The 71,344-nt window shown below is 35.3% G+C and overlaps 6 protein-coding genes and 5 pseudogenes across 7 annotated transcripts; 6 read left to right on the top strand and 5 right to left on the bottom strand.

Annotated features, from left to right (window-relative positions):
- The first annotated feature begins 15,770 nt into the window (after positions 1 to 15,770).
- LOC120147383 lies at positions 15,771 to 18,205 on the top strand (annotated as a pseudogene).
- Positions 18,206 to 18,655: 450 nt separating this feature from the next.
- On the bottom strand, positions 18,656 to 19,884 carry LOC120147538 (annotated as a pseudogene).
- Positions 19,885 to 30,268: 10,384 nt separating this feature from the next.
- Positions 30,269 to 31,748, bottom strand: LOC120147539 (peroxidase 55-like). Its single transcript, XM_039160884.1, has 3 exons — positions 31,458 to 31,748; positions 31,081 to 31,272; positions 30,269 to 30,975 (listed from the first exon to the last, which is right to left on the bottom strand). The coding sequence occupies exons 1-3, from the start codon at positions 31,686 to 31,688 to the stop codon at positions 30,412 to 30,414; spliced, it is 987 nt and encodes a 328-aa protein (XP_039016815.1). The 5' UTR covers positions 31,689 to 31,748; the 3' UTR covers positions 30,269 to 30,411.
- Positions 31,749 to 34,379: 2,631 nt separating this feature from the next.
- LOC120147541 (zinc finger protein 511-like) lies at positions 34,380 to 36,354 on the top strand. Its single transcript, XM_039160887.1, has 4 exons — positions 34,380 to 34,585; positions 34,783 to 34,847; positions 35,183 to 35,381; positions 35,854 to 36,354. Exons 1-4 carry the CDS (start codon positions 34,457 to 34,459, stop codon positions 36,202 to 36,204), a joined length of 744 nt encoding a protein of 247 aa, XP_039016818.1. The 5' UTR covers positions 34,380 to 34,456; the 3' UTR covers positions 36,205 to 36,354.
- Positions 36,355 to 37,894: 1,540 nt separating this feature from the next.
- On the top strand, positions 37,895 to 39,286 carry LOC120147598 (protein transport protein Sec61 subunit gamma-like). Its single transcript, XM_039160929.1, has 3 exons — positions 37,895 to 38,084; positions 38,178 to 38,293; positions 39,113 to 39,286. Exons 1-2 carry the CDS (start codon positions 37,991 to 37,993, stop codon positions 38,291 to 38,293), a joined length of 210 nt encoding a protein of 69 aa, XP_039016860.1. The 5' UTR covers positions 37,895 to 37,990; the 3' UTR covers positions 39,113 to 39,286.
- A 1,995-nt stretch (positions 39,287 to 41,281) lies between these two features.
- LOC120147553 (B3 domain-containing transcription factor VRN1-like) lies at positions 41,282 to 43,589 on the top strand. The gene is made up of 6 exons (XM_039160897.1): positions 41,282 to 41,466; positions 41,623 to 42,034; positions 42,233 to 42,429; positions 42,508 to 42,766; positions 42,837 to 43,227; positions 43,367 to 43,589. The coding sequence occupies exons 1-5, from the start codon at positions 41,368 to 41,370 to the stop codon at positions 43,067 to 43,069; spliced, it is 1,200 nt and encodes a 399-aa protein (XP_039016828.1). The 5' UTR covers positions 41,282 to 41,367; the 3' UTR covers positions 43,070 to 43,227; positions 43,367 to 43,589.
- A 1,485-nt stretch (positions 43,590 to 45,074) lies between these two features.
- Positions 45,075 to 47,776, top strand: LOC120147447 (annotated as a pseudogene).
- Positions 47,777 to 48,283: 507 nt separating this feature from the next.
- Positions 48,284 to 63,211, bottom strand: LOC120147534 (transcription and mRNA export factor ENY2-like). 2 transcript variants are annotated; one of them, XM_039160881.1, is made up of 6 exons: positions 63,197 to 63,211; positions 51,627 to 51,634; positions 49,469 to 49,556; positions 49,291 to 49,385; positions 48,752 to 48,828; positions 48,284 to 48,673 (listed from the first exon to the last, which is right to left on the bottom strand). In XM_039160881.1, coding segments are annotated over exons 2-6 (336 nt in total). In that variant the 5' UTR covers positions 51,629 to 51,634; positions 63,197 to 63,211; the 3' UTR covers positions 48,284 to 48,599. The 2 variants fall into 2 exon arrangements, with proteins under 2 accessions (XP_039016812.1, XP_039016811.1); XM_039160880.1 differs by lacking the exons at positions 51,627 to 51,634; positions 63,197 to 63,211 and adding an exon at positions 49,639 to 49,731.
- On the top strand, positions 49,839 to 53,050 carry LOC120147532 (annotated as a pseudogene).
- On the bottom strand, positions 53,908 to 56,579 carry LOC120147531 (annotated as a pseudogene).
- On the bottom strand, positions 57,737 to 59,626 carry LOC120147533 (F-box/kelch-repeat protein At3g27150-like). Its single transcript, XM_039160879.1, has 2 exons — positions 59,536 to 59,626; positions 57,737 to 59,129 (listed from the first exon to the last, which is right to left on the bottom strand). The coding sequence occupies exon 2, from the start codon at positions 59,074 to 59,076 to the stop codon at positions 57,871 to 57,873; it is 1,206 nt and encodes a 401-aa protein (XP_039016810.1). The 5' UTR covers positions 59,077 to 59,129; positions 59,536 to 59,626; the 3' UTR covers positions 57,737 to 57,870.
- Positions 63,212 to 71,344: the final 8,133 nt, after the last annotated feature.

Genomic DNA, 71,344 nt, shown 5'->3' with positions numbered 1-71,344 from the left:
TCGGGGTCTAGAGGATTTAGTCCAAATGTACCTTTAATCTGTTTTTTATGTCTCTTAAAAGATAAGACATTTTTGTCTAAACAAGGGTTATTTATAATAATGAACACTTTTCTGGATCAATGCCTCCAATTGCATACATCATGCATTGCATTTCTTGCATTTTATATTTCATGTCTGTTTATTTTATATTTTTTCCATGTTTTTACATTCGTATTAACTAACAGAACATGTCTCAGACACCGAGCTTACCACCACAAGCATCAGATACACATCACCCGCATAATACTCGAACAAAAAAGAGACAAATGGAAGCCAGAATGGAGAAGATCGAAGAGCACATGGCAAGACTTCAAAAGGAACTAGAAGATAAGATGGCTCAGAACAGTGAAAGTACTCTTGAGTCCATTAAGAAAAATCAGGAGTCCTTGGTCGACCAAATCGTAGCCAAGTTGTCGGTCTACAGCAAGCTAGTGCATCAGGGGCATTTCTTCCGAGGGAGTGGCCATACCACCAACCCCGCAAGTGGTTATCTCACCCGGAATATTACACGGGGACGCATCTGCTACTAAAGGGAAAGCAGCACTACCCGGGGACTCATTCGTTACCAAAGCGAAAGTTGCACCTGCTGTGAAGATACAAACTTCTACAATCATCCCTGATGACCATCCGAATGATTATCATGTCCCAGACTTTGATGAGGAAGATAAAGCCAAAAAGATGGAAGAAAAGATAAAAATATTAGAAGATCAAATAAAGATGGTCCAGGGAGACCATGATTATTATGGAGTGGACGCAATGGAGCTGAGCCTAGTTCCAGACTTGGTGCTTCCACCAAAGTTTAAAGTTCCTGAGTTTGAAAAGTTCGACGGGAACAGTTGCCCTTCAGCCCATATCACTATGTTCTGCCGAAAGATGACAGGATATGGCGGGAATGACCAACTCCTGATCCATTGTTTTCAGGAGAGCCTGTCCGGTTCAGCTATTCGGTGGTACAACCAGCTTAGCCGAACTCATATCAAGACGTGGAAAGACTTAGCCAAGTCTTTCTTGGAGCAGTATAAGCATATCAACGATATGAGACCAGACCGGGTCATGTTACAAAGCCTAGATAAGAAACACAATGAGAGTTTCCGACAGTACGCACATAGATGGAGGGATTTATCTGTGCAAGTTCATCCGCCCTTGGATGAAAAGGAAACAAGAAAGCTATTTGTACAAACCTTGAAGGCACCTTACTTCGGGCACTTGGTAGCAATCACGTCGGGAAGTTTCTCAGATTTGGTCATTGCCGGTGAAATGATCGAGTTGGCCATTAAACAAGGAAAGATTGAGGGAGGAGACTCCAGTAAAAAACCTCCCATGAAGAACAAAGAGCGAGAGATCAACAATGTAAACACCTACAGTGTCAGCAAGGGAGTTACGATCTCAAGCTCAAATTCCACAGCAGCTGTACCATCCGGTACTTCTAGACAGAACCAGAGAGAACCAAGAAGAGAAAGGGAAAGGGAGCAATTTGACCCCATTCCCACGACGTATAAAGAATTATACCAACAGCTCTTCGACACTCATGCAGTGTCGCCTTATCCTATGAATCCAATAAATCCCTCTTACCCGAAATGGTATGACGAGAGCGCTCACTGCGAATACCATGGCGGTGTGCAGGGGCATTCGATTGAAAGTTGTCTCGCATTCAAGAGACTTGTGCAACGAATGAGAAACAAGAATTGGATCACTTTCAACTCCGGAGCACCAAACGTCGCCCAGAATCCCTTGCCCAATCATCAGGAGACAGGAATCAATGCCATTACTACTGAAGGGGGAAGGAGAATTAAATCAAGTGTTTCGGAAATCAAATCTCCTTTGGCTTGGGTATGGAGCCAAATGGTAAAGGCAGGATTTCTTGCACCATATCCAGATACGACAGAAAATGAAGGCGGTAACCATTGTTGTTACCATAACAAAGAAGGGCATAAAGTGCAAGATTGCCCGGAGTTCAGATTGTTAGTCCAGCTCATGATGGATCGAAAGGAGCTGGAGTTTTATAAAGAAATTCAAGAGTCCTTGGAAGCAGATGTTTGTGCTACTGGAGAATCATCAGATAGAAAATTTGGTAGGGGTAGTCCTTTGATAATTACCCCTAAGGCAAGTATGACAGTGACAACACCAGCCAAAGTGGTAATCTCCGCACCTCGTCCTTTTCAATATAAGGACAATCGGCAAGTGCCATGGAAGTACGAGTGTCAGGTGAGTACTTCCGGAGGAGGTAATAGTAAGGTGGGGCAAAGACCACTGGAGCCATTCAAAGAAGATGTGCTAGTTGTCAATGAACCTATAAAGGAAGAAGAAGCTAAAGAGTTCATCAAGATCTTGAAGCACAGCGAGTACAACATTGTAGAACAGCTCCATAACTTACCTACACGTACTTCAATGCTAGCACTATTTTTAAGCTCGGAAGCACACCGAGAAGCGTTGTTGAATGTCCTTAATCAAACATTCGTGCCACAAGACATACCAGTCAGCAAAATGGATCGACTGGTGAATAATATTCAAGCTGATAATCTCATCTCGTTTTCAGATGATGAGATTCCATCAGGAGGAAGAGGCCGAATGAAGGCGTTACACATTACTACCTACTGTAAGGGGCACGCTTTACCAAGTGTCTTAATCGATAATGGTTCAGCCCTGAACGTGATACCGTTGATTACATTGAAGAGGCTACCAATAGATACCTCTCATATGAGAGCTTGTCAGAATGTGGTCCGAGCATTTGATGGGACCAAAAGAGAGGTAATCGGAAAGATCGAGGTACCATTGACCATTGGACCAGCCACCTATGATGTTGAGTTCCTTGTGATGGTTATCATGCCGTCCTATAGCTGTCTTTTGGGAAGGCCGTGGATTCATCAAGCAGGTGCAGTACCCTCCATGTTGCACCAGAAAGTTAAATTTGTCATTGATGGGGCCTTAGTAATTGTCAACGCTGAGGAAGATATCGTGGCAAGCGTGACCACGGAGGCTCCATACATCGAAGTAGACGAGGAAGCGGTAGAATGTTCGTTCCGCTCCTTGGAATTTGTGAATGCCACATTCATGGCAGAAGGAAAGAGAATCCCAAGACCTCGACTCTCCAAATGCACAAGGATGGAGATCAAGCAAACCCTAGGCCGAGGCGCAAGAACCGGGAGAGGTTTTGGGAAATATTTGCAAGGAATGATCAATCATGTCCGTCCTATCCCAAAATTAGACCAATTTGGGCTCGGTTTTCAGCCCGGTTATCATGAAAAGAGAAAGGAAATCCAAAAGAACCGGGAGAGAAGGTTGGCCAGATTAACTGGAAACAAACTCCAATGGAAGCCTATGACATTCCCGCCGCTCTTCAGAACATTCAAGTCAGGTGGTTATGTGTTTGAGACCACCATATCCGAGTTAGAAACGGCTCTGGAAGATCTGAGCGTTAATGCCGTGACCACAAAAGATGTTGAGAACAGAGATAGATCCGGGATATGCCCTCTGCCACATGGGTTTGTACCTAGCAGTTGGTCGGCGGAAGAACTACCTGTAGTTTACAAGAATCTTTCAGAGTAATATTCGAACTATCCCTGTTTGCCTATACCCGGGGCAATAGGTGATCTTTTGTAAGGGTAAATAAACATTTGGTTTAAGTTTAATAAAAGATGCATTTTTCTTCTCCATGGCAAACAAAATTTCTTTTATTCATTATCTATCTCCTTCATTCCAGTACTTCATTTCCAGTTACTCTCAAAGTTAGTTCTTGACCGTTCCGTGTGGGATATTATCCTCTCACACATACATATCTTCCTCCTTTCAGGTTCCCAGATAACGATAATGTGGGCACTGATGATCCTGATCTAGAGGTGGATTTTGAATCAACCATTTGTCTTGGGGAATTTGATGAATGCGATAATGAAGAGGAGTACAACTTGCCTACTGAATTATTGAGAATGATAGAAAGAGAAGAAAAGCAAATACTGCCACATGAGGAGGCGATCGAAATCTTAAATTTGGGCACTGAGGAAGATCGAAAAGAGGTCAAAATCGGCACAACTCTTTCGACTGAAGCAAGAAAAAACCTGATAGTCTTACTTCAGGAGTACGGAGATGTGTTTGCTTGGTCGTATCAAGACATGCCGGGACTAGACACAGATATGGTAGTTCACAAACTGCCAATCAAACCAGAATTCAAACCTGTGCAGCAAAAACTGAGAAGAATGCGACCAGAAATGCTCCTTAAGATCAAGGAGGAAGTCAAGAAGCAATTTGATGCCGATTTTCTCCAAGTAGCCAAATACCCTGAGTGGGTGGCCAACATAGTGCCAGTGCCGAAGAAGGACGGGAAAGTACGCATGTGTGTCGATTACCGGGACCTTAATAAGGCCAGTCCCAAGGACAACTTTCCTCTGCCACACATAGACACTCTGGTGGACAATACGGCCGGGAACGCCTACTTTTCATTCATGGATGGATTTTCGGGGTACAATCAGATCAAGATGCATCCCGAAGACATGGAGAAGACCACTTTCATCACAATGTGGGGAACTTTCTGTTATAAAGTGATGCCTTTCGGATTAAAGAATGCTGGGGCAATATATCAGAGAGCTATGGTGACCCTATTCCACGACATGATTCACAAAGAGATCGAAGTTTATGTTGACGACATGATTGTTAAGGCACAAACCGAGAATGAACATGTCAAGAATCTGAGGAAGCTCTTCCAGAGATTAAGAAAGTTCCAACTGAGACTAAACCCTAGCAAATGTACCTTCGGGGTAACATCTGGAAAACTATTAGGCTTTATAGTCAGCAGGAGAGGCATACAGGTCGATCCTGATAAGGTTAAGGCTATCCAGAATCTACTTCCACCACGAACCCAAAAAGAAGTCCGAGGTTTTCTGGGCAGACTAAACTACATAGCTCGGTTTATCTCTCAGTTAACCGACAAATGTGACCCCATCTTTCGTCTCCTCCGAAAGAATAGCCCTGGAGCATGGGATAAAAACTGTCAGATTGCATTTGAGAAGGTAAAAGAGTACTTGTCTCGCACTCCTGTCCTGATGTCCCCTATCCCAGGAAAACCTCTGTTTTTGTATCTCTCCATATTCGAGAGCTCCATGGGGTGTGTCCTGGGTCAACACGACGAGTCTGGGAAGAAGGAAAGAGCCATCTACTACTTAAGCAAGAAGTTCACCGATTGCGAGGTCCGATATCCTCCTATTGAGAAGGTTTGTTGTGCCCTAGTCTGGGCTACAAAAAGACTTCGACAATACATGTTGTATCACACCACTTGGCTGATTTCCAAGTTAGACCCACTAAAATACATGATGGGTGTACCTGCTCTATCCGGAAGGTTAGCCCGATGGCAGATGCTTTTGTCTGAATTTGACATCGAATACATGAGCCAAAAAGCGGTAAAAGGCAGCGCCATATCCGATTTTTTGGCAAGTAGAACTGATGAGAGCTATGAGCCGCTGGACTTTGATTTCCCAGACGAAGACTTAATGGCCATATCTTTGGAGGAAGCAAGCATTTCAGCGGACAGTTCCTGGAGAATGCAGTTCGATGGGGCATCAAATACACTAGGACATGGCATCGGGGCAATCCTAGTCTCCCCAGAAGGGAGTCACTACCCATTTACCAGCAGACTGAACTTTGATTGTACCAATAACATGGCAGAATATGAAGCCTGTGTCTTGGGAATTCGGGCTGCACTGGGCAAAATATAAAGACTTTGCGGGTGTATGGAGACTCAGCCTTAGTAATCTATCAGCTCCGAGGAGAGTGGGAAACCAAGGATATAAAGCTGTTAGAGTACCGAAAGCTAGTGTTGGATCTGCTCGAAGGGTTCGACGAAGTCACCTTCCACTACGTGCCTAGAGAAGAAAATCAAATGGCTGACGCTTTAGCTACCTTGGCAGCCACATTCAAGGCTGGCGGGGAGTCTGAAATGATGCCAATTAACATGCAGTCGTATGAGTACCCAGCTCATTGTTACCAAATTGAAGAAGTCAAAGACACTAAGCCTTGGTACTACGACATTCTGCAGTATATCAAGCATCGGAGTTATCCAGAAAAAACCACTGAAATCGAGAAGAGAACCCTTAGAAGGTTGGCAGCTGGATACGTCCTTGACAGAGAGGTTTTATACAAGAAAGGCCATAACCAAGTTCTGTTAAGGTGCGTCGATGCTGAAGAGGCAAAAATGATAGTGGAAGAAGTACATGATGGAGTTTGTGGAGCACATGCAAATGGGCATATGATGTCAAGACAAATAATGAGATGCGGATATTTTTGGTCCACACTGGAAAGCGATTGCATCAACTATGCTAGGAGATGTCATAAATGTCAGATTTATGGAGACAAGATAAATGTTCCACCCCATCCGCTTCATGTAATGACGTCACCATGGCCTTTCTCTGTGTGGGGCATGGACGTTATCGGGCAAATCCATCCGAAGGCTTCGAATGGTCACCGTTTCATTCTCGTAGCAATTGACTATTTCACGAAATGGGTAGAGGTTGCGTCATATGCCAGTGTCACTCAGTCCACTATTTGTAAGTTTCTGAAGAAAGAAATTATATGTCGGTATGGTCTACCTTAAAGGATTATCACCGATAACGCAACAAACTTGAACAACAAGATGATGAGTGCTGCTTGCGAACAGTTCAACATAAAACATCACAATTCCACTGCTTACAGTCCAAAGATGAACGGAGCAGTAGAAGCAGCAAACAAAAACATTAAGAAGATAATGGAGAAAAAGACTGAAACTTACAAAGACTGGCATGAGAAGTTGCCTTTTGCTTTGTTCGCTTATCGAACCTCGGTACGAACTTCGACTGGGGCAACTCCATTTTCATTAGCCTATGGAATGGAAGCAGTGCTACCCATTGAAGTCGAGATTCTGTCTCTCAGGGTCTTGTCAGAAGTTAAACTGGATGATGCAGAGTGGGCACAATCCAGATATGATCAGCTTAATCTGATAGATGAAAAAAGACTGAAAGCCATTCATCATGGTCAAATCTATCAGAAACGAATGATCCGAGCACATGACAAAAAGGTGCGCCCAAGAATATTCCGCGAGGGAGATCTGGTGCTAAAAAGAATTTGGCCAGTCCAGAAAGATTTCCGAGGAAAATGGACGCCAAATTGGGAAGGACCTTATGTCATGAAAAAGGCTTTCTCCGGAGGAGCCCTCATCCTGACTGAAATGGACGGACCTGAATTGCCACATCCCATCAACTCGGACGCAGTCAAGAAATACTTCGCTTAGGATGAAAACCCGAGAGGGCGTCCTAAGTCGGAAAAAAAAAAGTTTAGGGTGAAAACCCGAAAGGGCGCCCTAAATTGAGAAAAGAAAAAAGAAGGGAAAATAAGGTGGGTTCAAGATGAAAACCCGTAAAGGGCGTCTTGCAACCAAGGATGAGTCCAAGTTAAAAACCCGGAAAGGGCGATTTGGATATTAATAGTGGAAACATCCCAGCGCAGGAATCTTCTTCAAACTCAACAGATCGGAAAAATGTCTCACTCTCCCAAACGTTGTCGCATTTTCAAAAATCCTTTGGCAAAGGCTGCATTCAAGGTCACCAAACGACTTTTCAGCTCAGAAGTGCCCACATTATCGAGATCTAAGACGTTCATTTACACATCAATCGTGTATTCGTTTTCTAGAATGTTTGCCATGTATTATTTGTTCTTCTCATCCCTTATGAATAAAGACCATCTTTCCTCCAATTCCTTTTGAGTATCTTGAATTAGATTTAAACCTAATGATTTATTTATTTTTTATGAAAGATAATCGCATATTACTGTACAAAAATTCATTGAAAAGTACAGGTACCCAGAAGCCGATCAAGGCTCATGCACATGCTTGAGATGGTTGAGGAGCATCTCCAAAAAAAAAAAAAAAAGAATGTGCACATCAGATTCAAACGTTTGAAGAATTCAAGATCAGAGATCGGAACTTCAAGCTTTCAAAATCGAGAGTCAACAACGACAGGCCATCAGAGATCGAGATTTCTCTCCAGATCCCAGAATAACATATGTTGCTTATACATTTTAGGCATACCTAAGAGCATGACATCCATACCATCGCATATATGCATACCTTTGCAGGTTTTACCCAGAGCCAATTTCAACTTCACAACGAAGGATATTGGACTCCAGACAACGCATGTTCAACTTCACGACGAAGGGACCACTGGTTGTCAATAAACATTTCTTAATTTCAGAGCCAATTTCAACTTCACAACGAAGGATATTGGACTCCAGACGACGCAAGTTCAACTTCACGACGAAGGGACCGCTGGTTGTCAACAAACGTTTCTCAATTTCAGAGCCAATTTCAACTTCACAACGAAGGATATTGGACTCCAGACAACGCAAGTTCAACTTCACGACGAAGGGACCGCTGGTTGTCAACAAACATTTCTCAATTTCAGAGCCAATTTCAACTTCACAACGAAGGATATTGGACCCCAGACAACGTAAGTTCAACTTCACGACGAAGGGACCGCTGGTTGTCAACAACCATTTCTCAATCCCAGAGTCAATTTCAACTTCACAACGAAGGATATTGGACTCCAGACAACGTAAGTTCAACTTCACGACGAAGGGACCGCTGGTTGTCAACCAACATTTCTCAATTTCAGAGCCAATTTCAACTTCACAACGAAGGATATTGGACTCAAGACAGTATAAGTTCAACTTCACGACGAAGGGACCGTTGACTGTCAAATTCAGAGCCAATTTCAACTTCACAATGAATGATATTGGACTCCGGAACAATACTTGGATTTCAACTTCACGACGAAGGATTTCCAATTCTCAGGCTCAAATTCACGACGAAGGAGCTATATACAATACCAACTTCACAAACAGATTGATCCAACTTCGCGACGAAGGAGTCATCTGTAAACACCACAACGCCATAGTCTTCAGATCAAGGGTCACCTTCACGACGAAGTACCTTGAACCAGAAGATGATTCAGAGGCCACTTGTCAAAAGCTTTGAGCTCGTCTTCAACTTCGCAACGAAGGATTTCGTGCTCATAATCTTCCAGTTTTGACTCAACCCCACGACAAGGGAGTCATTTCTTGATCAAATTTCAACTCTGTGACAGAGGATAGTTGATATTGACGAAATTTGTGTCTTTTAATCTTTGCTCTATTGTCGTTACACGATAATGAGCAAAGAGGGGCAGCTGAAGACTCTGAATTTCGATCGATTAATATTATATTTTATAATATTGTTTTTATTATTATAAATTTATATTTTCATTTATTCATTATTTATGCTACATTTTACAGGTGGCCCAAGATCCATTACAGATACACATGGCCCAGGAACCCAAATGGTCCAACAGAAGACTCGTTTGGTAATCAAACCAAACCCTAACGCCGCATCCCTTGTTTCCAGCCGCGCAAAGACCCCATGCCTCACGAGTCTTCACTGTTCACGCCTCTCCCCCGTACTTCTCGGCAGTAAACCACCTTCGTGGATATATGGGACTCCAACCCCGAAACGTACGACGAACGATACAACCATCATCAACAAACAACAACGCATTAGAGTTATATTTTAAATAGGAGTCTAAAAAATAGTTAGTTTTTCAGTATAAATAGATCCATTTGTAACACTACGAGGGAGGATTTTTTTTTTCCAGAAGATAATACCAGAGAGCTTTAGACACAAAATACTCAAAAAAAAATCCACGAAGCAAATCAGAGTTATTGTAATCGTTTCGAAAGGAAATAAAAAGGTAGCAGTGTTTTTACCTTTGTCCATCCGTTTTTTTTTTGCCTTTGCATGTTGATTTCTAGGCCTTGTACTGCGTTTTGATTCGAAAGACGACCCAGAAAAAAGAAAAAAAACGTTTTCAGCCGATGAACAAGGGGAGAGTTTCAAAACTTTGAAGCTAGATCTACTCCCTGAGGCTCGTTATTTGTTGGATTTTTTTTCATTTTTGAGAAGCGTGGGTAAAGGGCTTTCGAACTGTAAAAAAATAAATTTTTTTTGCCGCCGATGAACGGCGGCGGCGAGGCGGCGCTCGGAGGCCAAAGGCCGGATTCTGGAAAACTTGGCCCATGTTCTTCATGTCTGAAGAACAATGGCGATAGAGAAATGAGAGAAGGAGACGAGGGTTTTTTTTTTATTTCTGAAGAAAGGAATGAAACTAAATTTTTTTTTGTTTGAGTCATATATTAAGCCCATTCGACCCGCTTGGACCGTGACCCGACCCGTGTGTTTTTAAAACGCAAATGGAGCAATCTCATTTTTGGTCCCTCGCAGATTTAATGCATTTATTTTGACCCTAAATCCTAATTTAAGCCCTGGTCCTCTCTTAATTTGGTCATGTAATTCGATTTTCCTTTCAATTCAATCCCCCACATTTGACTGTAAATCTCAAACTCTCTTTAAATTGGCCCACAATTTTCTTTCTTTTTACATTTTAGTCCTTGTTATATGTATTTAACTATACCGCTTATTATTTATTATTTTGTTTCCTTTTCATCCTTTCCGTTTTTTGTATTTATTATACTTTTTTAGTATCTTATTATACTTTTTTATATAAATATACTGTTTATTTTTATTTATTGTCACTAACGTATATATATATATATCTTACTTAGTTTCCTCTCTATTATTATTGTCTATGTACATATTTAGTTATCTTTTTCTATTATATATATTTTTTATTATTACTTAATTATTTTTATTTATTAATCTTATGTATATGTATATTTTTCATTTTATTGATTTTCCTATTATCTTTACCTTTGTTGTTATTTATATTATATTTTATTATATATTTCATGTCATTATTTATATATAGGTATGTAGATGTATTATTATTTTTTTATTTACTATGCTTTTTATTATTATATTTTGTTCTATACGTTTTTAACTTTATTTTAATTTCCTACTATTATCTTACTAATATTATATCTTTATATATATCTATTTATATTTTATTATCCCCTAGGTCTTTCTTTTGTCTGCATGTACTCTTTGTTTTTTCTTTTTGACTATTTTTTTTCCTTTTGTTTGTTTCGGTAAGGTGGTAGTTTAAGTCAGTAGGTTAGGTTTTTTCTCTTCTCCTATTTGATCTTTGAATTTATATGTTTAATTCTGTGCATGTTGTACGCTTTAATTTACTCCCCATTTGCATGTGATTATTTTTGGAATGCTTGACTTTATCTTCATTATTATTTTAAAATCTTGTGGATGTTTAAGGTCCCATTTAGGATTTGGTTTGAATGTTAGAGTTGTGATTTACTTTATTCATTTTTTCCCTCTCTCATATTTTCTTGGATTTATTATTATTATTTTTTTTTTAAAATATATTTTATTTATGTTTTTTTCCTCTTGATTTATTTAATGTTCATTTACTATTATTATTTTTATCTAACATTTTCGACCTTTTTAATAAGAGTTTCAACCAATCAGAGGTAAGTTTAGGGATCGCTATTTTACCTTTTAATTTAAAGTTACAATTTTTCTTAATTAAGACAACTGGAAATTATGTAGTACCAAAAGGGCGGTTCAAGGGTGCTAATCCTTCCTTGCCCGTAACCGACTCCCGAGCCCGACATATTTCTGGTAAGATGCAGATCAGGTAAGAAATAGGGTATCCGATCAACCCGTTTATTTTTAAATAAATGATCGGTGGCGACTCCAATCCACATTTTTCAAGTCGAAGCCCAATTCCGGGGCCCAACCCAAAGACGGTTCCGACAATTAATAACATATTTTCTATTCTAAAACTAACACTAATAAATTTCATAGTCTAATTCTAATCATAAGTTTTTGGATTTTCATCTATAAAAGAACACATGAGCAACAGATTCACATATTAAATCTGGTTATTATTTTTGTATATTACTCTTAGATTCAACATCATTTTGAATGCTCATAACAAGTATAACAGAAGGGAATGATGCACGCTCATCTCATGAAAAAATATTAATCAAACCTATTTTTTCAAAAGGAAAAATATTTTAAAAAATATAATATCTTTAAATCCACATATAGATGGATCATGCAATATTATTTAAAGTATAACCAATAAAAACAACATTAATAGTCTTTGGGTATGATGGTACTCTTTTTGAAAACAAATGAAGCTATTTTTTGCTAAGAATCCTAGACTCAAGTATTGAATATTAGAAACATTCAGGAACAGACGCAAGATTTTATATTAGGAGAGACGAATTTATAAAATTTTAAGTATAGACGAACTTATAAAATTTTAGAGGAACGGAAACATATTTTCAATAAAAAATATAAAAAAAATCTAAAATATATAAGAATTTAAAAATTTTAAGGTACGACCACCCACCCCTCCCCTCTGGATGCATCTTTTATAATATTACTCTTTTACACTATCAATATATCTCAAAGTATCGATTTTAGAGTTTAAACTTGCAACTTCTCCATGAAAGTATAATTTTACTTTTTATTTGAATGTTCTAGTCATTATTATTATTAAAAAAATGTTTTATGAATTTTGGCAGTAAAATATCTAAAATTCTAGAATATCTGTTGGGGTCAGGTTGTATTGTTACTTGAACTTTAAAATCACATGCCAGTTTTTTGCAGCCATTAATCAAGGTTGGTAGGCAGGCTCCATCACTTTTTCAAATGTAAAGGAGATAAATCTTAGAGTAGTGAGTTATTGCAACATATGCTCCCAAACTATAAACTTCCTTTTAAATTAATCCTTAAATTTTTGAATATTTTAATTTCATCCTCAAACTATGATTCTTATTCTAAATTAGTCCTTAAACTTTTGAGCATTCTGAGTTCATCCCTAGACTATGACCCTCTTTCTAAATTAGTCCCCAAACTTTTGAATATTCTAATTTTATCTCCAAAGTTCAAATTCATCCAAATGTGTAATTAGTTTCAACCATAGTTTAACCTAAAATTTGTTTTTTTTTCTAACATATAATAATAAAACTTGGTGCAACTATTTTATGAACAAGGGATGTGATTAATATACGTGTATAGTTTGGGGTCAAATTGGAATGTTCAAAAAGTTTGGGGGACCAATTTAGAATGAAAGCCATAGTTTGGGGATGAAATTAAAATGTTCAAAAGTTTGGGGACTAATTTAGAATGATAGTTATAGTTTGGGGATGAAATTTAAATATTTAAAAGTTTAGGGATCAATTTAAAACACGAGTCATACTTTAAACACATATTATGCAATTAACTCTAAAATTATTAATAAGCTTTTATTTAATATGTAATTTAAGATGCGAATTTAAATTTTTAACGGATAAATAAAATTAAAATTTCATGAATCGAACTATTTCCTGTTACATATTTTTATTAAATCTTCACATATACACAAATATAGGTGTTAAATTTCCATATGTTTCATCATTGAGGTTGACAGGTGATATACTAAGACATTGACTCATCAAACCTGTTCTAGGTTTCACCTAACAATCTCATGGATCATGATCTCATTAAATATGTGAAGAAATCTCATGGATCTTCCATTTCGATTCCTTTCTTATTACATCATAACATATACAAAGTCATACATCACGATTTTTCTATGTTTTTTTATTCTTTAAACTATTAATTTAAATCTTTTTATCCAAGGATTGATGCTTGACTTCGTGTTAAATAGAATGATCTATTAAAATTTTAAGTTGTATGAACTTATAAAATTTTAGGAGATAAAAACATATTGTTTTTATAAAAAAAATATAAAAATATATTAGAATTTAAAACTTTTACAAGGATAATTGTCCTCATAGACCTCACCTGCCTCTCCGATCCATCTCTGTTTATATCAGTGTCAAGATCTCTTTATAGTTCTTTTTTTCAAACAAGATCTCTTTATAGTTGATTTTCTTGACTCTTGATTTTTTTTTGGATAAGTAAAAATTTTATTATCCAAAATAGCATAGTTTTACTACAATCCAATCAACCAATCAATACAAATAAAACTATGCACAACAATACAAAATCAATGATTGGTAGAACTATAAGCCCCAAGCATTACATAGGTTAAGATTAGTACTATAAAGTCTATTGAAGTTTTTCCCCCTAAGACTAAACCGAACAACATCAATGATTTCATTAAGCAAGTTTTCAGCAGGTCTTGACCGATTCTGGAAGATACGCTGATTCTTTTCCTGCCAAACAGTATAAATAAAAGCAGACCAAGCAATTTTCAAAATGAAGGTGAGAAGAGACTTCCCTTTCCATGAGTTGATAGCTGTATGAACTGTTTCCTCCCAATCCAAGTTCGAAGGATGATAAAAAATAATCAAAACCATTTTAAGATGTTGAGGACGAAATTTGAACAATTAAAAATATTAAGGATTGGAGTAGAATTAAAGTACACAAGTGGAAATCGTGGTCAGGGATGAACTTATGGCTCATTAAAAATGTTAGTTTATTTTCTTAAATGTTAACACCAAATATGCATTAATATAAAATATATTAAATATTGAAATAATATTTACTCAATAATTTTTTTATTATTCTAATAATCAAAATTAAGCTTAATTCCGTGTATCACGGCAGTAGTTAATCTTTCTTTAGAGGTGATTGTCTTGATTTGTCAATTAGCTAAGGATGAAATAAAATCATTTTAGGATGCTGAGGATTCAAATGGAGCAATTCAAATGTTAAGGACTGAAGTAAAATTAAGATAGAAAATGGAAATCATGGTCCTGAATGAACATGGAAAAGATTCTTTTTAATCCCGACCTAACACAGAAGAAGTCTTCAGTTAAGGCGTGGGCACGACTTATTTATCATGAGCTACCGTAGAAGAAGTCTCCAGTTAAGGCGTGAGCACGGCTTATTCATCCAGAACTACCGCATAAGAAGCCTTCAGTTAAGGCGTGGGCACACCATCTATCCACTTAGTTCGATTTTATCGGTTTTTCCAGTAATTATTTTTTAGATTGGTTTTCGGCTTTTATTAGATCAGATTGTCCATGATATCTTTATTTGATTGTAGCATACTCTGTTTCACTGGGTAATAAAATTCAATTTATCAAAAAAAAAATTATTTTCTTCCTAACTTTTCCTTTGCACCTTATGTGGTATATATATTCTTTGAAAGCTGTCAAATCAATGAAAACACAGGACAAAGGCACGTATAAAAAACGGACTTAAGAACGTAATAAAAAAATGTGATAAAAATAAAAATATTTTAATATTAAATATTTATGGTTTTGTCATTTATGATTTTTAAGTTCGTATGTGTATATATATATAACATTTATTGTATATAAAAATACAACTTTGTATTACTCATGAAACAAAATTGATATTTATAGATCAGTGAGTGGGAGATTGATTCATAAGCATACAAACTGCAACAATCGGTAATATTTTGTTTGTGTTCGTAGGAAAACATAATGGGCAGAGGAAAACAGAGACAGAGACAGATGCTATGATTGTGAAGTTATAATCTTGAACGTGGCATTCCTGAAAACATAAATAGTAAGTTGCAGTTACCGTAAATGTCTAGAACAAGAACCCGGAATTACCGCGATTAGAACCAAAAACTAACGCAAGAATTTTGTCCCAGAACGAGACATCACCCAAACTGTTTAACCCCATGACTGATGACCCAAAAGAAACCAGTCTTCTTCTTTTTTCATTCTCTCAGACAAAGAAACCAAGTTATCATCAGCATCCTTTGACACCTTTCCCCTTTTGTCGTTTTGGGACAAACATGTCTAACCCACAAAGTTTCCGCCTTTAAAAAGATCTGTTTTTCCATTAAAAATCCATATTTTCGTAGACTTGGCTTGTCGAGCATTGGGTTGAAGCAATATCTTCTTCTTCTGGTGGTGGTTTTGTAGACACAGAGCAATGGGAAAATTGAAAGAAAGCGTTCAAGCTTTTGTGAATAATAGATGGCTGGTATTCGTTGCTGCAATGTGGATACAATCTTGTGCTGGTGTTGGGTATGTATTTGGTAGCATATCACCAGTTATAAAGAGTTCATTGAATTATAATCAAAGGCAGCTTTCCAAGCTGGGTGTGGCTAAAGATCTTGGAGATAGTGTTGGGTTCTTAGCTGGGAGCTTATCTGAGATATTGCCTTTATGGGGGCTTTGATTGTTGGTGCTCTGCAGAATCTTATTGGTTATGGTTGGGTTTGGTTGATTGTTACTGGGAGAGCTCCAGTTTGCCTTTGTGGGCTGTAAGTATCGATTTCATACCTGAAATTTGAAAGTTTCTTTGTTTTCCTGCTATTTGCCTGGACATGGTTTGATCCTATGTTTCTTTTTAACTTATGAAGTTTGGTCTTTTCAATCTCCTATGAGTTTGTAGCCATCTTTGCTGCATGTTGAGTCATTACTCATTTTAAGGTTTTAGTATTTGATTACTTATGTCATATCTGATTCATAGAAGCTATTAGAGTAGAAATCGTATGCATGTATGTATGTATGTCAATGAAAGAAGCATAAATTACTTATTATTGTTCTGGAAAATCAGAATTTAATATGTATGTGGATTAGAGGTGGTATATTATGGTGACTGATTTGATCCTCTGCTGCTAAAAATGATTTCAAGCTATGGCTTTCAATTATGTCCAAAAAGGATTGTATCTACAGAATGTGTTTGTAATATTAGCATCTCATTATGGTTAGACGGCTAATTCATCTCAGTATGCAGATGTGCATCTTAATATTTGTCGGAAACAATGGAGAAACCTACTTTAATACAGCTGCTCTGGTTTCTTGTGTGCAAAACTTTCCGAAAAGCCGGGGTCCTGTGGTAGGAATTCTCAAGGGCTTTGCTGGTTTGAGCGGTGCGATTTTGAGTCAGATATACACAATGATTAACTTCCCAGATCAAGCGGCCTTGATATTATGGTTGCAGTCGGGCCAGCGATGGTAGTTATTGCTCTAATGTTCATAATCAGACCTGTTGGAGGTCATAGACAAATGAGGCCATCTGATGGTTTAAGTTTTACATTTATATATAGTGTGTGCCTCCTATTGGCAGCATACTTGATGGGGGTGATGCTTTTGGAAGATCTTGTCAATGTGAGCCACACTATAGTCATAATTTTTACGGTGATCTTGTTCGTTCTTCTTCTGGTTCCCATTGTTATTCCCATTAAACTGAGTTTCTTTGATGAGCCTAGAGATCCGGTTGAAGAGGCTCTTTTACCAAAGCCTGAGCAACAAGCAGCAGGAAAGTCCGAGCAGAATGAAGTAATATTCAGTGAGGTTGAGGATGAGAAGCCAAAGGGTGTAGACTTGCTTCCAGCATCGGAAAGGCATAAACGAATCGCTCACTTGCAAGCAAAACTGTTCCAAGCTGCTGCTGAAGGAGCAGTGAGGGTGAAAAGAAGGAGGTCCTCGTCGAGGGGAGGACTTTACCTTGATGGAGGCTTTGATCAAAGCGGACTTGTGGCTTATCTTTTTCTCTCTGCTGTTAGGTTCGGGATCGGGATTGACAGTGATAGATAATCTTGGCCAGATGAGTCAGTCTCTCGGGTACGATAATACTCATATTTTTGTATCCATGATTAGCATTTGGAACTTTCTCGGTCGTGTTGGTGGGGGTTACTTCTCGGAGATTATTGTGAGGTATGTGTGGATATCATTTTCACCTGTATGCCAATACCATTAGTCTTTAATAATGGTTCTGCTTTGGCTTTCTTATGTTGTTATGATATCACTGTGTAGGGATTATGCTAATCCGAGGCCGATATCTATGGCTGTGGCCCAGCTTGTTATGGCTGTTGGCCATGTCTTCTTCGCTATGGGATGGCCCGGAGCAATGCACATTGGTACTCTGTTGATAGGGCTTGGCTATGGAGCCCACTGGGCAATCGTGCCAGCAGCTGCCTCCGAGTTGTTCGGCTTGAAAAAGTTCGGTGCTCTCTACAATTTCCTCACGCTGGCCAATCCTGCAGGTTCACTGGTCTTCTCTGGTGTAATTGCTAGCAGTATTTATGACCGCGAAGCGGAGAAGCAAGCTCGTCAACATCATATCCCGACTCAGATTTCGGGCTCAATTTTTGCAGGGATGCTTGCCGATGAATCACTTAAGTGTGAAGGTTCTGTATGCTTCTTTCTGACTTCCATGATTATGTCAGGATTCTGCGTAGTTGCAGCTCTTTTAAGCTTGATACTTGTGTATCGTACCAAGTCTGTTTACGCCAACCTTTATGGAAAATCTCGCACTTGAATTCAAGGATGAGATCTAGGAGGGGTCTTTTTATGAATATTTCATCCGTTTTACATTGATGTTTTGGCACGAAACTGAGACTGCAAGAGTTTTCCTTGAATTGGTGATATTATATTGTCATGTAGATGTGCAGAGCATGTTTGAAAACCAAAACACATTTAGATTCCAGTCTTGGCTTTTATAATCTACTTCAGTGATTCCATTTATTTGTGAAAAGACTCTGCTTTTGAGTGTTAAACTGCTGTATATCAACTCGTTATTTTAACTCGGTTTGATTTTAAATGGTGCAAGTTTATCAAATACGTGTGTATCGAACTATGGATGACTTTTTGAGAATCATCATAAACAAGGAAGCAAACCTGCATTTTTTTTCCGAGACAAAAAGAAAGACAGAGATAAGTTGTTGGCAATAAAGCCTTTTGTTTTACATTCGCAACAACAATGGCACCAGATAACAAAGATGAACAACAAGACACAAAGACAAGACAGAAGAATCTGTGTTACTTTTATTTTATTGTCAAATGCCCCTTATTCAGGAATTGAAGGCTGTGCAGTCAACCCTTATCTGTCCTGCTGTGCCTGTCTTAACCCCCACCCTTCCAAGTTTCCTCATTGCTGCTATGAAAGCTCCATTGAAATTACCAGGGTTATTAGCAAAATCAACCACAGTAGCTTGAGATGCTTTGTTAGTGAAAAGCACTTCATCTGAAGTAAACAAACCCATCCTGTTAACTAGATTCTTAAAATACGAGTTATCGAAAGTTCGTGGGGTTACAGGATCCATGTTGATGGCGATCTGGGGGTCAACATTCTGTGGGCAAGCTTGCATTAACTGCTGTGCATAGGTCGAATTGAGATCCGGATCGATGGTCGACGACTGAGAAAATGAGTATAACCGATTCGCGAAGCGAGTACAGTGAGCGAAGCCTAAAGTATGAGCTCCTGAGAGTGCAATCATATCGGTCTGATTAAGGTTGTTCTTGGCGAAAATTGCGTTGAGTTGAGTGAGATTGAAATTAGGCTCTGGCAGATTTCCAGCTACCCTGGATGCCATTGAAATAAGGCCATCACGTCGTCCCAATTCTACTTTGAATGAAGGGCCACCAGCCTACAATTAGGACACATGAGTTTTGTCATGCCATGTCTGTAACAAGGAATCAAACCACTGTTTTCGACATTATTCTTTACCAGTGCTATAACATCCCTGGTGGCAATAGTCAATATATCGGCGCAGGAGACAACGCTACAAAAAGAAACCAAACACGAAACGAAAAGTTCGTATGTTGTAAGATATGAAAGCAATCAATGGAAGGGAAAATGAGAGAATCCATTATCCGACCTCAACAAAGCAATCATGGAAGAACAGACGCAGGGTGGCGGGTATGGTGACGAATGTCTGTCTAATCTTATTTGCCACCACTTGTCTTACGATGGATTCCACTTTCGGGCAACTAGTATTGTAAAATGTTTCAGATAATTGTCCCTGCCCCCTTTGCATTATCATGCAAAGTAGGAACAATATCATCAACACTATCCTCGCAGCCATTGCTTGTCTTGTCTCTAGGTATACAATTTTTTCTTCTGATTCCAGAGAGTCGGTAATGTATATAAAGAATAAACAAAGAACTGAAAGTGGAGAAGATGCTTGATTCACAATTCGCATGATCTAATCATATAAACATATAGTACTCAGCAATCAAGCCAGAACATGTATTATTTTTTATCGTTGACCTGAATCAATCCTTTCCTCAACGTGTTTCCAGCAACAAGAAATATATAGTTTATTCTTGTCTGTATACCGTTAGTTGCCATGTCCCAACTGTCAGAGGTCAGCTGTGAAATGCGGTGGAAGATTAGAAGTAAGGGGTTCGAGAGAAATGAAGAAAGGATAAAAGAAATTAGGCATTATTTATATTCATGTCAAGTGTCATGTTTTGAATGGTGGACAGATTTTTAATCAGACATCTTAAATGATAACGAAGAAAACATAGGTATTTACTTTAATAAAAGAAATAACACATAAATGAATTAATAAAAGACATAGTTACTGTAACAACCCGAAAATTTGAAAAAAAATATAATTGTAATTTGAGGTTTTAATTAAGTATATTGGTGAAATTTGGGGACTAAATTGAAAGATTTTAAAATTTGTAATTTGCTTTAGGGATGAAGGAAATTCAGGGACCAAGCCCTGAATTTACCCCTGGAGTGTCGGCATTCACGCATTATAAGCGTGAATTCACCAAATTTCCTCCCTTAAAGCCCCAACTTCCAACCACGATTCCTGAATTGACGATTTCCTCCGATCGTCGATTTGAAAACTCCACCGTGTTCATCATCGAGCGAGGAACAAATCCCTTAAATTAATTGAAGTGAAATGCTGCCAAACGCCGTGAATTTCAAGTCAAAGTCTCGGCGTTTTTTAGCTCCATTTACGACACATCCTGCACCATCGTGTTCCTTGTGCCGTTCCGAGTCTGCCGGTGTCATCCTTGGTCTCCGTCGACGGCGGCGCGTGGGGAGGTGAAGCGGTCAAAGTTTCCAATTTGTTGAAATCGAGCTCTCCGCCGTTCAAAAATTTGAACCGAGCTTTGTAAGTATCTCGAAATCGCTCAAAATAATTTTTAAATTTTTTTTCGTGAATTATATGTCACCGGAGGAGGTCCCATTCGCCCTCACGCGCCGCCACTGCGCGTGGGGAAGGCTCGGCAAGTGTTGAAACCAGTTTGACCAGTTTTTAACCGGTTTGACCGGTCTGAAACTGGTTGACCGGTCCGAACCGGTCTGACCCGACCCGTTGACCGTTGACCACCTTTGACCGGCCATTAAACGACCGTTAATCTTTTCCGAGTATACCTATCCTAACATTTTTCGACGTCCCGAATCCGTTTTTGGATTCAATTTCACCAAATTCAAACTCGAAAGTCTTCAAATTATTAGTCAAACCATTTGACTTTGACTTTAACCAATAATTTAAATATCTGAAATATCATACTTTATGTTTTTCGATGTCCTGAATCTGATTCCGAAGTCCGTTTTGCCAAATTCTAACCCGAAATTCCCGAATCGAGCATGTGAATCCAAAAAGGCTTAGTATTTTAGTATTTTGATTATTTATTTGAGATTTGGTTAAGGAATTGATTCAGTAAAAATATTTTATGAAGGTACTCGTATTTCACCCGAGCAAGGATCAGTTAGGTCCAGTGTTGTCCTTTCGTTAAATCATCTCGAACTGCGTACTACGAGAATTACTCGTAGATTTCCGTATATTATTTAAATAAAGATTAAGATTATTTATATTAGGATTCCAATATGGATATTTTCGATTCGTAGGATCTAGCGTTGCAGCAGAGCGTGATCGACAGACTCAATAGTAGGCTTTCTTATCTGATTTCTCAAACTGTTACAGGTGTGTTTCCTGAGGGTGTTATCTTACTGTTTTAAACTATCATATGAATTATTTCAAATTTATGATGATATTGAATGTTATTACAACACGATACCTGTTTTCTGAATACTGGTTATTCGACACCTGATTTACCGGATTTTACTGATCTGATGTATGGTTTTTGTAATTTCTGCATATGATTTTCAAGCATGAACCATTTTCATGTTTTAATGGATTGACATTTATTTTCACCTGAATACATACATGTTTATTACTGTCAATGGGATATTATTGAGGGAAGTATTTCAGGCTCATTTGTTGTGTGCTTAGGGTAAGTCCTTACTGGTGTGCTGGTGGGTGTATGGTTCTGGGGACCATACATATTTTGGTGATTGGAGTGATTGGATGGGAAAGTTATTACCGCAGGCTCCTCGGCTTTGTGCTCAGGGCAAGTCCTTACTGGTATGCAGGTGAGTGTATGGTTATGGGGAACCTACACATTTTGGTGATCGGAGTGATTGGATGGGAAAATTATTACCGTAAGCTCCTCGGCTTTGTGCTCAGGGTAAGTTCTTACTGGTGTGCAGGTGGGTGTATGGTTCTGGAAAATATATAAAAAATAATAATAGAAATCGGAGTGAGTGGATGGAAATAGTGTTCATAATTTTAAATAAAATAAACTTGTTGATAAACTGATTTTACTGGAATATTTTATTAGTATGTGTTTATATATTGTTGGAAGCACATTGGGCTTTTTGGCTCATTATGTAGTTTTTACCCTTTTTTTAGATAACAACAGACCGTAAGCTAGCAAATTTGGTATCAGGGGAGATCGACTACTATTTTGTACGAACGTATATCTCTATATGTTTTTCGGTTATGGTTTGGTGATATGTATTTGATATAGTTTTGGATATATCTGTATTATTAATATTTTGTTCTATATTATATTTAATGTATTATAAGTTGTTTTAAAAAAATATCTGAATGAGATATGTGAATACTTAAGTTTTGGTCTAACTTATAGACCGGGTCTGGGGGGTTACATTTGGTGGTATCAGAGCTAGGTTTTAAACACTCGGACTGTTTATGGGTCCTAAACTTTGGGGAAAAATGTCACCTTATATTATGATTTAAAGTTTTCTCGAGATCCCTGATGCTAATTTAACATATGTTTCAAATTCTTTCTGTAGAGCCTTATAGATCCAACGATGAGTGTTGCTAGAGGTCGTAGGACAGGACGTGGTCGTGGTCGAGGACGAGTCACTCGACCTTCTGTTACGATAGACGATCCGATATCACCAAGTGATCCTCTTGTTCTGTAAGTAGATCCGACCCTTTCTCATAATGATCAATTTACTCCTGTGAGAGACCATCTCGTCACAGGAGATGAGGATACTGACATGAATGAAGACGCCATTAATAGAGCTATATTTCACATGTTTCAGAGATCTGCCAGAGCCCCTAGTAATATGACTGCGGTTGAGATTTCAAATTCTCTGGTTGCTGCTGGTGTAGTTCCATTCGAGGGTATTACTGGTGGACCTCCGACAGACGCTGAATATTGGCTGGAAGACATAGAGAGGATTATGGATGAGATGCACCTCAGACCTGAGCAGAAGTTTAAGGAGGCCCTAACTATGTTGAAGAAAGAGAGCTTCAGATGATGGCAATCAATTTCTGATAGTATTCCGTGAAACCAGTTAACATGGGATCTTTTCAAGACGCGCTTCCGGAGTCGCTACATCGGAGAGAGATACCTGCAGGAGCGACGTTAGGAGTTTCAGAATATGGAGCAGGGTAGCATGTCTGTTATGGATTACGAGGTTGAGATCATTCGACTGAGTCGCTATGGTCCTGGACTTGTGGACACTAAGACAGATCGATGCTTAAGGTTCGAGAATGGACTCAGATATGAGATCAGGAGTCGAGTCGCTACCCACCAAGAGAGAAATTTTGATGCATTGGTTGAGATAGCCAAGACTGCTGATAAATAGCGTTTTGGGTATGGAGCACAAGAGAGATAGTGATCGAACTCAAACCCGATTCAGGAGGCCTTTCGATTCTGTTGATTCTTCTGCACACCCCAGTAAGAGAGGCAGGGGTACGCCATTACAGAGAAGTGGGGCGAGTATCAGGCCTATGGCATCCGGTTCTTCAGCTGTATATTCTTCTAGACATGGTGATTCTTCTGGGTGGCAACCTTTGTAGCTATATGATTATTGTGGGAGACGTCATCCTGGAGAATGTTGGAAGAAATTAGGTACATGTTTTAGATGTGGTTCTCATGACCATTTCATGAAGGATTGTCCAAGGCCAGTTACTACAGTTCATACGCCAGCTCGTACTCCCGCACATACTCAGAGTACGGTTCAGATTCCAGTAGTGAGTCGTAATCAGAGCAGCGTACCAGGATCAGCTAGTAGAGGTTGAGTATCTCAGAGTAGGGGTCCAGTCAAATCTGAGGCCGGACAACATGCATTGGTTTACACTGCTAGACTTCTACAGGATCGTAATGGGCCTAATGTGACTGCAGGTACTGTTACTATTCATTCAGTTCCCTACTTTGCATTGTTTGATAGTGGTTCTACCAATTCCTATGTATCACATTTCGTTTCAGAGGGTCTAAATATTCCTGTTGAGAATACTGAGCATTCAGTGATAGTTCAAAGTCCCTTGGGCAAGTCCATCGTGTTGGATCGTATTTTTAGAAAGTGCCCTATAGAGATCAATGGGGAGATTTTTCTGGCTGACCTGATGGAGTTACCTTTGGAAGGGTTTGATTTGATTCTTGACATAGATTGGTTGGACAAACATCGAGTAAATATTGATTTTGAGACCAAGAGAGTTGTTCTGAAGACCCCAGATAATCGAAAGATTGTAATGATCGGGGAACGCCGTGGATTTATGACGAATGTTGTGTCTGCTTTGGTAGCTGAGAAGATGATCAGGAAAGGTTCCGAGGCATTTCTTGCTTATATATTGGATACCAGGAGTTCTCAATCTGATATTGAAGGCATCTAGATTGTCAAGGAATTTTTCGATATTTTTCCCTAGGAGTTGCCTGGATTACCGCCAGATAGAGAGGTTGAGTTTGAAATTGAAGTCTATTCTAGTTCCACTCAGGTTTCAATGGCTCCTTATCGTATGGCCTCAAAAGAGCTTAAGGAACTGAAAGTCCAACTTCAGGAGTTGTTGGACAGGGGATTTATCCGACCTAGTGTATCATCGTGGGGAGCCCCAATTCTCTTTGTCAAGAAGAAAGATGGGACATTGAGACTCTGTATTGATTATAGGAAACTGAACAAGCTCATGGTTAGAAACAAATATCCTCTGCCCAGGATCGATGATCTATTTGACCAATTTTGAGGGGCTTCTATCTTTTTAAAAATAGACTTGAGGTCTGGTTATTATCAACTTAGGGTGAAAGACTCGGATATTCCGAAGACTACTTTCCGTACTCAGTATGGGTATTATGAGTTTTTAGTGATGTCATTCGGGTTAACAAATGCCCCTGCTGCTTTTATGGATCTGATGCATAGGGTGTTTCAACCTTATTTGGACCAGTTTGTAGTTGTGTTCATTGATGATATACTGGTGTATTCTAGAAGTGAAACAGAACATGAGGAGCATTTAAGGATTGTTCTACAGATTCTAAGGGAGAATAAGCTATACGCTAAGTTGAGCAAGTGTGAGTTTTGGCTCAACGAAGTGACTTTTCTTGGACATATCGTTTCTGCTGATGGTATTCGGGTGGATCCAAGCAAAGTGGAGGCTATTCTGAACTGGAAGCAACCCATGAACATTTCTGAGATCCGTAGTTTCTTGGGATTAGTTGGTTACTACCGTCGTTTCGTTGAGGGGTTCTCCCTTATTGCAGCTCATCTGACGAAACTATTGAGGAAAAATGTTCCATTTGTCTGGTCTGAGAACCAACAAACTAGCTTTGAGAAATTGAAGATTGTTCTAACTCAAGCCCCAGTGCTGATTCAGCCTGAATCTGGAAAAGATTTTTCTGTCTATAGTGATGCTTCTCACTCTGGATTAGGATGTGTTTTGATGCAAGATGTGAAGGTTGTCGCTTATGCTTCGCATCAGTTAAAGCCGCATAAGCGTAACTATCCTATTCACGATCTGGAGTTAGCTGTTGTGGTCTTTGCTTTAAAGATCTGGAGACACTACCTCTACAGAGAAAACTGTTATATGTATACTGATCATAAGAGTCTAAAGTATCTACTTACTCAGAAAGAATTAAATTTGAGACAGCGCCGTTAGTTAGAGCTTCTAAAGGACTATGATTTAGAGATAGAATATCATTCAGGAAAAGGTAATGTAGTGGCAGATGCCTTAAGCCGTAAGACGATATCAGATCTCAGAGCCTTATTCGCCAACTTGAGTTTATTTGATGATAATAGTTTGTTAGCAGAGTTGCAGGTTAAACCTACTTTGGCCGAGGAGATTAAGACCAAACAACTTCTGGATAGCTCATTGCTTCCCATTATTGAGCAAGTTAAGCAAGGAACGGGTTCAGAGTATACTGTGAATCAGGATGGTATTTTGTGTTTTCACGGTCGTTACTGCGTACCTAAAGATGATGAGTTGAGAGGGGTTATTCTTCAGGAGGCTCATAGTAGTCCTTATGTTATGCATCCTGGCGGGGACAAAATGTACAATAATCTCAAGGAGCACTACTTTTGGACTGGTATAAAAAAGAATATTTCAGATTTTGTGGCAAGGTGTTTGACTTGTCAGCAGGTTAAGGCAGAACACCAGCATCCATCTGGATTGTTACAGTCAATAAAGATTCCTGAGTGGGGGGCGCATTACAATGGACTTCGTTACTGGTCTTCCTCTTACTCATTCCAAAAAGGATTCTATCTGGGTGATTGTTGATCGACTCACCAAGTCAGCGCACTTTATCCCTATCCGGATTAATTATTCTCTGGAAAAACTGGCTAAGTTGTACATTTCGGAGATTTTTAAACTTCATGGTGTACAATTGTGTATCATATCTGATCGAGATACAAGGTTCACTTCTAGGTTCTGGAAGGCTTTGTACGAGGCTCTAGGTACTAATTTGAATTTCAGCACAACTTTTCATCCTCAGACTGATGGACAGTCTGAACGAGTAATTCAGGTGTTTGAGGATATATTACAGGGTTGCGTGATTGATTTATGTGGTAGTTGGGAAGATTTCTTGCCATTAGCTGAGTTTGCTTACAATAATAGTTACCAGGCAAGTATTCGCATGGCACCGTACGAGGCTCTGTATGGACGTAGATGTCGTACTCCTATATGTTGGACATAATTGCATGATAGAAAAACTTTGGGTCCAGACTTGGTTCGAGAGACTGAAGCTACTGTCAGATTGATCCGTGATCGCTTAAAAGAGGCATTTGATAGACAGAAATCATAAGCAGATAAGCGACGCAAGGATATCGAGTTTGAAGTTGGAGATCAGGTTTTTCTCAAGGTATCCCCATGGAATAAGGTATTGAGATTTGGACGTAAGGGTAAACTGATTCCGCGATTTATTGGGCCGTATCGTATTTTGAATAAAGTTGGACCTGTTGCTTATCAGCTTGAGTTGCCTTCCCAGCTCAGTCGTATTCATGATGTTTTTCATGTGTCTGTTTTGAGGCGATACCGTCCAGATCCAGATCATATCATTCAAGTTGATGAGGTAGAGTTGAGACCTGATTTGTCATATGATGAGGAGCCTGTTCAGGTTTTAGAGAGGGATGAGCGAGTTCTTCAGAATAGGCGTATTCCAATGGTCAAAGTTCAGTGGAGTAATCGTAGCCCCTCAGAAGCTACTTGGGAGACTTTGGAGTTAATGGAGACTCAATTTCCCTCATCTATTTTCATAAGGTAAATTTCCAGGATGAAATTTCATGTAGAGGGGGAGAATTTTAACAACCCGGAAATTTGAAAAAAAAAATATAATTGTAATTTGAGGTTTTAATTAAGTAAATTGGTGAAATTTAGGGACTAAATTGAAAGATTTTAAAACTTGTAGCTTGTTTTAGAGATGAAGAAAATTAAGGGACCAAGCCCTGAATTTACCCATGGAGTGTCGCCATTCACGCATTATAAGCGTGAAATTCATTCTGAAATCAGAATGAATTTCACCAAATTTCCTCCCTTAAAGCCCCAACTTCTAACCACGATTCCGACGCCGTCCGACCTCTGATCGTCGATTTGAAAACACCACCGTGTTCATCATCGAGCGAGGAACAAATCCCTTAAATTAATTGAAGTGAAACGCTGCCAAACGCTGTGAATTTCAAGTCAAAGTCTTGACGTTTTTTTAGCTCCATCACCGAGAAAATCTTAAATTCATCGCCGATCGTTGCTCCGTTTACGACACCTCCCGCACCATCATGTTCCTTGTGTCGTTCCGAGTCCGTCGGTGTCATCATTGGTCTCCGTTGATGGCGGCGCGTGGGGAGGTGAAGCGGTCAAAGTTTCCGATTTGTTGAAATCGAGCTCTCCGCCGTTCAAAAATTTGAACCGAGCTTTGTAAGTATCTCGAAATCGCTTAAAATAATTTTTAAAATTTTTTCCGTGAATTATATGTCACCGGAGGAGGTCCCACGCGCTGCCACTGTGCGTGGGAAAGGCTGGGCCAGTGTTGAAACCGGTTTGATCGATCCGAACCGGGTTGACCGGTCCGACCTGACCCTACCCGTTGACCCGACCCGTTGACCGTTGACCATAACTTTGACCGACCATTAAACGACCGTTAATCTTTTCCGAGTATACTTATCCTAATATTTTTCGACGTTCTGAACCCGGTTTTGGGGTCCGTTTCACCAAATTTGAACCCGAAAGTCTTCAAATTGTCAGTCAAACCCTTGACTTTGACTTTAACCAAAGAATTTAAATATCCGAAAGGTCATACTTTATGTTTTTAGATGTCCTGAATTTGATTTCGAAGTCCGTTTTGCCAAATTCTAACATGAAATTCCCGAATCGAGCATATGAATCCAAAAAGGCTTAGTATTTTAGTATTTTGATTATTTATTTGAGATTTGGTTAAGGAATTGCTTCAGTAAAAATATTTTATGAAGGTACTCGTGTTTCACCTAAGCAAGGATCAGTTAAGTCCAGTGTTGTATGTTCGTTAAATCATCCCGAACCGCGTACTACGAGAATTACCCGTAGGTTTCCGTATATTATTTAAATAAAGATTAAGATTATTTATATTAGGATTCCAATATGGATTTTTTCGATTCGTAGGATCTAGCGCTGCAGCAGAGCGTGATCGACAGACTCAGTAGGAAGCTTCCTTATATGATTTCTCAGACTGTTACAGGTGTGTTTCCTGAGGGTGTTATCTTACTGTTTTAAACTATCATATGAATTGTTTCAAATTTATGATGATGTTGAATGTTATTATAACACGATACTTGTTTTCTGAATACTGGTTACTCGACACTTGATTTACCAGATTTTACTGATCTGATGTATGGTTTATGTAATTTCTGCATATGATTTTCAAGCATGAATCATTTTCATGTTTTAATGGATTGACATTTATTTTCACCTGAATACATACATGTTTATTAATGTCAATGGGGTATTATTGAGGGAAGTATTTCAGGCTCATTTGCTGTGTGCTTAGGGTAAGTCATTACTGGTGTGCTGGTGGGTGTATGGTTTTGGGGAACCTATACATTTTGGTGATTGGATGGGAAAGTTATTATTGCAGGCTCCTCGGCTTTGTGCTCAGAGTAAGTCCTTACTGGTGTGCAGGTGGGTGTATAGTTATGGGGAACCTACACATTTTGGTGATTGGAGTGATTGGATGGGAAAGTTATTACCGCAGGCTCCTCGGCTTTGTGCTCAGGGTAAGTCCTTACTGGTGTGCAGGTGGGTGTATGGTTCTGGAAAATATATAAAAAAATAATAATAGAAATCGGAGGGAGTGGATGGAAATATTGTTCATAATTTTAAATAAAACAAACTTGTTGATAAACTGATTTTACTGAAATATTTTATTAGTATGTGTTTATATATTGTTGGAATCACATTGGGCTTTTTGGCTCAGTCTGTAGTTTTTACCCTTTTTCAGATAACAACAGACAGTAAGCTAGCAAATTTAGCATCAGGGGAGATCAACTACTTATTTTGTACGAATGTATATCTCTATATGTTTTTCGGTTATGGTTTGGTGGCATGTATTTGCTATCGTTTTGGATATATCTGAATTATTAATATTTTGTTCTATGTTATGTCTAATGTATTATAAGTTGTTTAAAAAAATCTCTGAATGAGATATGTGACCACTTAAGTTTGAGTCTAACTTACAGACCGAGTATGGGGTAAAAATTACCCCATGAAAATGAACGAAATAAAGATAACCCGTCTAAACAAAATACAATACAGTGTTCATATGGAAAGAGTGGTGTTTAATTTACTAAATTGAATAATGTATCTGGGATTTCTATTTCATTGCGGTTGTCATTGGTCAAATGCGTGTTTATGAGTATTATTGCTATTTTCAGGATTATATTACTTGTTATTATAAATCAATAAGCGAAAACAACCCTCCCCAGTTCTCTTATGGCCTCAACTAGTTGGAATAGCGTGACACTGAATTCATTTTATTAATATGTTTTACAAAATAAACGGCATCTTTAAATGCATTGACGAGCATCACAGAAAAGAAGAAGAAAAGATTAATTACAAGAAAATCCTTTTTTCAATTATTTATTTCATGATGATCTTCAAGCACCTATGTCAAACCAGAAAATACAGAAAACAAAACAAACAGCTTGGGCTTACATTTTTTGCCCTTTATTTCATCCCCATTTCATGAATTAAATGCTGTGCAATCAAGTCTTATTTCTCCTTCATTGCCAGTTTTGACTCTCACCCTTCCCAGTTTCCTCATTGCAGTGATGAAAGCTGCATTGAAGTTTCCGGGGTTGGTAGCAAAATCACTTACAGTTGGTTCGGAATCTGGATTGGTTTCGAGCACTTGATCCGAAGTAAACAACCCTTTCCCGGCTATTAGATTCTGATAATAGACATTGTCGAATGTTCGTGGTGTTTCGGGATCCACGTTGATCGCAATGCTAGGGTCGACATCTTGGGGACAAGCTTGCATCAATTGCTGTGCATAGCCTGGATCCAAAGTAGGATCAATCGGAGAGGAATATATACGATTCGAGAAGCGGTCGCAGTGCGAGAAGCCTAACGTATGAGCCCCTGAGAGGGCGATCATGTCGAGTTGGGTAAGGCCATTTCGAACAAACATGGTGTTGAGTTGGACGAGGTTGAAATCAGGCTCTGGTAGATTCCCTGCTACTCTTGATGCTTGTGATAAAAGGCCATCTCGACGTCCTAATTCCACTTCCCATGAAGGCCCTCCAGCCTAATATTATTATTCATACAACAGAAGCAATGTTGTCAATATTCAAACCGCAATAGCATTTGTTACGCTCGCAATTTCGAGGTAAAATGGTTGAGGATATCGTACCAGGACAACAGCATCCCGGGTAGCTAGGGCCAAGATGTCGGCACAAGACACAACACCAGGGCATAGTGTTTCAACTGCCTGTTTGGCCTTGATCACCGTGTCGAATCCATCGCCGGCAAGGGAGAGATTGTCTTGAGCATCCTTTTCGGCATCTCCATTTGGCGATGAAATCAGCACTGACGCATCACAACCCTACAAAATAAATTGATTTTTAACCTAATCTGACATGCAAGAAATCACAATGCAATGGAAAAACTAAGCATTAATGGATGACACGACATGCATGAGAGTAACTTGATAAGGGGGAAAAAACAACTATTTCTTGAAACATGTGATGAAATAAAGAGCAAAAACTGGGTATTATTGATCATACAGACCTCAACGAAGCAGTCATGGAAAAACAAGCAGAGAGTTGCACGGACCGTAACGAATGGTTGACTGAACTTCGTTGACACTTGTTGACTCACTATGGATTCCAGATTCGGACAAGAATTGGCATAGAAATCTTCGGACAGCTGTCCTTCTCCTATCTGCACAATCATTAAAACCATTGAAATGATCAACCATCTCCTTAGTACCTCCATTTTGTTTCTGCCTTTTAGTTTCATAAAAGCAAGTGTGAACTCGTATATATAGATAGAACAAGACTTGTAATAAGAAAATGTTAGCTTAGGCATGCATGGTATTTGATGGCTAATACTTGGTCTAAGCATATTAATTCCTCAAATATAATACCTAAATACATATATAAATATGCTTTAATTTAGTCTTTTTCTTGTTAATTAGAATATTTAACCAATCTTGTTAATTAGAATATTTAACCAATCTTGCAAGTTGTCAGCTCTCTTCACATAAAACTTTTTGAAAATATTTAAAGAGTTTAAAATTAAATATAAATATTTATATTTGTGATCAAAGAAAAATAAATTTTGTTGGCAATTGTTATGCAGTTTCTGTTCACCTATATCATATTGAAAAATAATGTTAACATAATTAGCTTGGTCGAATTTGTGTGGCACCGCTCACCATTTGATTATCTCTCTCTCGCTGAGACATTTTGAAAATAAACTTAGGGTATGTTTGTTTGATTGTAATTGGTTTTTTGAAAATTGAATTCTGAAAAATGAATTACTGGAAAATGAATTACATTTCTAAAAAATGTTTTTCGAAAAATATTTTCGGTAAAATGAATTACATTTTCTGAAAAATATCTGGAAAATGTTTTACGATGTTGTTTAAACATTTTTTCCACTAGTTGATGATTTTTTTAAAAATTGTTTATTACAAATATTAAATATAATAAATAATATTATTTATCATAAAACTTAATATTAATATTTTAAAATATTAAAATAATTTATTTATTATTAAATATTATTTTTATAATTTTATTAATAAAGATATTGATATATTTATTGAAATAAAATTATTATAAATATATTAATTATTTATTAAAGTAATAGTGTTATATTATATTTAAAATATTAATTAGTATATTTTAATATCTTTATTAAAATATTATTAGATATTATATAATATAATATATAAATAATATTATTCAATATTTAATAATTTAGTATATTATTTCTATGAAATTAATAAATAATATAAATTTTTTTAATAATTTATTATATATTATTAAAATAAAAATATAATCAATTATATTATTATAATATAATTGATTATTTTATTATAATATTAAAAATGTAATTATATTATTAGAAATATTAATAAATATATTTTAAATATTTTAATAATTAATATTTTGATTAAAATGATATTAAACTATTTTATTAATATTAAATTTATAAAATAAAATTACTTTGAGTATTAAAGTTCGGAAAATGACTTACGAAAAATCAGACCGTAAGTCATTTTCCACAAAACACAAAGGAAATTCTATTGACCAGGAAAATGTTTTACGTTGACTAACCAGTTTTCCTCCAACCAAACACTGGAAAACATTTTTCGGAAAACGAATTACGTGAAGCAAGCACGGAATTTCGGGGAAAATCAATTCCGTAATTGATTTTCCCCCAAACAAACAAACCCTTAGATTAATTTCTTGCAAATTAATACAAATGCATGAAAGCGACTTAGCAACAAATCAATGTATAAGATTTCACATGTGTGATATAAATATAAATTGTCATTACCTCTTGTTCAATGTTTGTTTGGGTCATATACACCATAAATCAATGACTTGTTCATCATCTTGATATGTTAATTACAAAAATAAATAAAATTTTACTCTCTTTCCAAAATCCAACACATCTTACAACCTTAAGAAGAATTGTAAACTTGCATCACCTTTTCATATATATATGAAAGTATATTTAATATGGTTGAAACATAAAACTATTCTATACTGATTTTTTTCCTGATAATTCTAAATACATGAGAATATAATACATAAAATATTTTTAAAATGTAATGAAAATAACACATTATGTCTAATATATATTATTCTATTCATGCGTAGAATTTCAAGACTAACCTCATCTCGAAAGGATATTTAGCTTTGGGAACAATTAGAAGTATAAATATATAGTTGACTCTAACACTGTTTCTTCTTTTGACAAACTTCATTCTTAAGAAATTGAATCTTAGGACTCATTCTAACCATTTTATCTGTAATTATATATGGCGACTTGGTGAGGAATTCTATCCAAGTGTAGGGCAATATGCTATAAATATTAGTTTTTTAGCAATTTGCACTAAATCCCCCCCCCCTCTTCATTTTGTTACCTTATCTTCTAATCATTGAGTTTAAGCAAACTTAGTTTGTGCTTGCTTGATGCATATTACTTTAACAAACATACATTATATTATGCATTGCCTAGTACAAATGTTGGACCTATCAAATATATTATGATTTCATCTTCTTCTTTGTTCCTTTTAAATCTTAAATCAAGCGATGTTAATAGAAAAGGAGTTGAAACTGTTTCACAAAATTAATAATTATAATAATTTAAAAATATATTTTAAAAAATAATAGTTGTTCTTTCAAGATTAATTGTTGTTCTTAATTTTTGTTTTTATTTAAAAATTAAATAATTTCTCAAGCTTCATAAAACCCAATTAAATTCTCAAAATTTTTAAATAATCAGTTAAGTCGTTTTATCGCATCATCATTCATTGTGAATTGTCATGTTCAGTAATGAGCTGAGAGGGCAGTCACCCCTATAAATTTTCGACTGAGATTTTAGATGGGTTACAGTCCCAAGTTATTCGGATCCATGAGTGGGCTCATTGGAAGCCTCACCTTTTTTCGGCTCAACTGTAAAGTTCCCAAAATCCAGAACATTCAAACTTGAAATCATTCAAAAATTAATAGGAAACAAAGAAAATCAGTATTTCTCACCTGCGAGTAGCCATGGCGATGGTTGTAGACTACAAGAACGACTCGTCGTTTCCGTACTGGACTTCTATTCGCCGTCGTTTTGAGCCCGACTCTCCCTTCTTCACTTCTGGTAACCTGGAGAGAGAACTTCTTGCCAAACAGGTCCTACTCTTTCCTCTTCTACTTTTATCCACTGGCTTTTCTTATTAAAAGATCTAACGAAATAATTTTGCTTTAATAAGTTAGAAATTTAAGTGGGTTTAAGTTATTTCTTTTCAATTTTTTCTTCTGTAAGTGATTATTACAAGGTTCAGTTTTTAAGACAAACACTCAAAAAGGATTTATTTGGTGAAATTCAGGTGGCATTGGATTTAACTGAAGATGAAAGGAACCGACTTGAGAAGATGATAGATAATGCTGCCAGGTTTCAGCTTTTGTTCCACTATTTAGCTATAAAATCACTAGTTTGTTAATGGTCATAAAAGGGCTGTTATTTGAATGTTTACTCATACATTTTAATCATGCATTTACAGGATCTTTAAAAGGGTTTCTATGTTCTGAAATTGTGAATTTTTTCAATTTGTGTTATTGTTTAGACTTCCATGTAATTTTTTGTGTAACGAAACTGCTGTTGTTTTCCGTTGAATGTAGTGAATGTGGAAATGAAGTTTCTGTCATTTGAAAAAGATGGTAAGGCTTCTGAAAGCTTAATGCTGTTTGTGTAATTAATCGTGTCATTTGTACCTAATGTGCGAGCAGGGGTGTATGTTGCCTAATCGTCGGTTGCCGTGCATGCCTGGCTTCTTTGGAGGACTTTGAAGATCATTACAATGCATTGCATACTGCTTCTTGTTCTGTATGCTCTAGAGTTTATACAACGTCTCGCTTGCTAAGTATTCATGTCTCTGAAGCACATGATTCCTTCTTTCAGGCAAAAGTTGCTCGTGGCTATGCTATGGTATCTTTCTCTCATTAACTTTGTATATTGTTGCTCTGAGATTGTTCATTGGGTTTGTCCTCTCCTTTTGTTCTATTGAATACATTTTATTACAATTGTGTAACTGGAACGAGTTTATGGTGGCACTTAGGCTCCAAACATTACTATTCAACTAGCGTCATGCATTTCAATTTATCACATTTAGTTCGCTGCAATCGGGTCTTTCTTCCCCATCGTCCATGCACATCAAATGACGAGAAAAAAACATCGATAAGGCCACAAGGGAGATTTTTTAACTTAGAAATGTCAAGTGTCAAGGGAGTTTTAATTTGACCACCAAAGCATGAGTTCACACACACATACTTTCTCGCTCTCTCTTTCTGCGATGGTAGAAATGGTTATTAGTTTGCTGTTAACTTTGTAATATTCTTCGACTTCAATCGTTCTTGGTATAATTCGGTTTAATACTAAAACCGTTCTTCATGTGTAACAGTATGAATGCCTTGTGGAAGGTTGCGGTTTGAAGTTCAAGAGTGACAAGGGTCGGCAACAACATCTGGTGGACAAGCATAAATTCCCGACTTCATTCGACTTCTTTAAGAAGGCACATCCATCCAAGAAAAAGAGGTTGAAGAACCAACAGAAACGTAGAATGCATAAGAAAGATGAAGAAGCTTCCAGCAAGATGGAAGTAGAAAATGAAACGATTGATGGCCTTGTTTCAGCTGTCTCTAAATTAAGCACTTCAGACTCCTCTCCTTCGAACATTAGCTTTGGTCGTCGTAATGCACGTGGCCTCACATTTGTTCCTCTATCCGTCCAGCCACCGCGAGAAAAGAAGTGACTCCACAACTATAGGGGCAAAGAGACAGATAGCTTATTCTTGCAACCGGTAATGAAAGCACTTACAGTCAAGATTGGAGTTCAAGTAGGACAGAAAGATGTTGAATGCATGGATGATTAATCTAAGTAGTTGAAAAGCATATTCTGGAAATTGAAGTGTTTCTGATTTTTTACTATACAAGTTTCATCGTACCTTTGATTTTGATGCCTCATCATTCAAATAGTTAAAGATTTCAAATAATGGAAATTTATTTATTCTTATTGTAAAAGGAGAAACAATATAAGCAATATTTACGGTAGAAATTTTATAATAATTTTAAAAAAACATTTGACTAATCATGTGAAATAATTATTAATTTTTTTTACTATTTTATATTAATTTATATACTAAATATATTAAATCTTTCTGACATATATATATGTGTGTGTGTGAATTACATATATGATCAGTTTTATTTTAGTTTGTCTTCTTTTGATTATCAGTTTTGAAAGAGTTGCGTTCTGGTTACATTTGTTTTTCATTTATCTTATTTTAGTTACTGAACTGTTAATTCTCGGATGACATGATACGTTTGTAAAAAAAATTAATTAAACCCCTAATCTTTATTCATATGCTCCCATTTTTAATAAAATTCCGGCTAGAAGCATACAAGTACAGTAATGGGCTTCCTCGTGGGTGTCTGGTAACCACATATGTAAGGGTATAATCGGTGATTCAAAAGCAAAAGCAATAAGAAATCTAATATAGAATATTCTTTCAAGACAAAATACTAATTTGAGTCATAAACTTTAGCTATATTATTTATTTTAACTTCTGAACTTTAGATAAAATATCAATTTGATCTCTAAATTCTATTAAAGTCCCTTGTATTCATCATCGACGATCTTTGGACCTCAATTTTTAATTCACTCATTTTTTTTTCATCCTTGAAACGCAAATTAGATATCCATTTTATAACCCGCACTTCACGAAATAAACTTATAACAATGCGATAGTCAAAAACAGTTTTGAATATTGAGATCTCAAGTATTTCATAAGACAACAATTGTCTTTGACTTTGTAATGATACATGTATGATCAAATTTGTCTTTGACAACTCAAAGTCAATCAAATTTTGTCATGGTATTCTCAAATCTCAAGTTGTTTATATGAATTTTTTAAGTGTTTAAATTTAATCTTATAAATATATATTCATTGAGTGATTAAAGATAAGACTCATATACGCGTGTTGCCACTATTGTCTGACTTACTCGTATTCATGTAAATATTTTTCTTCGACACATATAATGCTATTTCCTTTTTAATAAAATTCTTACAATTTTTTACTTATTGTTCTATTTTTTAATTTTAATCTTGAATGATGTTAGTAAAAAAAACTGATCGAAAAACATGTCATGTCGGTAAAAACATCATCCATCCAAATACATCTTTTGAAAAATATTCTTTTCCGTGGTGCGTGTTTATAAAAAATATATTATTTTAATAAATAATATTATTTTAATAAATAATATTATTTAAATACCATTATGGTATTAATGGTAAAAAAAGTTATTTTGGATATTATTCCCCTAAACTAAGCCATTTATTTACCATAGTTATGAAGCCAAGTCGGGGAATGGGGGTGATGTTGTCCATTCAAGTGAACAAGTAGGGGCATTTGAGGCCAAACAGAAAATTACTTAATTTCTATCGACAACAATTTGTAAGATTCATAGATCTAAAAGGAATAGAAAAGAATCAAAACCTTTTCTTCGTGGACCAAAGTAAAACAAGAAGAAAGGGGAAAATGGACGCAGTTGACTCAGTTTTCGATCCGCTGAGAGAGTTTGCTAAGGACAGTGTTCGTCTCGTCAAGAGATGCCACAAGCCCGATAGCAAAGGTTACCATTTACTCCAGTTTTGTTCCGTTATTATTTGATTTCGGTGGTCTATCAGATTTCTGATTGAATGATGTGATTTTCTTTTTGATTCAGAATTTACGAAGGTTGCGTTTCGAACGGCGATCGGGTTCGTTGTTATGGGATTCGTGGGATTTTTCGTCAAGCTCATCTTTATCCCTATTAACAACATTATTGTTGGATCCGGCTAGGTACGGTTCGGTTCGGTTCCTTCGATTTCTACCCATTTTTCATGTTAATTCGGTATTTCTCGTATATTATGGATCTGTTGCTGATTTGATGTTCCTGTGGTTTTCTTAGAAATTGAAGATTAAAGCATCGATGTCCTTGAATTTTTTAAAATCTAGTTGTTGAATACTCTAAGCTAATGAAATCTGTGCGAAACTTAGACTATTGAGCGACAGGAGAAACCAGGAAATTCAATTAATTTGATTAATCAGTTTTCACCTTTTATCGTTGAATCCTTGTTTTACATCTCGCTGTCATTTTGTGTTTACTTTGTTGTATAGAAGGAGATTGAGCTCAACTTGTCAATTTAATCGATTCTTCATTAACAGCTTGCTGCAAAAATGGCCATTAAGCTCTAATCCTTGTTTGTTGATACACTATCACTAATGAGCAATAGTGTGGTCGAAAGTCTAAACTTGTATTTGGGTAGAACAAATGGAAAAGGCAGTGAAAGTAGAAAAGATAAGCAGTTTTCTCGGATCATCTATGTTGATGCTATTAATGGTCTAGGAAACGTATTACGTGGGGTTAAATGTTAAGTATGTTTGATGAAGTTGTTTCCATATCCAATAGCTGTGGCAACCATGTAAAGATAAACAATTGCAGCTTAAAAACGTGATTCAGACATTATTTTCTCTACTTCAAACACAAACACAACCATAACCATCTCATCTTCATCTATTAGTTATGGTGTATTCATATACGTTGTCCCGTGTTCCACAAGCTTTTTTTTATATTTCTTGGGATGATGGCTGACACTGGAACTTTTGTTCGAGTTGCAGGCCTGCATCATGTTGCTGAGAATCGTTAGAAAGTTTCGAGAGAGGTGCATGTACATCATGTGAGTCCATTAAGTAACTTCAGTTTAGACTTGGGTTTGTCTTTAAAATCGGTTTTGTTGAAAATGGTTTAGTCTTTTGTGTTGTTAAATTGTAATGGAAAATTGCTGAAGCTAGACTTAATATTGCATGGTAAGCAATATAAGGATTCTAATTCTAGAACCAAGAATACATCTTGTGCCCTTGATAAGGTTGAGATGAATTCGATGTCACGTAGCATACGGCCATTTCAACAAAACCAAACTATTTGGATTCATTAAGTTCGACTGTAGTTGAAAAATTAGTTTGGTCAAATGAAAGCACCCTAAAAGTTAGGTCACCCTAAAAATTACATAAAGTATTTTGTTTAAGGATATCTTTTGACGATCAAAATGAAAGCACCCTAAAAGTTAGGTCACCGTTAGTGTAGTTTACCCAATATTTTTTATGTAATTTTCCTTAAAAATTTACCTTTTTATGTTTTTTACGGTATTTCCCCCCCCCCCCAAGTTTGAACGCATTTTTCATATGGCAACAAAAATATAAGCCAAACTAAGGGGATGTTCATTTGCCTCTTAATGGAATTATTCAACGCTAAATGCTGAATCGTTCAACATTCAACGTGTTTGTTTTGTATCTTTGAATGATTCAGTGTTGATTGATTTAGCAAAACAATACTGAATGATTCAACATATAAGTACATTCTGAATGATTCAGAATTGTCACATTCAGAGCTAATTCATACAGAACTTCTGAATCATTCAGCATTTGAATTATTCAGCACTTAATCATTCTGAAGTAAACAAACAACCCCTAAGGCAAATTGTGGATTGTAATTAGGATGGTAATGCTGTGGGTTTTTGGTTGACTCGAATCTAATGTAATATTATAACAATAAAATTGAACTCTGACCTGATTCAAAATTTTATTTTTGTTCAATTTGAAATTTTAATTTAAAGTTTGAATTTGACCCAATTTATCATAATCACGATATTATAGTTATTACAGTCGCACAATAAGCAACAACCAATATCAAAGTTATTGCAAACTCCTATGATTGATTTTGAGGGAGCAACTTTCCTCGAGCCTACAAGACTGACAGTCCTAAAATTCCAAGTAGACATTAGGAATATAAGACATCATTGTTTAAGTTAGTCTAGTTTTACTCTCCTTCATTTATCAAAAAAAATATACATACATTTATCTGATTTAGGATATAACTCATTATTACATATATTTTAATTTCAGATTTTTAGTATACTTTATTTAATCATTATCTCTAACTCTTTTCGAGTACTGAAAACTGATACTAATCTCACATAATCAATAATGTATTTTATCGTCCTCACATCAAGGATAATACATAATTTTATTTTTAATTTGATAATAAAAGAAAGAGTATTGATACTCAACCCTTTAAAATTGGTAGAAATAACTCTTTAAATCCCTTTTTTATGTATTTTAATGTATATAGACTTCATGATTATTATATATTAGTTTTTAATCCTCAAAAATGATGTCTGCTGATTATATTCTTGATTTAATACATAATCTTATTTTAATTTAATTAAATATAAATTTCTATCAATCAATATAATATTTTCAACCTGATTTATAATTAAACCATATTAGGAATGTTATACATCTTCTGTCCACGTAAATTATGCTCATTTATTCATCCACGTAAATTATGCTCCAGAAATATTCACAATAATCAGTTCACATTCTCTGGAAACTCTAGCATTCCTCGCATTAATTGGCCTGGACTGGGAGTTTCCCCAACGGAAATAATAAAATATATAAATTATTATAAAATTAAATTAAAACATTTTTTATCATTAAAATTTTAAAATAATTATTAAATTTAATAAATTATTATAAAATGAGAATACACATTATAAAATATTCAATATACATTTGATTTTTTAGAAGAATAATTATAAATCATATCGCTATCCAATGGGGAAATTGGATAGGGATAATTCAAGATAAACGTAGCAAATAACCCTCGGAAGATACTGTATATTTGAGCGAATTTCAAGTGAAAAAAGATTATCTTATTCTTTTTCAAATCAAGAGTTGTTTTTAAAATTTAAACAGCTAAGTATACTGTTATCTCGAAGAACACTCCTCACACCCCGGGAAATTCCAAGCCCAAGTACACGTCTCTGGAGTTGCAATAGTGTTTCCTGGGAAATTCTAAGCTTTGGTTTAATCAAATGGCTTCCAACAGTAATCCTAATAGCCAAGCCTTCACCTCCAGAACACCTCATTTCTTCAAAGTGCTTCTCACCGATGCTATTCAGCATGGGAAAATGGTGAGTAAACTTTTCATTGTCTATATTATAAAACCATTGTTCATACTTTCTTTTTTATCTTAATCTTTAAGGTTCTTGTATAGGTGAATATGCAAGGGACTATGATCATAAAGCTTTTAATCTATTGGATTTTGTTTTCTTCCCTTTTTCATGCAGAAAATTCCAGCAAAATTTGTGAGAAAATATGGAAGTGGGATCTCGAGCCCAGTATTTCTTAAGGTCCCGAGTGGAACTCTCTGGGAAGTAGAATTAACTAAGTCTGGTTCTGAGGTTTATCTGCAAAAGGGGTGGAGCGACTTTGTACAACATTACTCGTTAGATTTAGAAGACTTTGTGGTTTTCAGATACGGAGGGCATTCCCTTTTCAATGTTATCATATTTGATAAAGGTGCTTCAGAGATTGAATACATTCATGCCGAAAATCACACTTTGAGTGAACAATGTCAAGGGACTGCAGTGAAACAAGAAAAAGATGATGATGATATCTCTGTTGAAATCATTGATGGAACTCCAACTCTCCCAAGGGAGAAAAGAAGGGGACCATTGCCATCACCGTGTCCGAGGCTGAGTAAGAATCCGAGAATCAATTCGAGAACTAATAGAACTAAGAGTAATGGGAATTTCGGTAACCATACTTTCAATGTTTCCAATAGAAATGGATATTCAAATTGTCTTACTCTAGGATTTAGTGGTATAGACCACCTTTTTGTTCAAAAGAAAAAACTTGTGTTTCATTTTTGTTTGTTTCTTAATCGGTTGATTTCAGGCAGATTATCTGCTTCATCTCGGAAAAGCAATGGAGGGATGAGTGCTAGTCCAGAACATGGAGGTGGAAGTATGCGGGGGACAATGAGAGGCAAACAGAAGGATAAAGCTTGTCAAATTGCCAGTTCTTTCAAGTCCCAAAATCCTTTTTTTACTAGAGTCATGCAACCATCATTTCTTACTGATAAATACAGAATGGTAAATCTTTTCAATTCAATATGATATATATACACACACTCGAATTCGCATTTGAAATATGTATACGTTTAATTGCAGGGTTTACCAATTATCTTTGCTAGGAAATATTTGACGGAGAAGAAATGCAAAATCCAGTGTGTTGTTGACGGGAAAACATGGACCATGGAATATAATAACACAAGCAAACGGTTTGTACCAAGACTCTGCAATGGATGGAAGGGCTTCTCAATCGATAACAAGTTGGATGTCGGGGATGTTTGTGTTTTCGAGCTCATTAGTATAGTCGAGACCACGTTTAACGTATTCATCTTTCGCCGTGAAGTTGCAGAATCAGTAGGTGAGTACATTGTTTTTACATGTTAACTCAGCATTTCTCCTCTAACATACATAGATGTTCGACCATGCAGATTTTCCGAATTCCTTGGTTGATGAGAATGGAGCTAATCCAGTGAAATTCAAGAAAAGCTTGGGAACTGATTATGGTAGCAAAAGTAAAGGCGCAATATCCTTCATTGATGATGACAAAGCAGCAGTTGAAGAATATCAACTCCCTGGAGGTAAAATGAAAGACCAAGTTCCCTCCTACCCTAGAGATTTTTGTACCTCTTTTTATGCATTAACTTTGTGCACACAATTTTAACCAATTGAGACATCACAATTCTGGTGGTTCACACTTCACAGTATACTCGAGGGGCTTCTTCTCTTGATGTTGTCTTTAAAGCTTCCAGTAATTATCTCCCAAAAGATCCAGATTTTAAACTTGTTATGAGATCATGTTACTTGTCCCATGGCGGATCGGTATGCTTTATCAACCATTTATGCATATAGTATTTTTTGGAAATCCAAAAGAGTCGAATGCGAAATGACCTGATGGCCTTTAAAGACTGAATTAGATGTTGGATACTAATTCAAGCTATTTTTGTTGTTCTGTATGCAGAGATTTCCGGCAGCATTTGCCAAGGGATAATGATATTGTGAAGGGGAAACTTAGCTGAGATTGCAGAAATGGGTTGTGAAGCTAAAAAACTATAGTGGTTTTAGGTGCTGTTTAACAAGTGGTTGGACTCCATTTGCTAGGGAAAATTATCTCCTAAAGGATGACATTTTATTCTTTCACCTCATCAATGCCTACTGATTTGGTGTTCAGAGTTTCTATAATCAAACATAGAGCTTAACATATACATGCATGGCATTTACGTATCTCTAAATCAAACATAGAGCTTAACATATACATGCATGGCATTTACGTATGTAAAAATGTATGAATATTTATTATTAAATAACTATTTTTTTTAAATAAAATGTATGTATTAAATAAAAAAAACAGTAAACTGTTAGAAGAAACAAACGAACAATCAAACCCTATACCCCAACTATACGATCCTTACATACTCTTCTAATTAATAAAAGAATATTTTATTATTTTTGCTAAACGAGAGAGCAAGAAAATGACTGCGGACTAGTATTTGAGTTTCCCCATACCTACGCAGCCTACGTGTTCAAAAAGGATTGGTGATTATTGGTAATCACCGTCATTAATTAATCAATAGATGGTACGGTGGAGAAACAAGTTTTTACCGAGAGTCGCTGAAATTCATCACGTGTACAATTTTTTTTTCTAAAACGCAGTAGGAACATTTGACCAACCGAACGTTGGTGCTAATCACAGGCGCTGCTCAAGTGCGTGTGTCGTGAACCATGTGATTGGATTTGGGTTTTCACATAAATTTCATGAAAAAGGGAAAAATAATTCAACACTTTTTAAATCACATGTTTTGTCTGCTATAGCCACCAATTCCACCCCCCCCCATAGAATAATAATATCATTCATTATCTTAAATAATTTCTTAAGGCAAATATATATACTAAATAGTATTTTCTTAAATGAATAACTATCAACAATATTATTTTAAATTTAATGTTAACATTCTTAAAACAAATATTTAGGACAATCATTAACAAACTTTGTTATGGATTTAATTTAGCAATACAAGTGATTCAAAAACTCAAAAAATACAGTCTCTTAATTTAAAATGCTAAATAAATAAATATATTAAACGATCTCAGTGTTAAAAAATAATATTATTGTTCTTAGAGATTTCAGATTCAAGCAATCATATCTATGAGGTATGTATATATAATATATCTTATCTATAGAATGAGAAAATTTTGAACCGATATTATATAGCAATGACTTCATATTATTAAAAAATGCTAAATAAATGGAAACTTTAATAATATTTAGGTTAATTACTTATTTGGTCACCATATATTACTATTTTCTTCAAAATTATACATACCATTACATTTTGATTCTATTTTAATTATCCATCAATAAAAGATTAATAATAATGATAACATATTAACTTAAGATAATATTACATCAATATTAAAAAATATATAAAATATCATGTCAAAAACTAGTAACAGATGAATTGCTAAATAGACAATTTAGCTAAAATGTATTTAACAAGTTTTTAAAAAAAATGAGAGGTGTTGTACACGTGGTCAGTGGGGCGCGTAAACGAAATAGAACTAAACCCTGAACCACACTTATGACACCACTAAATCCGAACCGCACTTAATTTCAAGACACTGACACTACCGACCAGTGTCCACCTGTTCTTTTTTAAGAAAACCAAACTGGGTAAAAGCCTGAAGATAGAAGAACTATCGAGGGCATTATCGTCACAAGAATCTAAAATGCTATAAAAAAATCGACTTCACAATATACAGCACAGCAGCAAGCCATAAATAAAAGGATAAAGTTACTGTTTCTTTCTCCATAGGATCCCCAAATCTTCCTTTAAAATTGGCTTCTAAATCTTTTGAATCATCCTTTGTTAAGGCTAAAGAAGCTTTACTCATCTTATCCGGTAAAGCATGCAACTCTTTGTTTGGTTCTTTGTTAAATCTCAACATTATTTGTACATCCTTTATATTTGTATGATTTTGAGTTTTTTTAGTTGATTGTATGTGTGGGTTTTCTTTTTTGAGCTTAATTTTGTTGCTTTGGGTTCGGATTTGGAGAAATGTTGGTTTCTTTTTGAGTCAAGTGCAGTTGAATCCCAAGTTTTGGGATTTCTGAGCTTTGTTTGTGTTTTGAGAAAAGAAATGTGAACTTTCGAGCGTTTGCTTGTTTGGTGAATTGAGATTGTCTCTTTAGATCAAATGATGGTTCAATTCTCAAGGTTTATATGTGTCATTGGATAGAAATGATTGGATATTGACTGTTTAAGATTTTTTCTTAAATGTTTTTACTAGTCTTAGCTAGGAAAATTCTGTAGGGAAGAAAGAATCAAATGATGAATCATTGCCTTCATTTTTTTCTCTTGTTTGCTTAGTTTTTGATCTATTTCTATGTTCTCTTTCGTAATTAACAATTCTTTACAAATTACGTTGTCTTCTCTGATTAGGATTTGCAAGATGGAGAGCGTGAATAACTTTTGGCAGTTGGGAGATGATCTTCGAGGACAATCGAAAGTCGCAGAGGATCACAAGTGGTTGATGGCTGCATCAAAACTGGCTGAACAGACGAGGATAAAGGGTGAACGTATGAACAATCTAGATATTTCGAAGGGTCCAGCTGAAATGAGGATGAGGGATAAATTTAGGTTCCAGGAAGACAAAAAATTTGAGAACCTTAACTTTAATATGTTGAACTTGAACTCCAAGATTGGAGATCATGTAAGCAAAAGTTCCTTCCAAAATGGTGGTTACAATATGAATGCTGTTTACCAAAAAAACAACAGCAATATCCTTGGGAACCTGACGGGCAACAAATATATTTGCAACAATCATAGCAGCAAAGACGTCAACTATAACAGCAACACCAACAATAACAATAACAACAGCAATGAGACAAGCAATGCAAGCAATGTTGTTGACAAAAGATTCAAGACTTTGCCCACCACGGAGACACTTCCAAGAAATGAAGTGCTTGGAGGATACATCTTTGTTTGTAACAATGACACAATGCAGGAAGATTTAAAGCGCCAACTGTTTGGTAAGACTCATATTCTCTCATATATGTAATTGTCAGTTCATTAATTCCTATTATTAACATTTTTAGTAGTAGTTCTTAGTCCTTACATCTTTCTATTATCTCATTTAATAGGCTTACCACCAAGATACAGGGACTCTGTTCGGGCAATCACACCTGGCTTGCCTCTCTTTCTCTATAACTACACTACTCATCAATTGCATGGTATTTTTGAGGTTTGTCCTCCTACCTCAATTCTCATCTAACATTCCTTTCATTCACTTTGTGATGCTTGATGTTGTTGGTTGATTAGGCAATGATAGTATTTGCTCTTCACCTGTTGTAGTTCCTTTCTTTCTCCGAATGTTTGCATTTGCCTTGCATTTGCCAGATTTATGTGATAGACAATAAGATTTATCAATGGTACTTTTTAATGGTGAGATTGATCTCTCCTCCACCCACCTTCACCTGAGTCCCAAAAGGAAGAGATGGGCCTTGGATGCATGAAGTTTGTAATACTGGAGTTATCTGACAATCAGGATTAATTTATGTTCATAGAAGAAATAGATGTGATAAACTGATAATCATTTTAATCTCCCCTCCTCTTATTTCTTATATGAACAGGCAGCATGTTTTGGGGGTTCTAACATTGATCCAACTGCTTGGGAAGAAAAAATGTAAAGGCGAGTCAAGGTTTCCTGCTCAGGTAAAGTTTGGGTTTATCATTCGTATAACTGTATTGTTTATTTCAATGGAAGATTGAACTAACCCTAAGCCTTTTAATTTTCTACCCTAATTCATAGGTGAGAATCCGTATTAGGAAAGTCTGCAAAGCATTGGAAGAGGATGCTTTTAGGCCAGTCTTGCACCACTATGATGGTCCTAAGTTTCGTCTTGAGCTCTCAGTTCCTGAGGTATGAAAAACAATTATTAGTTTGCCCCCAACAATTTCTTCTCTTTATAATCAAATTTTAGCCAGAGCTAACGAATTCGGTTCCAAACTTTGCAGACTTTGGATCTATTAGACCTTTGTGAACAAGCAGGCTCTCCATAAGCAAAATGTTAGCCGAGTGCAACAAATGTAATAGGGTTTGAGGTGCAAGTCAGCCGTGTGCTTTTCAAAGATTTTCCATAGAACGCAAGTTGTGGGTGCAAGTCCAGTTGGTGAAATCATCTTGAAAAAAAAAGTAGGAAATGTAGTTGGCCAGTTGAATAAATGCATTAGTGTTTTGTAAAACCTTTTTACATGGTAATCAATGAATTAAAAACCCTATAGATAGACTTGCAAGATGTGAAAGAGAATTATATGACTATATGTAATGTTAGAAGACAAGAAATGAAGGTTTTGGTGCCTTTTTGTGCTTATACCTATATCCTATCTTCTTTCTGTTGATAAGAAATCTGGAAATTCTCAAATTCGCATGAACCATATTTGTGACATACCGCCCAAAGTGCACTCATAATCAACCTAGTAGAGGTGGATTCTAGCTGAATACGTGAATCTTTAAAATAATATGTAGCAAAATTTTCCCAACTTGGGGTAAGATGAATGGGCAGTTTCAACATGCAATCGAAAGATATATTTCTTCGATCTCCTATTGCTAACAGAAAGTGTATGGATAAAGAGTCAAATTTTAACATTCCTTGAGCTTTCTAGCTTTCTAATGTCGATATTTAAGTTCAGGATCAAGCAAATGATGGTATCATGATAAGCTTAGTTAAGTTATAATTAGACTAGGAAATGCTCGTTTCAACAGCCACTATGTTCACTAGGAAACTCAAAACCAAAAGAAACAAGGGAACATAATTTCACTATGAATTCAATGAAACATGCACAAGGCAAACCGAAGGATAGTTTATCAAAGAAAAGTAAAAGTAAGGCAACAGAAAAAGTATAAGCTGTTATCATTCAGAAGGCCAGCCTCCTTAAGAAACAATAATAAACTTACACCAGAGGACTAATGCAGAGTTTTGTATCCCAAAGTTCCAAAGACGACAGCAATAGGGAATAGATATCTTAGTGGACAAATGTAAACATCAATAAAGCCTATATAGTATTCAGCTATTTTAAATAATCAACATCACCTTAAACAAGACTTGCAGGTACAGCCATACCCTAACAAGTTTTCCATTGAAACCCATCAAGCAAGTATGGACAGCTCTATTGCTTTCCCATGCACGCTGATGATCAAAGTGCAGCAGACATGAGAAAGGTACGAATTCTTTGCAAGAGCTCGGCCTTCACGGAGTCGGGAACGGAAGCTGCATAAGCAATGATTTAACCAAATCATATACTCCTATAAAACAACGTATAATGGCAGGGGAAAAATAGATTCTTACCTCTGCCTTTTGGGGTGATCAAATGCACAAGGTCATCTACAGTGACATTGTTTCTTCCTTTCTTCTTAATATACGCCCTGTCATTCATCATAGAGAAAGAGGTTTCATGAAGAATAATCAAGATTTCACACAAAGAACAAGATAGCTTATTGGATAAATAACTAAATTTTACTGGAAATAAGCCCTCGGTGGAACATTATCTATTTTATGAAATGGCACTTCATTTATCTATTGTATGTCCTTGAGAAGAAAAGGTCAACAACAAGTGTTATACAACTTCTCACAACTAACAAGAAGATTTCCATACATAGATGTGTTGGCATTCTCCGAAGCATATAACACCACATCAGATTTCCAGATACAATTAGATGCATCAGTAATAAGCCTAAGCATCTTTCATACACGATCATAATTCTAATTCCTCTAATTTATAGTTCTATCTATGATGAATCTTCAACATTCTGTCCACTTTTAGATACTAACAATTCGAAGTAGCTAACCCTTTCAGACACTGCAAAGAAACAGTAAAAAGTAAAAACCTGCAAAGAGCTTTCATCTCATCCTTCCAACCACAGTCTATAAGCCTTTCTCTTAACAGCTCCATTAATCTCTCTTTTTCCCCACTCTCGATCAACTGCAAAATCCAATCATATCACAGTAAATAAACTTTAAAAAAATACCCAAAATCTTTTCAATAATTAAAAAGAAAAAAACGACCTTGATGTTAATAATTTCTTGAAGGGTGGGTTCTTTCCCTTGATCGTCTGCAGCATCTGGAGTTGGTGGTCGATTTACTGAATGTTTCCTGTTATGAAAAAGCAATTTAATTTAAAGATTCGATATTTTTTACCTATTTACTAGAATTTAAATAGAATCAAGAGCTTTACATGATTTTCAAGCTCTCAGAAAAATCAAGGAAAGAAGAAATTGAATAAAATGTTATCCTGGAAACAGCTTGAAGAATGAACGAGAATGTTAGAAAAAAGATTTGTGTTTTTTAATTTCTTTTCCCCTTTGGCGACCGCCATATGAAACGACAACGTTTACGAGGTTTTACTCGATGGAAGTGTTTTACCATTTTGTCCCTCGGATTAGTTTGAAAATGCGGAAAAACCTAATACGTCAACGGCCGGAATATAAAGAAGTGGCGCCAAATAGTAACCATAAAATAACAAAAAATATCTTTGAAAAATTCGCTAATAAAACGAAAAGAAAATCCAAAGAATTTCAATCTCTTTCATACACGCTAACCATTGTTTCATTCTCTTGGCGTGTTTTTTCTTGTAATCGATGGCTTCTTTGCTTCTCTCTTCTCTCTGTTTCACTTCTCAAAAAAGCCTTGTTCTTTTACGTCCTCGCTCCGTTTCGGTTTCGGAGCTCCGACGGAATCCAGATTCGCGCTCCGTTATCTATCGGATTCCGACCGGTGAATAAGAGAAACGGAAGAATTAGGGTTTCAGTTTACTCCAGAGCTTCTCCGCTTGTGTTCCGGGACCTCGACGCCGATGATTTCCGGCATCCACTCGATAAACAGGTGGAGTTTCTATTAAAAATTTTAACGAATTTAATTCAGAATTTCTTTTAATAAATTTTATTTGATTTTCTTGTTTTGGTTGCACCGTTGCAGAACACGCTGCTATTGAAAGCGATTCCAGGGCTTAACGAAATGGGAAGAGCTTTACTAGGTAATTGCTTTTACTAATTAAATTTGATCATTTTTGCATATTTTCAAAAATCCAAAACTAGATAGAAAAAAAAAACTAAATTTGATTAAAAGGAGGAAATTCCAAGATGTTAAAAGGAAAAGCATGTAACTTTAACATTTATTTACTTCTTTGAAACTATGGCTTTCCAAATTGGAAGCAATAAACAAGATAAAGAAGCTTTTAAAAGGGGGGAAAAATCAAAGACCAAAATAAATGGTTATAATTCTGGTAAACGCTCAATGTTAAACTAGTTATTTTTTTAATGCTTTGTAGCAGGAACCATGACAGAGCAAATCATGCTTCTTGAGAATATAGGGACTTCAGTCCTTGTTTCAAAAGACCAGGTTACTTGATGTTTAGAAAATTGTTGTTTAAACTTGTTTTACTGGTTGTATCCGCCGCAACTTGTTTCAAATTTCTGTCTTCTTCTTTTCTTGTAACAGCTTCCCGAACTTCATAAAATGATGATTGAAGCTGCGGGTATATTGAATATTGAACCTCGATCTCTATGTTCGGCAAAGTCCAGTTCCAAATGCTTATACATTGGCTATAAGTGGTAAAAAAAACATTTGTTGTCATTCATACTAGTCTTGTGGAGCTTCTGACACGAAATGAATTGCAGGTATTCACTTCTTTCCCGCTCTCTTTCTTCCACGAAATGACTTAAACTCATTGTCCATTCCTTTTGAATTTCCCTTTTAATGCCTTGACTGCTACTTGAATCCTTCACAATAAAAGTTTTTTTTAGTATGACTTGGTTTATTTCATTTCTTTGTGCTCTTTTAGTATTACAAAATGTTTTCACATTGCATGTATGTGATTACAAATGTATAAATCAGATTAGATGTGCTTTATTTTGCATAGTAGGGCTGTGTCTTAAAAGATAAAGTGCCATAATTTAGTGTTTTGCAACTTTGAAAAAGGCTGTTTTGGCCCATGAATTGGGTCATCTCAAATGTGATCATGGTGTATGGCTTACCTTTGCAAATCTTCTCACACTTGGAGCGTATACTATTCCTGGTATGAATTTGGTTCTTTCCATTGGTGTGGAAACTTAGATACTCTGATACTTTTTCTTTATATAACTAGAGCACATTAGAAGTGTGAGAAAACATCTCAGACAAGACTAAAGGAGCTTATGAACTTTCAGGATAAATGATTCTTACAACATCTCAGACAAGACTAAAGGAGCTTATGAACTTTCAAGATAAATGATTCTTAGCTTAAGTCCGGTGCACTTGATCTTTTGAGGAGACTTATATATTGTTGATGAAGCATATGTGCCACCAGTATACGTAAGCATGGGCTGGTATGTACCTTGCAGTGTTTGCTGAGGGTGCACGATGATGATGATTTACAGGGACTACAATTTTTTAGGGGACTAATATATAAAATTTAGATGGCCCATTACCATGTTATCCTCCAAAGAAAAAAAACTATTTTATCCCTAAATGAACTTAGTTTTGGTTGAATATGCATATCAGGTGAAAGTATATGTACAGTTAATTTACAACATAGCGTTGAATACCTTTGTTTTTCACAGGACTTGGTGGCTTTATAGCTCAGACTTTAGAGGAACAGTTATTCCGTTGGCTTAGGGCAGCAGAGCTTACTTGTGATCGGGCAGCACTTCTCGTCGCACAATATCCCAAGGTATGCAACATCTTTCCCTGAGCCAACATAATATGCAATTAAATTGTTGAGATTCCATGATCTTTCTTTGTAATGCGCCTACAAGAGGTTGTCATCTCTGTTTTGATGAAGTTAGCTGGTGGTTGCCCATCTATGGCTGACCAGTTAAATGTGGATGCATTTTTGGAGCAAGCTCACTCTTATGATAAGGCTTCTTCGAGCCCGATTGGTTATTATATAAGGTAACCAATGGTTTCAGTGAAGCAATTTAAAACTCCCCCTTGCAATTTCCTTTTGGTTGTCTATTTATCTCATGATGTTCAGAAATGCTCAAACGCGACAACTTTTACATCCGCTGCCTGTTCTACGTGCTCGTGAGATTGATGAGTGGTCAAGAAGTATTGACTACAGAAGCCTTCTCAAACGTGCAACTCAGATGAGCGTTGTAGAAAACGTTTAGCTTTTGTATGGACCTGGAGAAAGTCAAAAGTTTAAAGCCAGCTTTAATAGGTATGAGTTGCATAGTTGTTTTCAGATTTTCAGAATAGTTTACATGCATATATTTTTCTTTCCTATGTTTAACATCAGTCTAATTTTATCATATGACCTTATGTTTTTTCTTTATATTAATCAGACTTTTCTTTGGGATGTTTTGTATTTTCAGATGTTGCCTTTCCTTGCAAGGTTTGTTCCCCTTTATGTTTATATAAGATATTTTGCCAGACAGCAAGAACACGGAAAATGGAGGAAGCTTTTGCATAGAGCATCTGAAGCAGTGGTAGATAATTTGTCCATAAAGAACCACAATAATTTAAAGAAGGTAAATTTATGGTAAGAGAATCATATCTGGTTCATCTTTGTAACTATGACACAGATTGTTATAACATGTGCTTCATACTCGAAGGAAGAAGAATACTGTATATCATCATATTTGAAAGGATAAAGAAAATATAGCATTTTTGTTTTCAAAATCCGGTAGTGATTCTAGTGAATACAATGTTGCTTACTTGATTATTATCTTCTTCTTCTTTTTAAATTAATTCAAATAATTTAAATATTTGTTTTATAATCTTACCTTTAATGTACAATTTTGATCAAATCAACAATCGAAACATCATTCGTGATCAATATATATTTATTTTAAATATATAATTTAATATTTATATTAATGTATACTTTAATATTTATATTAATTTAAATATATTAATTTAATATTTTTTGATATCTTCAGTATGTTTTCTAAACCACTTACCAGTATATATGAAAGAGTTACTATTTCAATCACCCTCAACTCTTTTGCTTTATACCTAGGAAAAATATTTGCATCAAGGGTAGATTCGGTAAAAGAAATATTGTTCTTACTCGGCTATGATAATACAATAAAATTTGGAAAAAAATTGTTTTTTTAAATACGTGTTTAAAAATTATTTTGAAATCTATATTATTTGTTATAATGCACATAAAAATATTAAAAAATAAACCTCTGTCATACGGATCAAGAGAAAATTGTATGAAACTCGTCATATACTCGTGACGAGTTTCAATAATTTATTATATTTTATGAAATTTATCATTCCCTTACGATGAGTTCTGTACATACAGTAGCAAATGGTCTAAATCCTAAAATAATTCTCAAACCCTTGAAATTTTCAAAATTTTATCGTCTGGATTATTTGGCCGGCCAACGAAGTCTAATACAATAATCAACCGAATATAACAAAATTGGGCATTTCCAGTGTTCAATCTACATTCATAAACATTGATGTAAAACCAACAAAGCAACCATGAATCTACTCTATATAAATTACTATTTTGAACAAAATAAAAACATCTTGCTAATTTCTACTTTTTTAGAAAAAATATAAAGTTCGATGATATTTATGCCTAAACAAGCTGCTTCCTTTTCTACATCCCTCTCAATTGACATCCAACAACATTACAATTTATTTCCATTAGAAGGAATGGTCTACTATTGATGCATTATTCAAACCAATGAAAGAACATACACTGGGTGCCAACCAAAACTACGGAGCCATGATTCAAGTGCTTCCTGGCGCGTCACTTCCAGCGGCTGTCTTGCGATTCAAATAACGGATAACAGCATCTTCGACCCTGTAATGAGTCACCAAAAGAGAAATTTGATTAATCTTCATCCTTCACAAATACTATTCACCATTATTGCTCTCAAAAGGTTTCTTATAAGAAATTAATTTAGAGAAAGCATGTGAATATAATCCAATCCAAGTATGTGTAATATATACGAAAGAATGGAGATCACTTCTCAGACTCCGGCAACCAAGTTTATCTCAAATACTGAAAAGTAAAAACTGTTGGCCAGAACTTCTATGAGGAAATCTTAAACAAGATGCTAGCATGGATTATACATATAAAGATGAGAAATTTTCAGGAATGGTATAACTACTATGCCACAATTAGAGGGTAGATGCAATAGGGGAAGGGTCATTCGGAGACCAAGGCTGCTAACAGATCAATCACAATGCAAAATATCATCATTTATCAGTGGAAATTACTGAATATTTAAAGTGATAGGCTAGGTTTTAAACTTGAGGTAAATGATCCAAAATTCAACAAGAACAACTGCAACAAAACAGAAAAATGAGCTTACCATGGTTGGTTGAAGAAATCTGATCGTCGTTCTTTTTCAGCACTTCGACTACCTTCCCCAGCTGCCATTTTCACATCTAGGCTCTGAGACTCAATTAAAGCATTGTAAACTCCACTGGTGATTGACTGAAACCTAGAAAGAATGCTCGCCTTCTACGATGCTCATGAATTTTCTTTATGGTCGCACATATCACTTCATCACAAGCCTCAATCTCTTTGCTCTTCTCTGCATTTGACAAAAGAGCTGAAAGTTCCCTCTGTATAGGAAAGGGAACATCAACTACGACATCATAGCATGCGGTCCCAACAGGACTATTCCCAGAAAGCTTGATCTTGTGCTCCAAATGTATGTGTGGTGGAGGAGACAAATGCTGTGATATCTTCTGTGGAACCATGGTAAATTTAACTTTTTCTTCCCCAAAAACTTTAAAAAGTTGTGCGTCACTATTAAAGAAAGACGGATCATTTGCGTTTTGAAGTTTTCTAGCCTTCACATAATGCCAAATTGCAGCAATAATTCTGGGGCGCGTGTCAACCTCAATACCAAGGACTTCCATCAAAGCTGAAGAAAGCTTGAACTTCTCGGGCACATAATTCATTTCCAACCGAATATTCACCGTCAACTCCTTATCTCCTTTTCTCTTCACCTCAAAACCTTCATTACATGTAGGCGATCGAGCATGCTCCCATATAATGATATGATTATCAGGATATAGTCTCTGGTCCAAGGAAATTGTCACTCTCTTGAAGAAAGATGAAAAATTTGGGTACAAAGGGTTTGTTTTATTAACAAACCCAGGATGATCTGGATTTACTCCATCTTCCAGGATTCTCCCGATAATCTTAAGGGTCCAAGTGGGAGGCTCGGCATTGGCCTTCTGCGGAATAGTCTTGATCTGATTAGCAAATGTGTTGAAAACATATATGCGAAGAGTTTTCTGAACACAAGGTGGGTTCTTAAGCGCTTCCTGAATGTCAACTTTTTTCCTAGTTAATGCTGCATCGACACGTGCCTCAAACTCAAGAAGCTGGGTATACAAAGCAGATTCAGGTAGAATCGCTGCCACTCTATCTTGTAGTTGTTTGTCAGGAAGCTTCTGCTTCTTTCTACGTGCAGCGGATGCAAGTTCCATTGTTCTCAAAGGTGACATTGTGTTCATCATGGGAACACCAGGAGGGAGCATGGGGGATTTTTGAAGGATCCTATTTGCACTTGCACTGCCAGGAGTAGACATGGATGGCGAAGACAAACCTAAATTCCCAATGCCAGCATTCTGAGCCTGGTTAAGGGACAAGCCTTGAGCTTGTAAGTGTGCTTGGAGTTGAGCATGGGCTTGAGCTTTCGACTGAGCCTGAGCAAGGGCCTGGGCGTGGGATAGCTGATACTGAGCTTGAAAACCAGTACTATGTTGCGCTTGTGAGAATCCAGACATAGGAGGCACCATCCCCGTGTTACCAAAGGGTGACGAAGACGCCCCAAGGACTTTTGCGGGATTATTCCCATTCATGGACATCACTAATCTAATTCGCCGGGAAATATCAAATATTCACCAAGATCTAAAACATCCGCAACAAAGTAAATTCCGGGATATCTCAACCCACTAACCAAGAATACCCAAAGAAGCAATAATTCCCTTCAAAATTAAACATTTTGAAGTTCAACCCTAAAGGGTATACAAAGCCCCCCGATAAAGACCTAATTTTGCAAAATCCCCCAAGGGCGCTGAATTTGAACTAAATCTTACCCCAAAAAACTTCTAAGTATGCAGCAAAGGGAAAATTAAGGGGATGCAAAGATGAAAAATGCAAGAATATGGAATTACATTATGAGATTAAGGATAATAGTTGAAACTGGAAAGAGATTAGAAACGTACAACTGAAAGGGAAAAAAATCTTAAGAAAGAGTGAAGAGATTTTAAGCGTTTTTGCCTTTCCTAGACCAGCAGGCAGCAGCTACACAGAGAGTTCATCTCCTCTCTCCCGATTCCGTCTTTTTCAGTCATTTTCTTCCCATTTACCAAACATCAATACCCGTTACCGGATCCGAACCCCATTTAGAAAAGACTGGGCGTGGTCGTGGGCGTGGTCGTGGTCGTGGTCGTGGTCGTGGTCGTGGTCGTGGTAATACGTGTCTTCGACACGTCCGCGCGGATACTATCTTTTTAGAGAAAATTCTTAAGAAACAAAATTTTTTTAACTATTTTTTTGACCGTTGCGATTTTCTTTTTAACGTTACGATTTTCTAAATCGCGTTGCGATTCTCTCAATCGCATTGCGATTCTATAAATCGCATTGCGATTCTCTCAGTCGCATTGCGATTTTCTTCTAAATCGCGTTGCGACTCTCTCAATCGCATTGCGATTCTATAAATCGCATTGCGATTCTATCAATCGCATTGCAATTTTCTTCTAAATCGCGTTGCGAACTTGGAAGCTCGCGTTGCGATTTTCTTTTGACCGTTGCGATTTTCTTTTTAACGTTGTGATTTTCTAAATCGCGTTGCGATTTTGATATCGCGTTGCGATTTTATTGGTCATTTTGGCAAATCCAAAAAAAATTGGTTAAAATCGTATATTATAAGGTATTTTTTGTCACTGAGGCGATTTTCTCATTTTATAATTATTTTTATTTTTAAAAAAAATATTATAAAAATATACAAAAATAAAGTCGGGACAACTAAAAAAATTCATTTCCTTCCATTTTAATATTTAATCGAATATGTTTCAAATATATTTATATTTGTCAAATGTTTTATTCTATCTAAAATACTCTAATCTTTTATATTTTTTAAAAATAAATATAAAATGTAATTCTTATTAACTGTCCATCTTTTAAATTTAAGTAAATTAGTCCTTGAAGTTTGATTATTTCTTTTTTACCTCACTTCAAAACATCATAAGTCGACACTAATTTTTCATATTTGAATCTTAATATTTATTTTAAAAATATAATTACCTCCACTTAATAAAAAAAATTCCTATTTGCTTCAAAATTAACTAAGATTCAATGGTTACGAAAATACAAGGAAATTGACCCCCATTATGTTCACAAAGTTCAGTTTTGAAGCACATAGCACTACAACATATATGGAAGTTTCTTACAACTCCCAACATCTTTTATTCACCCTATTAAACACTGTATGGTAAACAACGGTGGTCAAGCTACCATCACACAACAGTTGAGGAGAAAGAAGTTTAGACGGTCCTTGTATCCCTCGACGCACCTCCATCGCAATTCCTCCCTCTCGGCTTCCGGTCTGCAAGTGTATATCGTCATCCCATTGCATTTGCCGTTGTCGTTGCCATTTGCGATGGCCGATGAGTATCCAATCACCAACAGTTTGTTGCCAAGCGACTTAAAAGCCACTCCCCATCCTTTATGAAGATCGGTCCTAACTGGTACCGCTCCAAGTTTCTTCCATGTGTTGGTCTTCTTAAGGTACACCTTGAGTTCATTGGAAGATGTTTCGAGACAGTAAAGCTCGTTGTTCACTACAGCGAGAAGGGGCGGCGATTGCCGTTTCGCGACCGGATTATCGTTGTCTTTCAGCATGTCCGGTATCAGTTCCCATGTGTTCTTATCCTTGTTATAAGCCTCCCCACAAGTGAGTTCCATGTCTTTTTCATCTTTCCCTCCTATTACATAAAACTTGTCATCCATGAAACAACCTGAGCAAAGCTTCCTTTTCTTATGCATACATGGGAGACTCTCCCATGACTTAGTCTCAGGATTATATTTCTCGGCTGAATTCAACACCTCGGCCCCTAGTAACCCCATCTCGATTCCACCGGCTACGAATCCGAAGGTACCACAAGTGGCAGACGCAAACAAACATCGAGGATCGGTCATTAAAGGCCCTTTAAACCATTTACTAGTTTCGAGTTCAAACCTCCACACAACATTGCCTTCAGTGAACTCTCTTCCCGACACAATCAAATGGCTCCCGGCACAAAGTGACTCTTTATCACCACCGATAAAGCACACATCTCTCGACGGTAACTCCGGAAGCTGCCTGCAACACTTGAATAGCCTATCAAATGCCCACCAACAGTTCCCCCCACTAGCTGACATGAATATAGATGATTCTTTAAACCCAATTTGCCTCCTAATCTTAAACAACTCACCACTCTTTACAAGACGTGAGAAATGCTTGTTTAAGAAGTTAAGTTTCCAATATTCCGATCGAGGAAATCGAGCCAATATCGATTTCTCTATGTCACCACTGAGCTGGGGAACATAAGGGTAATCTGCATCCTGAGGTTCTTCTACACCTGAGGAATCACTACGATTCCGATTCGGTTCTTTAGCTTCTCGAATCTGAATCTTTCGGCATGGGGGAATAAGAAAGCTATCCGCAGCCATGTTGTTTCGACAGAAAACAGGTAAAGGATTACATAAAAAGGAAAAAAAACACCCTACAAAACAAAACCAGATTGTTTCAGAAGCTGATTAACAATCTAGTTTATGCTCTTGAAGTTATGAAGAACCTATTATATGAGAAATCCAAGCTATTTCACATCAGCAGTTGATCAAACATTCAAAGGATAATGAAACTCACATGCAGGCTTTGGAATGCAAAGATTTAATCTTTCAACACTAATCCTACGTAGAAATCTAAACTGAATAAAGCAAAATAAACCAGGAAAAAAAGATCTATAACATGAAAGTTGATCTAAGATTGAAAAGTTAAGCAGATAATAAATTGCCATTCATGAACATAGATACGAAAACAGCCAAAGGGGTATCCCGAAATCATCAAAACAGGGCTGGAAAAACAACAAAATACAAAGATAAATAGCAGAGATTGAAGGAGAAGCTTACCAGGAAAGGGGAAAGAGCTTTTATTACAGACTTGCAGTCTGTAGAGCTTAAACACTAACACTTGAAGTAAAGGAAGAGAGAAGAGACGATATATAGGAAGCCATAATAAAATACAAATAAAGAACTGGGAATTAAAGAAATTAATTTACAATTGCAAGCGCCCCCATTTGCTGGAGATTTTTATATTTTATTTAGTATGGCTCATATTGTTGGAATTACAAAACGATTCATTTGGTTTTGTTATTTATTATTCTTATTTAGTGAATCGCTTAGTCTCTTTCTTTTTCTTCAACCTTTCTCTTACTTAACATTGTTACATATGAACAAGTATAGTTCACATAATTTTCTATTTTTCACATTTATTTTACATTTATAATTATCATTTTAATAATAAAAACATTGTTAAACGTATAATTTAATCTAATTTTCAACATTAACCACCTATATTTGGGTTCATATATCTTTCATAAAAGTTGTAATGGATTATAATAGTTTTCAATAGGCTATAGGGGAAAGCATTAAATAAGTAGACGGTCTGGTTGGAATAAAGAAATTTAAAAGCCTATAGAAGCTATATCATATTATAGACCACTAAATTAATCACCAGGTTTATTAAATTAACAAGTTTTAATCAATTCAATTCTCTAAAATTAGTATTATTTATTTATTTTTCATGGTTCTTAATTTTCAGAGAATAAAAGATTATAAAAAAAGGCAAGCACTCATTTTGATTAATTCAACTGTTCATTGATTACTTAATTAATGAATAATTGATTTTTTAAATATACTAACATGACATTAAATAATTTTATACAAATTCAAATTTTAAAAATAATATTATAAATATATTTTTCTTAATTAGAATTTATGATTCTAATTTTGTTTATTTTGATGTGAAAAGTTAATGATACAATTCATTTAGTAGAGAAATAAACGAGAGAAAAATAAGAATATGTAATGGATGTGAAAACTCTCAGATCGATAGGTCTAAGTTTTATGATACAATTTTATTCAAACATAATTATTGTGTATGTACAACTATATATAAGTATCCAGAAATTTAAAATAGGATGTATTCTCTTATAATTAGTCAGTAATGTATGTCTGACTATAATAAAAAAAATCTATCATGATTATTTTTTTATAAAGTTTTCTAGTAAATGTATATATATATTTTTTATTTTGCAAATTATAATAATTATTATTTGTAACTGTTTTATAAATAATTTTAATTAAGTCTAAACGTTTCTCTTCTATAGATATATAAAAAAATAAATGGGGTGGCCAATAATCAAACAATATTAGTGTAAACAGTATGGCATGAGCATGTGGCATATGTTAACACCTGTCTTAATCAGATTGTACTAATCAAAGAATAGTTAAGTTAATCAACAATTCCAAGCCCTAGATTAATGTGTTAATTAATGAGAAAAGCAATGGGAGAAAAAGTTGGGTGCCACGCCCTCAAACCTAGAAAACCCAACTGCATTGGATAACCCTGCCCTTTCTAACTCTTGTTTTTAATATTTTAATGTTTTAGGTGTCCACTGATTAGTGGATTTGCCTTTGATTTTTTAATAAAATACAAAGCTTCGCTGTCATAATCTCATAGGCTTAGCATTTTGTGGATGATAAACTAATACACAAAATGTAATTAAGCGAATAGGATGGGGTAAATGACAAAGGAAATCGAATCAGCTTTGAGTGCATAATTTAGAAATCGCATGCTAATTAAACCTTGAAATTAATGTTAACATAAAAACTCAATTAAATATTCATTCTCCACTAATCTTTATCACAATTGGGTGACAGATGTTTGCACCTCAAGGTTCATCGGGCTGAGACATCCATTTTGTTAACCACTACTTTAAAAACAAGTGTAAGTACAAAATGTGAGAGCAACGAGAATTGCGAAAAGTTTAAGACTCGGGGTTATTACAAGTTTTCACGACAATTTACATATTGTTTCGAAATTATCTATTTTTATTATAGACAACTTAATCACAGTGATTAGGAATGCTAAAATCTCAAAAGAGATATGAAAAATCATTTGATTCTAAGAAAAAGAAGGATAACTCGATCGTTGTAACCACAAAGGAAGTTAAAACGTAAATCTTTTTGTATGGAGAAGAAAATTATTTCAACATCACCTACGATATTTGTTCATGGATTGCTAACTCGTAAGTTTTATTTCATATAAAGAGTATTCCTATATTGATGCGATGAATATGGGGAATAAAGTAACAAGCAAGATAATAAATATTGGCAATATCATCTTAGAAATCAATATTAACTTATAAATCGTGTTGAAGGATGTTAGACATGTGTAAAATGTGTCTTAATCTTATTTTAGTTGAAAATTTTAATAATATTGATTATATGAATCATTTTGATAAAGAAAAAAAAATGAAAACTCACCGAAAAAAAACTTGATCATTGTTAGAGGAAGCAAACAAAGCTCCTTATACGTTACACGACAAAAATTACGCAAGGGAGAAGAGACAAACGTAAATATAACTGGAAATGTTGACTTGAGAAAGTCAACAACATGTTATGCGACTATTTCTTCAAGGGGTGATGTCTTTTGGTGGTCAAAGCTTAAAAATGCATGGCATCATTGATCATTGAAGTAGATTACTGTACAATGACTGAAGCATGTAAGAGTTATTATACATGAATTTTTTTTAATCTAAATTGGTCACAGACAGAAAAAAATGTGTTTTTGGGTTGTAATAATCAAAGCACTATTCATTTAGTTAAGCATATCACTTTAGAGCAAAATACATTAATATTTGTTATCATTAGATATGAGATATGTTAGAAGAAAATTTGTTATTATATTAGATGCGTATGTTAAATATATCTACAAGATAACCAACACGTGTTACCAGTTCATAATTTATCATTTGCAAAACTATCTAAAAAAATAATTAGAAAATGAGACATTTTAAATTATATAAACTAAGACATCTTTTTAAAGTTTGTGGATTTATATTTATGGCTTTTTATATTATATTATATTATATTATATTATATTATATTATATTATATTATATATCAATAGATATAACTATTACGAAGTTCATTATCTTGTAATAAAATGATCTAATAAAATTATTGATTGAATGTATATTTTTAATAGCTAAACTATGAGAATAAATTTTTTAATATCTATATGGTATTTTATCCGACATTTTTAGGCATCAAGTCAATAAATTATAATTAACAAACTTCCTGGTTCCTATAATAATTGATTGTTGGTCAATAATCAAATATTTAAAAATAAATTAAATTTTTAAAAATAAATTATGGATTTATACATATATTTAAAAAAAATAAAACTACTTTTTATTTTTTAATACTATTACTTAGAAACATTGAAAAGTGTCAACATGAGAGGGTAGTTATAATTAAATAAAATATATGAATTATTAAATTAATATATCATGTCACTTCTGACACTAAAGCAGCTATTTTTTTTAATATTTAATAAATTTAATGATAAAACTAATATAAAGACCAAAATTTAAAGATTACTGGTGGACATTATCCTTTATTAATTTGATTCGCTGAGACCAACAACTTTTTAGGAGGCTAGTGGGATGCTTTCAGAAAGCTTGGAAAATATAAAACAAATGAGATGCATTTTTTCCCCCTTAAGAAATCAAGAAAAATGCATGTATTCGCAGGTAATGGACATCACACAGATTTGAGTGCACAAATTAGAATATTCATTTAAAATGCCACACCCTTTTCATTTGCTTTTATGTTATGCTTAACTCGTCCCCTCTCTTCGGCCAATAGGTAGGAGAAATACCGAATCATAAACGTAACATAAATTACTTGTATATTAAATGATATTAACCATACATTTTTTTTTATATTTTTAAAGGGATGAATCTATTTATATTAATATAAAATTAAGTGAATTTGTACACTTTTTAAATTTTTGTATGATTAATATTTTAGTAAACTAATCATTAAATTTAACAATATAATTTTATTCATGTTAGTTTTTGAGCTAATTTTATACCTTTATCACATTGTTAATCTAGAGTATATTCAACTATTGACTTTTTTACATAAAATAAATGCATAATTTATTTAGATTATTTTTTCGATTTTCTTAATTTTATTGCTAAATCCTATTATCACATTGTAACTTGTGGTGATTAAAGGATATACTTAGCCGACTAGTTTTAGATGTTTAATAATGTGAAAGTAATTATGTTGGAAAAAGTTAGAAATTGTTATTATAGAAAATATGCTAGAGGTTTAAAATATAACTTTATTATTATAATAGTTTATAACTTTATAATAATAATAATAATAATATACAATTCTATTACTTTTGAAAGGGCCAATGCCCTAGCTACAAACAAAAACATGGCTGCTGGACAAAAATCAGGAAGAAAGGCAAAACATTAACTAGAAATTCAGCTAAACATGTATCGATAGATCATACCCCACCCAATTACAAACCTTCAATAATATAGTGTTTACAACTTACTATATAAGCTGAGAATGGATCCAAATGCATAAAAAAGAAAAGGTTTCTTCATTCATCTTTCATCCATTACAGTTGTTCTTCTCTTTCCCTTTCAGAATCAATCCCCAACGTTTAAGCAAGGTTCGAACGAGGTGGGTGTACGATATAATAAAGTAGGCTAATTCAATCAGTTTTTAAATTCGTATTTGATCTAAAATTCAAAATTAAATTAAAAATTAACCCTTTTTATTAATATTTCATGTTATCAAATTAACGATATTTAATGTCCTAGGAATCATAACATTGTAAACTGATGATAAAGATCGAAATATTATAGATCAATAATATAAGTGGTCAAAATATTTTTTTTATAAATTAGATAACAAAAAATAAAGAGCTATGAAAAAGTAACCATTTAGATAGTTTGCCCTTTTAGGGTATTGAGGGATTGAAGAACAAGTGGCATGGCAATGGCGGTGCATGCGGCAAACACGTTACAAGCTGGTCAGTGTCGACATCAAAGATGTACTTTATTTGTAGCAAATAACGATTGTCAAACTGTTTCAGACAATAAGTTGTAAGAATAATCCAAATGTTTGACAATTATTTTTTAGAAAAAAAGTGTGGACAAATTGGCTGCATTCATTGTATTTTAAAGTATTTGATGATTAAATCTTTTGGACCCTAAATTGACCCAATCAAAACCCAAAGTATATTTTGTAAGCACACAAAATTTAGCCCCAAAGCAAAAAAGCCTCAAAAGCAGAGCCAATGAAACTCCCACATCCCCCGGCTGAAGCTCATCCCTTCCAAAACAATGGCTACTCCTTCTCTAACTTCATCTCCTTCCTCTTACCTTCGAGTACTACTCCACCACCGTCGAAAGCTCCACCTTTCACTCTTACAAATGGGCAAAACTTGTGAAGTTTGGCCAGTCATTTAAAACATGCATGGTATGGTATGTGATATATGATCACATGGCTGACAAAATCGACTCAAATTTCATTTCATTTCAATAAGGTGAATGCAGATTATCATTTCCTATTCCTAAAGTTTTTGCACAGGGCTTGATGTTAAGAGTCCATCAAGATATTTGAGTGTGAAAATTCAATATGAGCATATATATAACACCAGTGTCGATGCATATAGTATTGAATGTACACAAGTACCTACACTGAAATGTATATTTCCTTTAATTAATTACATATTTTATTAACTATGTCTATTTTTTTATTTATATTCACCCTACATAAAAAAATGTATTATTAATTGTTAATACCCGAAAAATAGTTTTAAATCTGTCTTTGTATAACACTTTTTATAATAATCATGTGGGTGATGGATTTCTCTCTCTCTATGTATAATATGGGCTGAATTATGACATTCACATTGATGATATCATAAATTCACCAATATGGTTGGTTGATCCATTTATGGATTTTCTACAAAAGTGCGTCTCGAAAATGTATATATTTTCCCTTAAATTTCATGGTTTTATCATTTCTGCTATTCCTTTTTCTTTAAAAAAAATATTATTGTTTTGATTGTTTGCAAAAATGGGAAATAGAATTGATATTTTTCTAATTCCTAAAATTAGATTTTTGAAAAATATATAATTTCAGTTTAATCTCTAATACAGATATTATGTTTTTGTCATATCCATTATGGAAAACATTATTATAAATTAGAAAGTGAATTTATGTTTTTTTTTTAATTTTGTTTAAAGTTATAACAGCTATATGTCAAAAAGGCAAAACAAGCTCCAAGACTCAAGTTGGCCTACTGTTTGTGGACCACCTCACAACTCATTTGATGTTTGCCACGTGGCTTTTAATTTATTTAAATCTTTCTTCATTTAATTTTCTATTTGATGTTTGTAGGCAAATGAACTGTTCGTTCAGCGAACCATTTATAAATCGTGCGTCGGGAAGTTCGTTTATGTTCGTTTATTTATTAAATGAACAAACATGAACAAGATTTTACGTTCGTTTAATTAAATGAACGAACATGAACAAATGACTCGTTCATTCATTTATGTTCGTGAATGTTCGATTATATGTTCGTTTATGTTCGTTCATTTATGTTCGAACAGAGGGCAAGTTGAGTATTTTACGAGGATTATTGAAGTTCTTTGGATTTCAAGAAGATTGTTTGTTGAACAAATTAACTTTAAGACTTTATTATGTTCATATAGCTTATTTATGATTTATGTATGTTTTTGTCGTATTCGAACAAAATAACTCTAAAGTTGCAGGTTATATTAATGAATTTTAAGTTGTTATTCTTATTGTTTATTTTTTTTACATTCGTTTGTTGTGTTCGAATAAGTTTTTTGTGTGTTTGTGTTGTTCGTTTATGTTCGTTCGTTCGTGTTCGTTTATGTTTGTTTTTTATTTAAAATGAACGAACATAAACAAGCTATATTCTTTAATGAACGAACATGAACAAAAAAAATTTGTTCGTTTATGTTCATGTTCATTTATGTTCGTTTATTTATTAAATGAACGAACATGAATATACCTCCGTTCGTGTGCGTTCGGTTCATTTACAGGCCTAGATGTTTGAAGGAGGGAGGATCCAATAATTAAAATTAGATATATAATACGATAGAACAGTCAGATTTTTAATTAAAATACTAATATCTTTTTTGACGAACAAATAAGTTTTCGATAAAAACCCTAAATTATGACTTATTTGGGAAACTTGAGTTTTTTTTGTTTATTTTGATTAAATTGATTTGGAGTTGCCATCGACCTTTGGGTTAGGTAGGTCGAATACCTAAAAATATCCTTTAAAATAATTTTAAGAAAAATAATTTTAAAGACAAAAAACTGTATGCATTTATCAAGATTCGTTTTAGGGTCGGGAGTCGATTACGCGTAGGAAAAGGTTAACACCCCACAACGCCAAAAAAGTGGTACTTAATCGCTTGTATATTGTCATGGTGGAAATTGTAAATTCGAATAAAAATTAAATTATGATTCATTTATTGAATATTGATTAATTTATTTCGAATTAATTATTACGGAACATTCCTTAATTTGAGAAGAAATCACGGGATTTGAGCATCTTATGGGAAGGTTATCCATCTATTATCCTTTATATGAGAAATGTCCCCTCCTCAATGTTTTCAAAAAGTACAAATCGAATATAAATTGAATATCGGTAATTTCATAAAATAACTTACTATTTAAATAAACATGCATTGCTATTATTTAAATTAAAATAAAAACAAATTAATTATTATTTATAAAAATAAACTCGACTTATTTCAAGTTCACTTTTCGTTCAAATGTCGTATCGAATCGCATTAATTCAATCAAGTAGTACTTTTCACGCCCATTTTATGACAAGTGTTCTTGAAAATATTCGAATAAAATATTTCAAAAAATATTAGTATCAAGTACAAGAGATATAAAATATTGACAATTGGGTATTTTACCAAATAAAAAAAATAAATACCTAACAAGTTAGCGATTAGAAGTTGATAGAGTCTCGACCATAATAATGTGGATCTTACCTCGGACTGGGTCACCACAAGGTTGAATCGAATAATAACAATAAATAAATATAACAGTGGTTAAGATGCAAGAAAATAAAAATCAGTTGTTAATTTGTAATAAATAAAGAAGCATAACAAGTGACCAAAATGCATAAAATGAAAGAACAATAACTAAATCAGAAATAAACAGTGACTAAAATGCATAAAATAAAAGTAAAATAGCTTAATCATAAATAAACATTGACCAAAATGCATAAATTGAAAGTATCACATCAAGTTCGTAAATAGATAAAGATAATAAAACTAATTAGTGACTAAAATATAATAACATAAAATTCAATGATCAATTTCAAATAAATGAAAATAATAAAGTAAAGAATAAATTAAAATAAAATAAAACATAATGATAAAAATGCAATAAATTAGAAAAGGGAGGTCCATTGACCAAAATGTAAAAACATGGCAAAGCTTGGGGACCTAAAGGTGGTTTTCCCCTGAAACAGATGGCTAAAATGCTAAACAGGCTAAAAACGAGGATCGCAACGAAATTAGAATCTAATTTAGTGAACAAGACACAAAAAACCTAAACTTCAGGGACCTATGGGTAATTAATTGATGACATACTGACCTGGACTTGAAAACACGCTAAAGGTCTAGGGACCTTAGCGTGATTAACCCAAAAAAACCAATGAAGCCTAATATCTTCTTTGCTTCACTCAGGAAAAAACCAAACCCTAAAGTAATTTTATTTCAACTCGTCACTCTCCTCACAATACACAAGCCCGACTCCCAAAGACCCAAGGCACGCGATGCCCTGGCCACCAGATATGAGTGGTCGTTATCCTCTCGGCCAACGTCTAACAAGGTGTTGGAAACCTCTCTCCAGTAGTTCCCCCATGACAAAACAAAACTCAGATCCATTCCTTCTCCTCGGCTGAGAGGCCCAAACATATGGTCGACCACATACGGTAGCACCAGACCCTAATCACCCCAAAACTACCCTCGATCCCCTCTCACGATGACTTCTCAAGTCCCGACGAAGCCTGACAGCAGCAAGATAAGCTATAAATCTCTATCTTTATTTTATTTTTTTCTTAGATGAGACTACTTGCATGCTGAAAATGAAAAAGGAAGAGACAAAGGCTAAAATACCTTTAAATTTGATTTTTTTTCCTTCTTTCTGATTTCCAATGTTCTTGTTACATAGTTTTTATTTCGGGTTTATACCATTACACTGTCAAAGAAAAAAATGTTTTTCCTGTTGATTTGGTTGGTGCAGTTGGTGGTGGCGTGACCTGCAGAAGATGGTGGCAAGGTAAGTTCGGGATGGTGTTGTCTTGCTATTGCAGCAAGGCATGGTGCATCAGGGCATGGTGTTGTTGTGCTGGCAAAACAAAAAATGGTGATTGCAGCTGCCCTCTTTGCTCGTTGTTGTGGAACATGAATGGAGCAATATTTAAAGCATCATTTTTTGCCCGAACTGCTTAATTTCCTGAGCTACAAGTTCTCCTCTTTATGAACTTCCTCTTCTTTTCGGACGAGTTTTCTCTCTTCGATCGGCCTCCTTTTCTTCGCCTCCTTTCTTCGAATAATCTTTGTTTGTTAACATTCTTTTTTAGGTAATTTGATATGAAAACGACACTGCTCATTCACGTTGAAGAGATCTGGCTGCTTTTAGGTAAATTGTTTGCTGAAGATGAAGTTGTTCATTCTCATTAAGGAAGTCGGGGTAATATGGAGATAATTTGTGTTGAGATGACATTGCTCATTCATGTTAAAGAGTTATGGCCGCTTTCAGATGACATTGTTCCTTTTTGTTGAGATGACATTATTCCTTCTCATTCAGGAAGTCGAGTCAATATAGAGATAATTTGGTGTTGAAGACGTCAATGTTCATCAATGTTGAAAGTTATGGCCACTTTCAGATGACGTTGTTCTTCTTGTTGAGGAACTCGAGTCAATCTAGAGATAATCTGGTGTTGAAAACGACATTGCTCATCCATGTTGAAGAGTTTTGGTCGCTTTCATATGATGATGTTCCTTCTTGTTGAGGAAGTCGGGTCGTCTGAGGATGACATTGCTCATTCGCATGAAACGTTTAGACGTATTTGGATAATTTAGAGACAACATGGTTCCTTCGTGTTGAGGAAGTCTGCTTGTCTGAGGGTAACATTGCTCCTTATGTTGAGAGATCTGGTCGGTGGACAACATTGTTCCTTCATGTTGAGGAAGTCTAGACGTATTTGGATAATTTGAAGACAACACAGTTTCTTCGTATTGAGAAGTATGATTGTCTGAGGATGACATGCTCCTTTACGTTGAGGAGATATGATCGGTGAACGATATTGTTCCTTTGTATTGAGGACATCTAGCCGTACTTTGATGGTTTGATTCGACATGGTTCATTCTTGGTGAGGAAAACTAGTTGTTCTTGAAGAATTGTGAATCTGAAGACAATGTGTTCTCTTGCTGAGGAAGTCTAATTGTCTAAAGATAGTTTGACTTTGAAAATGACGCTCGTTATGTTGAAGAAAACTAATCGTTGCTCAATTTCAAATCTAATGATGACGTTGTTCTTTCTCGTTGAAGAGATCTAGTATGTTGCTAATGATTAACTTGAAATGAAATCTTCTTCAACATGGAATTACGAACGAAGTCATTGCTAACTTGAATTCCTGTCAAATATTCGACATTTGAGTGAAAATAATGAGTGGGAAATTTGTTTTAATACAAGTTATCTCAAGTAAGATAAAATTTTGTTTTGAGGGAAACAATTTCAAAATTTGTGTTGTGTTTCAAGGAAAACTATCTCAAGCGAGATGATATTTGTTTTAGGAAACAATCTAAAGTGAGATAAATTTGTTTTAAGTGAAACAACTCCGAAATGGGCTTCAAGGGAAACTGTCTCAAGCGAGACGAAACTTTGTTTCGAGAGAAACAATCTCAAAGGTTTATTTTAAGAGAAATTGTCCCAACAAGACGAAACTTTGTTTCAAGAGAAACAATTTTAAAGGTTTATGTTCAAGGGAAATTGTCTCAAACGAGACGAAACTTTGTTTTGAGAAATAATCTCAAAGGTGACAGACAATATGCTTGCATATTGAGGAGATCTAGTTGTCTTTAGAAGATCTAATCGTTCACTTCAGGATGTCAAATCTGTGAACGACATTGTTCCTTCATGTTTAAGACGTTTAGTCATAACCGATCTTTTCTTTCCTGGAAGATCTATACAAAATGATGCATTTATGAATGACTATCTAGGATGTTTTTATGGATGTCAATATGAAGTATATTTTATATATTTGATTTGATTTTTATTTTAATAAAAATGACTTTTTAAATTTTTCCTCATGAGAGGAGAAAATGATCTTGAGAAAAGAAAATTAGATGTGTCATCGTGAGAATAGAAAAATGGCTTTTAAAAAAATGAAATAAGGATTTCAGGGAAAAACAGTCTTAAAAAAAGACTAAATTGATGTTCTTAGACGAAGAATCTTGAGAAATGCTAATAGTTTCTCAAAAGAGATTATAAAGACATCCTTACGATAAGGGAAAAACTTTTATTGCATGTGATGACGAATGTATGATACAAAAGTGCAAACTCATATGACGTTTATGTTTATGTGATACATGTTTTCTTGATTTGTGATAGGAATGGTTGCATGAGCAGTCTTCATTCTATCCATGATTCGATTGTCTTCACTGTTTGTTTGTACAAACGTACATCCTTGCAATACTTGACTCGTGTCAATTTCTTCTTGCCTCAATAAATTTTTACCCCTAATAAATTTTCCATTGTCTGAACCTATGTAGAAATC

Source organism: Hibiscus syriacus, unplaced genomic scaffold (assembly GCF_006381635.1).
Source record: "Hibiscus syriacus cultivar Baekdansim isolate YM2019G1 unplaced genomic scaffold, ASM638163v2 tig00110940_pilon, whole genome shotgun sequence".
NCBI classification, from domain to species: Eukaryota; Viridiplantae; Streptophyta; class Magnoliopsida; order Malvales; family Malvaceae; genus Hibiscus; species Hibiscus syriacus.
The sequence above is the reverse complement of the archived record's forward strand: the minus strand, read 5'-3'. Positions and strand labels throughout refer to the sequence as shown.

Coding starts and splice junctions, on each gene's coding strand:
- LOC120147553 (XM_039160897.1), top strand. CDS start 41,368: ATGGCTTCCAACAGTAATCCTAATAGCCAAGCCTTCACCTCCAGAACA. Junction 41,467..41,622: donor CTATTCAGCATGGGAAAATG/GTGAGTAAACTT, acceptor TTTTTCATGCAG/AAAATTCCAGCAAAATTTGT. Junction 42,035..42,232: donor ATCACCGTGTCCGAGGCTGA/GTAAGAATCCGA, acceptor GGTTGATTTCAG/GCAGATTATCTGCTTCATCT.
- LOC120147598 (XM_039160929.1), top strand. CDS start 37,991: ATGGACGCAGTTGACTCAGTTTTCGATCCGCTGAGAGAGTTTGCTAAG. Junction 38,085..38,177: donor CCACAAGCCCGATAGCAAAG/GTTACCATTTAC, acceptor TTTTTGATTCAG/AATTTACGAAGGTTGCGTTT.
- LOC120147541 (XM_039160887.1), top strand. CDS start 34,457: ATGGCGATGGTTGTAGACTACAAGAACGACTCGTCGTTTCCGTACTGG. Junction 34,586..34,782: donor GAGAACTTCTTGCCAAACAG/GTCCTACTCTTT, acceptor GGTGAAATTCAG/GTGGCATTGGATTTAACTGA. Junction 35,382..35,853: donor TTGCTCGTGGCTATGCTATG/GTATCTTTCTCT, acceptor CATGTGTAACAG/TATGAATGCCTTGTGGAAGG.
- LOC120147534 (XM_039160881.1), bottom strand. Junction 49,386..49,468: donor AAGAAATTATTAACATCAAG/GTCGTTTTTTTC, acceptor TGGATTTTGCAG/TTGATCGAGAGTGGGGAAAA. Junction 48,829..49,290: donor GAGATGAAAGCTCTTTGCAG/GTTTTTACTTTT, acceptor GATGAATGACAG/GGCGTATATTAAGAAGAAAG.
- LOC120147539 (XM_039160884.1), bottom strand. CDS start 31,688: ATGAAACTAAAAGGCAGAAACAAAATGGAGGTACTAAGGAGATGGTTG. Junction 31,273..31,457: donor TCCATGACTGCTTCGTTGAG/GTCTGTATGATC, acceptor TTTATTTTGTAG/GGTTGTGATGCGTCAGTGCT. Junction 30,976..31,080: donor CCCGGGATGCTGTTGTCCTG/GTACGATATCCT, acceptor TAATAATATTAG/GCTGGAGGGCCTTCATGGGA.
- LOC120147533 (XM_039160879.1), bottom strand. CDS start 59,076: ATGGCTGCGGATAGCTTTCTTATTCCCCCATGCCGAAAGATTCAGATT.